The 52273-nt window shown below is 41.2% G+C and overlaps 3 protein-coding genes across 7 annotated transcripts; all 3 read left to right on the top strand.

Annotated features, from left to right (window-relative positions):
* Positions 1-1357: 1357 nt before the first annotated feature.
* ZFP69 (ZFP69 zinc finger protein) lies at positions 1358-15383 on the top strand. 2 transcript variants are annotated; one of them, XM_036257074.1, is made up of 6 exons: positions 1358-1775; positions 3078-3551; positions 5200-5285; positions 10186-10312; positions 10913-11011; positions 13061-15383. In XM_036257074.1, the coding sequence occupies exons 2-6, from the start codon at positions 3425-3427 to the stop codon at positions 14194-14196; spliced, it is 1575 nt and encodes a 524-aa protein (XP_036112967.1). In that variant the 5' UTR covers positions 1358-1775; positions 3078-3424; the 3' UTR covers positions 14197-15383. The 2 variants fall into 2 exon arrangements, with proteins under 2 accessions (XP_036112967.1, XP_036112968.1); XM_036257075.1 differs by having other exon boundaries at positions 10916-11011; positions 13061-14410.
* Positions 15384-22158: 6775 nt separating this feature from the next.
* EXO5 (exonuclease 5) lies at positions 22159-27670 on the top strand. 3 transcript variants are annotated; one of them, XM_036256491.1, is made up of 4 exons: positions 22159-22259; positions 23088-23239; positions 25834-25909; positions 26233-27670. In XM_036256491.1, the coding sequence occupies exon 4, from the start codon at positions 26259-26261 to the stop codon at positions 27369-27371; it is 1113 nt and encodes a 370-aa protein (XP_036112384.1). In that variant the 5' UTR covers positions 22159-22259; positions 23088-23239; positions 25834-25909; positions 26233-26258; the 3' UTR covers positions 27372-27670. The 3 variants fall into 3 exon arrangements, with proteins under 3 accessions (XP_036112384.1, XP_036112381.1, XP_036112382.1); XM_036256488.1 differs by lacking the exon at positions 25834-25909; XM_036256489.1 differs by lacking the exons at positions 22159-22259; positions 25834-25909 and adding an exon at positions 22325-22785.
* A 10347-nt stretch (positions 27671-38017) lies between these two features.
* ZNF684 (zinc finger protein 684) lies at positions 38018-50785 on the top strand. 2 transcript variants are annotated; one of them, XM_036256361.1, is made up of 6 exons: positions 38018-38133; positions 39459-39497; positions 44672-44798; positions 45122-45217; positions 46239-46286; positions 49483-50785. In XM_036256361.1, the coding sequence occupies exons 2-6, from the start codon at positions 39483-39485 to the stop codon at positions 50484-50486; spliced, it is 1290 nt and encodes a 429-aa protein (XP_036112254.1). In that variant the 5' UTR covers positions 38018-38133; positions 39459-39482; the 3' UTR covers positions 50487-50785. The 2 variants fall into 2 exon arrangements, with proteins under 2 accessions (XP_036112254.1, XP_036112255.1); XM_036256362.1 differs by lacking the exons at positions 38018-38133; positions 39459-39497 and having other exon boundaries at positions 44686-44798; positions 45030-45217.
* The last annotated feature ends 1488 nt before the right edge of the window (positions 50786-52273 follow it).

Below are 52273 nucleotides of genomic sequence, written 5' to 3'. Positions count from 1 at the left end.
TTTGGTGATTAAACTTAATCACTATAAAAAGATAATTGAGTTAAAAATGAGGCATTAGGGTGTGCTCTAAACCAATCTGCCTGGTGTCTTTATAAGAAGAGGAATTTGGACAGAGGCACACCAGGAACATGAGGGCACACAGAGGAAAGACCAGGCGAGGACACAGGGAGAAGGCATCTCTCTACAGCCCAGAAGAACGGTCTCAGGAGAAATGACACCTGGATACTGGACTTTTGGCCTCCACAAGTGTGAGAAAATACATTTGTGTCATTTAAGCCACCCAGTTAGTGGTATTTTATTTACTAAACTAATACATAGCTTTAAAAACATTTACATATATATTCCAGAGTTTTACTTTTTAATATTATTGTTTTTTTTTGTGTGTGTGATGGGTTGATATAAATATACTAGCCCATGATTAGCAGAGAGAGGAACTCCAGTTATCCTCTGTTCCCCACTCTACACCTGCTTCCCTTTTCCTCATAGCCCTTATCATCACCTGGGATATTATCTGTTTTTTTCTTTTTTTATCCTCACCCGAGGACATTTTCCCATTTTTTGTTCAGAGAGAGCAGGGTGGGAGAGAGAGAGAGAAACATTGACGTGAAAGGTATACACCAAGGGGCTGCCACCTGCACGACCCCGCCAAGGCCAGGGACAAACTGCAACGGAGGTCCGTGCCCTTAGCGGAACTGAATCCGGGTCTCTCTGGACCGCAGGCCGACTCTCCAACCGCTGAACCAAACCGGCCAGGGCATCTGTTTTTCTATTTATTTACTATTTAATCTCACAGGAATTAAGATCCAAGAAAGCAGGTACATTTTGATAACTGCTGTGTCCTCAGTTCCTGTAACAATGGGTGGCTCGAATGAATGAATGAATGGATGGATGGATGGATGGATGGATGGATGGACGGACGGACGGACGAGTGAACGAATGACAGAGATGGGGCTTCCCCACCAGAACAGCTGGCAGTCCACGTAGCCTTTCAGAACCGCTGTCAGGAAAGCCGGAGGGTCCGCCCTGGGTCTGTGCAGTCCGCGGCGGGGGTCGCGTTCCCCAGCATCCGGGTTCCGGGTTTTCGCGCGCGTCCCACCTCCCCGGAGCCCGCGGGCTCCTTGGCAGCCCTCGTGGGCGGAGCCAGCAGCTGGGCGGGCGGAGTCCGCCGGAAGACTAGCGGGCGCTGGGCGGGGTGGCGGGGGGCCGGGTGGCCGCGTGGGTGGGCCGCACCCCGGGCTCCACTGGGGCCCGAGCTAGGGCGACAGTGGCGCAGGCAGCTGTGGGGGCGCGTCTGGAGGCGGGGGCTCTGGGAGACGCGGGGCTGCAGCCCAAGAGGCCCGGCGCGGGTTGCCCTGCTGCTGTCGCTGCCCCGGCGTCAGAGCCGCAGCCTGCGAGGTGTGTCCCAGGCTAGGTCTGCGGGAAGCCGGCTCAGGGAACCCCTGCCATTGCGGCCCCCAGAGCCCGGCTCCTCGGGGGGCGGCTGGGAAAGGCCACGTTGGAGGGTTAGGGTTGATCAGGAGCAGCTACACCCGCTCCAGGCCGCCTCTCCTTGGGAATTTGGACAAGACCCACTTCCAGTGCGGAGGCCGACGTAGACGTTGGGCGTTTTTTTGAAGAATGGTTGTTTTGCGGTTTGTCTGTAGAAGGCTGGGAAAAGACCAAATCCGTTACCAGTCCTCCTCGAAGGAGACACCCCCCCTCTGGAGCTGAAAGCCTCGGGAGCGAGCGCTCTCACGCCCCCAGCTCTGGTCCTACCAGCGTCCGAGGCCGATCTGGTGAGTAGGAGGCTACACTGCCTGTGTCGTCAGCCTCCAAGTCCGAGGGAGGCAGGTCTGGGAGCAGGGAGAAGGGGCATTTTAAAAAGGAAGCTTCTCTGTCATTAACCGTTTCATAAATTTCTCCACTTTGGTACCAAGACATTTACTTTTTATATATTCAGTAGGATATTTCTCACATGCTCCAATCGATGAGGATGCAACCCTTCTCTGTACCAGTCACAACTGGAAAAGAGAGAGAGAGAGAGAGAGAGAGAGAGAGAGAGAGAGACCCATAAACCATATACCCTTACCCACGAACTTAAAAAAGTTGGGTCGGCCTCCTTTCCATGGAGCTAGGACTGATTTTGGAGCCCCACATAGACTGGACTTGGTCGCTGTGGAACAACTACCTGCTCAGATGCCAGGGGGCTGAATGAGACTGACAGTGTATTTGAGTTTTGTTTTGTTTTTTCAAAATTGCCTGTTACAAACACTTCTGCAGTAGTCCTCATTATATTCGAAGTACTGTATTTCCTCCATTTGTAGGTATATTCCTCTTCCCCAATTTTAACTTTTTAAAAATCAGGATACATCTTAACAGAGAGGTTAAAGGGACTTGCCAGCTGCTTGGCATCCTCGTGGGTGGTGATGTCTGTCACTGCTTGCCCATGTGAAAATGCAGCTATGTGATTATTCCATCTGTTGAGATACTGGAAATGAACTTTAAGTTGAAATCTCTTAATTGTTTTTAGAAATAACTTAAAAAGACCCCGGCCCTGTGGCTCACTTGGTTAGATCATCATCTCAATACAGCAAGGTTGTGGGTTCCATCCTCGGTGGTGGAACAAGTTGATGTCTGTCTCTCTGTCTAAAAGAAAAGAATAAAAATAAAAACTTTAAAAGATAATGCTGTGATGTAGCATTAAAGCAACAGGTTTATAGTAATGTTTATTAAAGGTTTACTGTGTGCCTGACATTGTCTCAATTAATCAACTTTACAACCCTATGAAGTACAATTATTATTCTTATTTTATAGATGAGAAACTGAAGCTCAGATAGTTGAAGCGTCTTAGAGCTTTTAAGTGAAAGAGTCAGGATTCTAATCCAGGCTGTCTGATTCCAAAGCCTGCCCTCTTTCAAATCTGTAACCAAGCAGAAATGCATGCAGCTCATAAGGTCAAGGCCGGATCATGCATGTCTGTGTATCTTTGGCTATTTGTGTATGTGTGTATGGAACTGGGAAACAGAGCCACATCCAAGAGCATGGATTATATTTACTCCCACATTGATGCCAAATCTTTGTTTTTGGATCTTTTGCAGTTTTACATATATTTCTGCAAGTTCTGGCTGTTATGAAGGTGCTCCTGGATCCTTCCTCTCCTGCCTTGTGATCGTCTAGAAGAGAGAGGCATGCTCTCAAACCTACTCAACCGGCTGCTTCCCAAGGGGGCAGTACTTAATTTAAGAAAAGAGTCAGTTTTTCAGAGTTGTCCAAGTCACATCAGCCTCTAGGAGCCCCCAGGTTCTGGTGCTGCAGGAAAATGCCAAAGCCCTGAGGACAGGAGACTGTGATCAGGGGAGGACCACACAACTGTGAAGCCTCTCAGCCAGAGGTTCTGGAAGTTACCTCACCAGAGGTGGACAAGCCCAGTAGGGCAGACGTCATCATGCTGCAGCAGCTCTTGATCACCCTGCCCACCGAGGCCAGCACCTGGGTGAAGTTGCACCATCCAAGGAAAGCCAAGGAGGAGACACCCCTGTGGGAGGATGTGACTAAGATGTTTGAAGGAGAAGGTGAGAATAGACTGATGGAGGGGAGGATGGAAGGGGAAGAAGGAGATCTAATTAGTGTGTGAAAAGATGGGTACACTTGATTGTTCTGGTCTCTTGGGGAGAAAACTGAGGAAAAGCAGGTCTCTGGGGTTCATGCTTTTGGCTTTTGGGAAGAGGATAGCTGCGAGAGTTCTGGAGTTCGGGCTGTGTGATTGTTGCTTCCGGATCCCTCCTCTCCTGCCTTGTTGCTCCTCTAGGAGAATATAGAGGCATGCACTCAAACACAATCAACCGGCTGCTTCCCCAGGAGACAGTACTTAGTACTGTGCTCTCAGCACAGGCTCCTTGCTGACATGTGCTCCATGCTGCTTCCATCTCAAATACCACACACAACAGGAAAACAGAACACAAGATGTTCCCCGCCAGTGGTTCCTGAGTGTGTAAATGTGATTTATGGACAGCAAAGTCAAAGTTTTTTGCACCCGTAAGCCCTCTAATTGTTTTCCTTCACACATTTCAGTCATTTTAGCCCCAAACCAGTATCAGTTCTTTCTTTTCATCGTCTGCTGAGAAGAAGGAATGACGTGCTTGATTACTCTCATTTTACTTTTGAAATATGGATTCAGTGGGAAATATGTCTAAGATTACACATTATTTAGCGGCCTGATCAGGATTCATAGATGGATGGAGGAATTCGTGTGTTTCCTGTGGTCTCTTAATTCACAACTTTAACATGTTAGATTCAGCCAATATTTATTGTTCTAGCTGTGTCAGGCAGGGACTTTAGTAAGCATCTTGACAGATGGAAAAATGAATAATGATCTCTAGTGCTAATTATTTTTATTTTTTTTACTGATTTGAGAGAGAGAGGAAGGGAGAGGGAGAGAGAGATAGAAGCATCGACAAGAGAGAACATCGACTGGCCGCCTCCTGCATGTCCCCCACCAGGGATTGGGCCCACAACCTGGGCATGTGTCCCGACCGGGAACCGAACAGGCGACCTCCTGGTGCATGGGTCGACGCTCAACTGCTGAGCCACATGGGTTGGACTCTAGTGCTAATTATTAATTGATGGAGATAGACACATACCCAGATCAAAATAATAGAAAGCAATCTAGGAAAATGCTCTGGCAAAGTTCACTGGGAAGACAAGAGACAGGAAGCATTTTTCCAGTTGTACTTGTCTGAGAAATTTTCACAAAGCAGATAGCATTGAACTGGGCCTTGAAAGATGTCTAAGTTTTTTGTAGAAGGTTCAGAGAATGGAGGCCATTGTAGTCTATTTGAAGTTCGTGTTCATGTCCAACAGATAAAGGATAGGACTAGAGAAAACAAGTCTGGAAAGATATGCTTCAGGTGGACTCTAGAGAGCCTAGAAGTCCATGGGCAGTGGCTGGATTTATTTTCTTGTTGGGAACCTGTGAACAAAGGAGTGGCTTGGTAGATCTGTGCTTTTGGACCAGCACTGACCATTGGGAAATATTAATGCCCAAAACAATACACTGCAGATCCTCCTCATTAAGGAGGCTCCAGTCTGCTTGAGTCTCTCTAAATGTCCCTCTTTGTGAATGTATTGAGAGAGGAGACATATTCAGCAGGTCTGCAAGGCAGTTTTTCAATTTGGAGGGTTTGGGGAGATGCAAACCTCATGGCTCTTTTCCTTCCCCAGCTCTGCTATCTCAGGATGCTGAGGAGACCCAGGGAGAATGTTTAAAGGATGAAGGGACCTCTGGAGCCCGGACAGCAGAATTCCAGGTGGGTTGGAGTTTCCTCTCATTTTGTTGACATGCTTCTTGGTTTTTAAGGCTATAGTTTGCCTCTCCCCCCTTTTCTTTGGAGTGGGAGGTTGTTGAGGCTAACAAATTCAACCTAGGGAGCTCAGAGCACGCTGTTCTTGTACAGAAAACAGGACCACGGTGGTAGCCATTTACCTGCTCATAGAGGTTATACCTTCCACATGCAACTCTAACATTGTGCTAATTTCTGTAAGGAAAGCAAAATGAATGATATAATTTCAGCCTCTAAAAATCAACAGATACCACTTGGGATCTAAAATAAGCCTCATATATTTTTTTGAGTATTTCATGCTGAAAAACAAACTTTGTAAGAAGAGAGTTCTGATATTCTTAGTGATGTACACATGTCACCTGTGAACTTCATGAGGTGACCCTTAGAGTACTAGGAGTGGAGGTCAAACTGCAGCCAAAGAATTGAGAAGAAATGGTCAGGCTACAGGTGCACACGTTAGCCTGACAGACACAACAGGTGTCAGAAATGGGTGTCCTCACCGCCTGGTGGAAAGATAGGTGAGGCAGAAGGGAAACTGCTGAATAAACAGAAAAGGAAGAGGAGATGTTGTTCGGGGACAGAAGAGTTTTAAGTGAAAAGAACTTGGATTCTAAAATTAGATAGTACAAGCTTTGAACTTATTTCTTGAATTTACTTGGCTTGGTGATATGGGGCAGTATTTTTGAGCTGTTTACCATCCCAGTTTCCTCAGCTAATTCAGATGCTAATACATTCTGGGATTGAAATGCATTCCCGAGTTATTTAGAGAAATATGGAAGAAGTAAGTCTATTTAAAGAGTTATCTCTGCATTCCACCTTCCTGGAATTCCTCACTTCCTGACATTTATCAACAACTGATGGAGCCCTGGCCGGTTTGACTCGGTGGTAGAGCGTCGGCCCGCGGACCAAAGAGTCATGGGTTCGATTCCGGTCAAGGGCATGTACCTCGGTTGTGATTCATCCCTAGCTCTGGTCAGGGTTGTGGGGAGGCAACCAATCGATGTGTCTCTCTCATGTCGATGTTTCTCTTTCTTTCTCTCTTTCTTTCCCACTCTATCTGAAGATAAAAATGGAAAAAGGTATCTTCGGGTGAGGATTAAAAAACAAAACAAAAACTGATGGAATTCTTAGCACTCGGAAAATATTAAATTTTTATTTATTTTTTGCTATTTCATAAACTTATATTCTGAGTAAAAGATTCTACAGTCATATTGCCTGAGATGTAAAAAGTAACTGAAATTCTGTCAGAAGTTTTTGTCAATAGCACTTCTTATTGAGAGAAGTGGTTTATAACAGTTGTGCAGAGAATAACTTGGGAAATTAAGATTGTACAGGAGCCATAAAGATGTCCAAATAATTTTACACAATAATATAATTTCTTGGGTATTTTACCTAAGGGAAGTAAGAAAACAACTCTATACAAAAAAGAAAGTTACACTCGTGAAGCCATAAAAGTCTTAGAAGAAAATGTAGGCAGAAAAATCTCAGACATCACATGTAGTGGAATTTTCACTGATATATTGTCTAGGGTAAGAAAAACAAAGGAAAAAAATTAATAAATGGGACTACATCAAACTAAAAAGCTTCTGTACAGCAAAAGAAACCAGCATCAAAATGCAAAGAGAACCCACTCGCCCAGCTGGTGTGGCTCAGTAGTTGAGTGTCAACCCATGCATCAAGAGGTCGCCGGTTCAATTCCAGATCAGGGCACATGCCCAGGTTGTGGGCCAAATCTTCAGTGGGAGGGCATGCAGGAGGCAGCCGATTGGTGTTTCTCTCTCACATCAACGTTTCTATCTCTCCCTTCTCTCTCTAAAAAAAACAACAAAAAACAAATAATAAAATCATATTAAAAAAATTACACTATTTCACATATAATATGAAAGTCTTATATCTCCCATTTACTCTTTCTCATTCTTTGTGCATTAGCTTAATACATTTCTTTACATGTTATAAACCCTATAATACATTGTTCTTATTTTTGCTTTTAAATCCTCACCTGAGGATATTTTTCTATTTATTTTTAGATAGAGTGGGAAGAAGGGAGAGAGAGAGAGAGAGAGAGAAACAAACACTGATGTGAGAGAGACACATAGATTGGTTGCCTCCCGCATGACTCCGACCAGGGCCGAGACCAAACCACAACCGAGGTATGTGCCCTTGACGGGAGTCAAACCCATGACTCTTTGGTCCACAGGCTGATACTCTAACTGCTAAGCGAAACGGGCCAGGGCTTATTTTTGCATTTTTTAAAAAAAATTTTTTTCCTTTATTGACTTCAGAGACAGAGGAACTGACAGGGAGAGGGATAGAAACATTGATGAGAGAGAACATTGATAGGCTGTCTCCTGCATGCCCCGCACTGGGGATCGGGCCCACAAGCTGGGCATGTGTCCTGACCAGGAATTGAACCAGAGACTTCCTGCTGCCTGGGTCAGTGCTCAACCTCTGAGCCACACCAGCCAGACTTATTTTTACTTTTAACAGTAAATTGGCCCTGGCTGGTTTAGCTCAGCAGTTAGAGTGTCGGCCTGTGGACCAGACTCCCAGGTTCGGATCCCACTAGGGGCACGTACCAAAAAACCCAGTAAATTGTGTCATAAAAAAATTAAGAAAAGGCCCTGGCCAGTTTGGCTCAGTGGGTAGAGTGTTGGCTCGCAGACCAGAGAGGCCTGGGTTCGGTTCCCGCTAAGGGCACGTACCTCAGTTGTAGTTTGTCCTCTGCCCCAGTTGGGGTCATGTGGGTGGCAAGCACTTGATGTGTCTCTCTCACATCAATGTTTTTCTCTCTCTCTTTCTCCCTCCCACTCTTACCTGAAGATGAATGCAAAAATGTCCTCGGGTGAGGATAAAAAATAAATAAATTAATTAAGAAAACGAAAAGAAAATGAGTCTTTCATATGTGCCCACATATTTACCAATTCTGGCACTCTTAATTTCTTCCTTTAGTTCTGAGTTTCTCTGTGGCATCATTTTCCTTCAGCCTGAACAGTGTCACTTAGCATATCTTATAGTGAGTGTGGGTGTCCTGATGACAAATTCTCATAGCTTTTGTTGATCTAAAAATGTTTTTATATCATTTTTCTATTTGAAGATCTCTTACTGGATACAGAATTATAGGTTGACTGTTCTTTTAAGCACTTTAAAGGTGTTCCATGATCTTTTTGGCTTCTATTGTCTGGGATGAGAAGTCAGCTGTTATTTTTTTTTTTTATCCTCACCCAAGGATATTTTTCCATTTTTTGTACAGATAGAGTAGGAGGGAGAGAGAGGAAGAGAGAGAGAGAGAGAGAGAGAGAGAGAGAGAGAAACGTCAACGTGAAAGGGACACATCGAGTGGCTGCCACCCGCACGGCCAACCAGGGCCGGAGACAAACTGCAACCGAAGTACGTGCCCTTAGTGGGAACCAAACCCGGGTCTCTCCTGACCGCAGGTGGACGCTCTAACCACTGAGCAAAACCGGCCAGGGCTCAGCTGTTATTCTTTTTTTTTTTTTATCCTCACCCGAGGATATTTTTCCATTTTTTGTTCAGATAGAGCGGGAGGGAGAGAGAGGAAGAGAGAGAGAAACATCGATGTGAAGGGACACATCGAGCGGCTGCCACCCGCACGACCAACCAGGGCCGGGGACAAACTGCAACCGAGGTACATGCCCTTAGCGGGAACCGAACCCGGGTCTCTCTGTACTGCAGGCCGACGCTCCAACCGCTGAGCCAAACCGGCCAGGGCTCAGCTGTTATTCTTATTGTTTGCCTATATATGGTGTCTTTCTGCTTTCTGCTTTTTTTTTTTTTTTAATGCCATCTTTTCTTGTTTTTTTTTTGTTGTTGTTGTTCCTCCTTTCCTACCTTCTTTTGGTGACTTTCATGATCTTCCCTTTTAACTTTTTACTATGAAGTGCATAAGCATGGATTTTTTTGAATTTTTTCTTTTTTGGGGTTTGCTGAGTTTCTTGGATCTGTGGGTTAAGTTGCAAATTTTTTAGCCTTTATTTCTTCTCCATATGGAGGGGGGGGGGAGAGAGAGAGAGAGAAAGAGAGAGAGAGAGAGATTTATATAGATATAGTTGTTTCATTCTGTTTATTTCTGAGAGACTCTAGGCCCTTTCCTCTGGTAGTTAAGGTAGGGGACTGATTATTCATATTCCTGCTAGATCCTTGGCTGAACCCTTGCTGTGACACAGCTTTGATTCAGTTCACTTCTGATTAACCCAGCTACCCATGCCCAACAACACCACTGCAGAGGGGCTGATCTTTTTTATCTCCTCAGTATTTGAGCTAGGAAGGGGTTAGACTACAGTTCCAGACAGTTTTATTCATCTTTGCATTAAATTCCAGCAGGGCCCCAGAATTTAAGCTCAGCAGGAATGCATTGGCCTTTGTGACAACAAGTTCTAAACGACTCTCTTCTCTCACCCTCCACTCCCTGGGCCTCTCTGATCTCTTCTTCCACTCTCCCTTTTACTAACCTACCTCGAGTGATGCTGTCCACGTTCCTGCTCTTCAAACAAGCAGATGACATGACAATAGTTCCTTTGCACCTGCCTGGAATATTCTCCCCTTAAATTTCCACAAAACGCTCACTGAATTTACATCTCTGGTCAAATATCACCCTACGTAGAAGACCATCCGTACCCTCACTGTGGCTTTCCCTATTCCCCTTGTCCTGATTTATTTATTTTAAAGCACATATGACCATCTGTCCTTCTATGTATTTAATTATTTATGGTAATCTCCAGAAACTCTCCAAACAGATCTAGAGGAAGCTCCCAATGAACCTAGTTTAGAATCTCTCAGAATTTAGAATAGTAAGAACTCCATGGGCATTGATGGAGGTGGTCTGTGGCTGAAAAGCAATATATTCTAGGAACGACTGACCTTCAAGGACATATCTGTGAACTTCACCCATGAGGAATGGGGGCAACTGACCCCTGCTCATCGGAATCTGTACCGGGAGGTGATGCTGGAGAACTACGGGAACCTGGTCTCAGTGGGTAAGGATGGGTTAAGTGTTTATCCAGAAACCTGCCCATTATAGGAGTCATTATTTCTAAACTGTTAAATGTTGTGGATTTCACCCTGGCCGGTTTGGCTTAGTGGTTAGACTGTTTGTCCATGGACCACAGAGTCGCGGGTTTAATTCCTAGTCAATGGCACATACCTTGGTTGTTGGTTCAATCCCCAACCCCCATTGGGGTCACGTGGGAGGCAACCAATTGATGCGGTGGGTCTTTCACATTGATGTTTCTCTCTCTCTCTCCCTCCCTTCTTCCCTCACACTCTATCTGAAGAAAAAAAAAAAAATCAATGGAAAAATATCCTCTGGTGAGGATTAAAAAAAAAATTAAATAAAAATATCATGGATTCCCTAGATCTTGGCCTTGGGTTCTGTGTTAGCGGTGTCTCATTCCTTTGGAAATCAAGCCAAGGCACATCTGATTCTCCTTTCTTTACTTTGCAGAGCTAAAATAGGAAGACATGCTGAGGTGCCCCTTTCCATTTTCAAAGATCTTAGGACTGGAACTAAAATCTGGGGATGGTTCTTAAATCTCAACATAAGCATTCATACTCTTTTTTTTTTTTTACTCCATAAGCAGGATATGAATTTTCCAAACCTAGGGTGATTTCCCAGTTGGAGAAAGGAGAAGAACCATGGATAACAGAGAAAGAAGGCCTAGGACATCCCAGTTCAGGTGAGCCAAGGCAGATGGAACCTTTTCACATATAGGCCAGAGTGACCAAAGTCTTCTTAGGTTGTGGGGACAGGGCATGCGCTAAACCGATTTCACCCCTCCCTCTGCCCCCCTTTCCTTCAATAAATTTTCAGGATTTTCCCCATAAAGGTCTTATGCATTTTATATCTCTTTTGTGAGATTCATCTTGAAGACCTTAAATTTTGTTGCTATTGTAGATGGTATATTTTTTAAAATTATGTTTTTTGTTTGTTGCTGGTATGTCATAATACAGTTGGTTTTGTATATTGATCTTATAGCCAACCACCTGTTTCACTCTGTTATTAATTCCAATAACGTTTGTACATTCTCTTGGGTTTTCTTTTTTTCAACTTATAATAATGGAAGTAATAATAGAAGCTGCAATGGTGTTATTTCCCTACCTCTGGATAAAATCTCAAAGAGGCTCAGAGGAGGGGGGTGGGGAGGGAAGAAAGAGATAAACCAAAGAACTTGTATGCATATATGCGTAACCAATGGACATAGACAACAATACTGGGGGGGGGGGGGATCAGGGGTGGGATTCAGAGGAGGGTATCAGATAGAGTGGGAGGGAGAGGGAAAGAGAGATACATTGACATGAAAGGGACACATCAAGTGGCTGCCTCCTGCACAACCCAACCAGGGTCAGGGACAAACTGCAACTGAGGTATGTGCCCTTAGTGGGAACAGAACCTGGGTCTCTCTGGACCACAGGCCGATGCTCTAATTGCTGAGCCAAACCAGCCAGGGCAGGAGAAACATCTGTAACAAAAATAAATTAATAATTTTTTAAAAATCTCAAAGAGGCCCTGGCCAGTTTGGCTTAGCAGTTAGAGCGTCAGCCTGTAGACCAGAGAATCTTGGATTCAGTTCCCGCTAAGGGCACGCACCTCGGTTGCAGTTTGTCCCTGGCCCCGGTTGGGGTCATGTGGGTGGTAACCAGTCCATGTCTCCCTCTCTCTCTCTTTGCCCCTCCCTCCCTCCTGCTCTATCTGAGGATAAATGCAAAAATGTCCTCAGGTGAGGATAAAAAAAAATCTCAGAAGTTCCATAGATGGTCCAGTCTCTTTAAATAATAATAACAATCTAAATTTAGTAAAACGTTTAGTTCAGTGAAATAATAAAAACTCCTAACTTCAAAGTTCAATATTTTCTTCTCCCCTGGCTTGGGCTGCTTCAGGCCTGGATACTGAATTGCAGAGGGGGACATAGATGGCTTCTTCTGTCTTTCCCCGTCTTCTCTTTCTCCTCCACTATTTAGGATCAGAATCAGGGGCCAGCAGAACATAGACTATATTGTTGCCACTATTCAGTTAGAATGTAGAATTTGGAAATACTAGTGATCTTTTTGTGTTGATCAAAAAATCATATAAGAAGTTATACCTTTCAGGAATACAAAGCTGTCAGCTGAAATATTAGTAATGGGTATAAAAAATGATCAAGTAAGAAAAAACCAGTCAGAATTTTAAAGGTTAAAGGAAATTTTCATAGAACATAGCAATAGTAACAATATAGTCTGGGTTTCTTACAAGTCTACTTTGTATAAATAACACTTCCAGGGACAGATTAATAAGCACAGGAAACATAATAATGTGTAAATATTAACACATGTTTCAATATAAGACAGCTCAATGTTCCTGTGAATTTTTTTAGTTCCAAAATTGTTTTTTGAACTAGTGTCTCTGGCTGCTGCTGGAGTGGGGAGAGGGACTTTGGTTTTTTCTGAGATGGTTTTCTAAAAGTAGTTGTCAATTAAAAAGACATATTTTAAAGACATAGCTCTGAAATTTGATTATTTAGCATTATTAGAAAGAGCAGGGCTAAAATGCTCAAATTTTACTTGATCGCATTTTTACTCTGTTTACTGTTTGTTAATTTTAATTTCCTATTACCTCTTCAAGATGCATAACCATATTTAAATATAATGAAAATCTCATGTACTTTATATATATTGTTATCTAAAGCTCTATAGTAATTGAGTTTTCAAAGCATAAATAATATGAGTTATTTGTATTTTTTCCATTTCAGACTTGAAGAGTAAAACAGAACCCAGTATGTCAACTACAAAGAATGACATTTTGCAGGAACAGTTATATCAAGGCATTATGATGGAAAGGTTCATGAGCAATGATGTCATTGATTCCACACTGAAAAAAGTCTCCAAATATGATGATGAGTTGGAAAGGTACCAGGACACCCATGGAAGAGATTTAAGACAAGCCATCTTGACCCACAAGAAGAGAAGCCAAGAAACTAACAAGTTTGGAGAAAATATTGTGAGTTCAAAGGTTATTATAGAACAGAGGTGCCGTAAATATGACACACTTAGAAAGAGGAGCAAATACAAATCAGATCTGATTAATCATCCAATGAATTACATAAGAACAAAAACCTATGAATGTAATATATGTGAAAAAATCTTCAAACAACCCATTCACCTTACTGAACATATGAGAATTCATACTGGTGAGAAACCTTTCAGATGTAAGGAATGTGGAAGGGCCTTTAGTCAAAGCGCATCTCTTAATACCCACCAGAGAATTCATACTGGTGAGAAACCCTTTGAATGTGAAGATTGTGGCAAAACCTTCAGACATCGCTCCTCTCTTAATCAGCATCACAGAACTCACACTGGGGAGAAACCCTATGTATGTGATAAATGTCAGAAAGCTTTCAGCCAGAACATTAGCTTGATCCAACATCTGAGAACTCATTCTGGAGAGAAACCCTTTACATGCAATGAATGTGGGAAAACCTTTCGCCAAATCAGACACCTTAGTGAACATGTAAGAATTCATACTGGGGAGAAGCCCTATGCATGCACTGCATGTTGTAAGACCTTTAGTCATAGAGCGTATCTAACACATCACCAGAGAATCCATACTGGGGAGAGACCCTACAAATGTAAAGAATGTGGGAAAGCCTTTAGGCAGAGAATCCACCTTAGCAACCACAAAACTGTTCATACAGGAGTGAAAGCATACGAATGCACACGCTGCGGAAAAGCCTATAGGCACGATTCATCCTTTAAGAAACACCAGAGACATCACACTGGAGAAAAACCTTATGAATGTAATGAATGTGGAAAAGCCTTCAGCTATAATTCATCACTTACTCGGCACCATGAAATACACAGGAGGAATGCTTTCAGAAATAATGTCTAAACACAGATTATCCAACATGAAAACGAAAGCCAAGTCTAAATAGGTGATTCTATGCTTTTAAATTTCAGGACTCTAAATTTGAGTTATTGATATAATGATGCCAACTTCTAATTTTGCCCATTGTGTAAATAAACACTACATTGATAACTACTATCTACTAACACCTCCATCCAAAGTACGTAATCAAGAATAAAGGATGGTCCTTCCAATTAAATTCAGCAATATGGAACATTCACACATTTTTTTTCTGATTTCATGGTGGATTAATTATTATTCATGGGCAGTTACTGATTTACAGACAAGTATTTGGGAACTACTGTTTAAAATGTCACCACCCCATGTTTTAAATTAAAGTTTTATTTTATTTTTTTTAGTGGAGAAAACGTTTACAAAGTTCAAAAGGTACAGACAGTTGTATAAGTGATAAGTCTCTTTCCCACACCCCCAACCACCAAATTCTACCTAAAAGCAACCATTTTTTATAACTAATTTCTTTGTGTACCTTTCCAGATATTTTTCTATTTATAGCCAAGAGAATATAGATCTAGTTTTTCTTTATAAGTATAAATGGCAACCTCCAGTACAAATGCATCTGCATGTTACTTTTATTAACTATATATCATGAAGGTCATTCCACATCAGTAAAGTGCCTACTCATTCTTTTTTAGAGCTACATAATATTTCATGTTTTTAGCCAGTCCACTATGGATGGACCTTGATTTCCAATCTTTTGTTTATATAATGTTGCAATGAATAGTCATATATTTTTATTTCTCACACATGTATGTATGTAGGGTAAATTTCTAAAACAGGAATTTCGGTGCTAGAGGGTGTGTGCATTTATATGATGGTTATTGCCAAGTTGACCTCCATAGAGGTTGGGCCAATTTATTTTCCACCAGCAAGATATAAAACTCCATATCTGATGCTGAAACATCTCCTAGACCAACAGCCTATCAGCCATCAAAGAAGTATCGGCTTGTCTCAGTAACGTAGCCTAGAAGTACCAGCTAAGCTACATCCCCAGAAAGATCAGCACTTGCCATCCATGGACCCAGAGAGGAATCTGTATCTTACCTAATAGCAGCCAGGCCCATCAGTCACAGCTGGGAAAGGAGAAGACATTTTTTTCCACCAACTGCTGTAGTCCCTGGGATACAGAAAAGTAGGACATGCCTTTCTAATGAATAAACAATGAATGCGAGCATTAATTAGTTAACATTGCTTCCTGTGTTGTGAAAACTGAGCAAGGTCAGGACCACAGTGATTTTGTATATGTTCATTTTTCAATCCGGTAAGTTTATTAAAATTTCATGGTTCTCCATTTACTTTTCTCCTAATCGATATGGGCTCTAAACTGAATATACAGGGTTGGCAAATTAGGTTTACAGCTGTATGTGAAATACAGTTTATTCTTGTATTATTTATTAATTATTGTATTATATCAAAACTATAAACCTTTTGCCCACCTGTGTATCAGTTGGAACTCTAGGTTGCAAATAACAAATCAGCTGGGGGAATTTAAGTCTCAAAGGGGGTGCTATTAGAGATATTGGATTATCTTATGTACAGGGGCTGCAGTACATTCTAACAGTGGACTGGGACCTAAAGTCCTTTGGAAAACCCAGGCAGTTTTCTTTCCATTTGTCACCTCTGCTGCTTGTACCTTCATTCTGGCTTTTTTTTTTAAAAACACCTCATTGCAAATCATGGTTACTATCAACTCCAGATTTCACATTTATTCAGTTTCCACCTCCCAGAAAAAAGCTGCCTTCTCTTTCTCACTGTCTATCTCAAAATCCTGGGGAAGGTCTCTTATTGGCCCAGCTAGGTCATGTCCCCACCTGTAAAGTCAGTTGTAGGCAGAGATCTTAACTTCTATGGAAACCATGTGAATGGTGTGGTGGTGAAGTTCGAGAGGAGGGGGTTTGTGGTATCACCACCCATCCAATTCTCCAGTTTAAACTTCCTCTCCCTCTCATCCATTACTTCCCCCAATCAGTCACCAGGTCCTATATATTCTGTTTAGGATTTAACTCTATATCTACTCCATTCCCATCGTCAGTGCTTTAATTAGACTTGTAGCACTTCCTGACTGCTTAAATAGATTTCTAACTGGTTTTTCTATGTCTAACCTGGAGTAATCTCTCATCTTCCCTGCTGCTGCTAGAGTGATCATTCTAAAGCACATAGCTAATCAAAGTACATTATTGTTTAAAATTCCTCAATGTCTTCTGAAGCATACTAGAGAAAGCATACTTGACTCCAGCCATCAAGACCTTATGGTCCTCTAGATAGTCCATGCTATTTCATGGGTTCTGGTCCTCAACTGTGCTATTTTTCCCTCCTTTTGACCAAGTTCTTTGTTAGCTCTTACTCATCCTTCCAGATTTAGTTTGTGCCATATCATCAGGGAATACTACATCTCACAAAATTTATGCCTTCTTGGATGAACAATTGAATTTTTGGCTAAATTTACTGAAAAAAAAAAAAAAAAAAGAAAACCAAACAAACTAGAGTGATAGATCTTATCCTACAGAATTTTTGACCAGAGAGTGATAACATGTGGTTTAAATTTATAGTTACTCTAGAATCAATGTGGAAGACCATGGCTCAACATGAAGCAAACGCCAGTGTTACACCGCTTCAGTTTTCTTGATATTGTTGCTTGCTTCACTTCCTTCTTTTCTTAGTTTTGCTACTATGGGTTTGAACCTTTTACAAAAAGCATCTAATCCTCTCCTCAGGCTCTGTTTTTTAGAAGACTCTGGCTAAGACCAGCACCTAACCCCAGTTTGATTAATCAGGGACAATGAGACAATTTCTGAACTTATCTTTGAGGTATCAGGGAAATACCTCACAAATCTGGAAGGCTGTATCCCTTGGAAGCTACTAGCCATGGAAGAAGAGGGAGGCTACCTGCAAATGAAGCAAACACACTGATACAGATCCAAGAAATGAGGAGAAAAAACTCAATTCTGGTCACATTGACCCCTGAATCATAGCCTCACCTGAAGTTAGAGCTCCTGGGTTTTCAAACTCTTATTAATGGATTCAAGCCCTGCCCGGTTTGGCTCAGCGGTTAGAGCGCCCGCCTGCGGTCTGGAGAGACCCGGGTTCGGTTCCCGCTAAGGGCATGTACCTTGGTTGCAGTTTGTCCCCGGCCCTGGTTGGTCATGCGGGTGGCAGCCACTCGATGTGTCCCTTTCACATCGATGTTTCTCACTCTCTCTCCTCCTCTCTCTCCCTCCCACTCTGTCTGTACAAAAAATGGAAAAATGTCCTCGGGTCAGGATAAAAAAAAAAAATGGATTCAAATGTCTTATATATGAAGCAGCCTGTTTTTAGCAGAAGCATGCCCCAGTCTTACATCTGTATCTCATTTCCATCTCCCCTAACTTCCTAGCTTAGGGCTACCTTCTCTGGCTTTCTCCAACTAAGCAATGTTCTTTTCAATGACCAGACATTGGTGTTGGGCCGAAGAAATGCCGATATTAATATGGGGGAAGAGAAGATTCTCAAATACAGAATATTGCCAATGGGCTTCTCTTGAGCATATAAAAATTATGCCAGTAATTGTTCTAACACCTGTGAGGAACACAAACTTGAGCAAGATAAATAAATCCCCAGCCTTAGGCTCTGATGCTCTAGAGCAGCACTGTCCAAGAGAAATACAATGTGAATCACAACACAAATGTGAACCATATATATAATTTAAAAATTTCTAGCAGCCCAGCCTGTGTGGCTGAGTGGTTGAGCATCGACCCATTCACCAAGAGGTTACTGGTTCGATTCCGGGTCAAGGCACATGCCCAGGTTGTGGGCTCGATCCCCAGTGGGAGACATGCAGGAGGCGGCTAATCGATGTTCTCTCTCAACGATGTTTCTCTCTCTCCCTCTCTCTCTAAAAAATTAAAAAAAAATAAAATATTCTAGCAGCCACATTAGTACAATAAGAAGCAATAAGTAAAATACATTTCATTTAACCCAATATATCCAAATATTATCATTTCAACATGTAATATAAAATGTATTAGTTATTTTATATTCTTTTTTCACACTAAGTCTTCAAAATACAACATGTACGTTACAGTTACAGCATGTCTCATTTTGGACTAGCCACATTTCATGTGCTGAAGAGCCACAGGTGGCTAGTGGCTACTGTGTCGGACAGTGAAACTCTAGTAAGTACTCCTGTAGACAAACACTTCTACCATAAATACTTATATGGTAGACGGTAATCAGTGCGATGTTAGAGGTACAAATTCTGTGCTCTGAAAGAGTAGGAAGGAAAGATGGAAAGAGGAAAACAGACCATTTGTGTCTAACAGTATTTCCTTTGTTACAGATATCCCTGGAGATGGACAAACTAAATCAATTACTTTGCATTCAGATGGGCCTTAAATACCCAAATTTCTTAGGGTAGCCTTTTGAGGAAGGGCATCTTTTTTTTTTTTTAATTTAAGTTCTAGTCTTGAGAAAAAGCTTTTGGGAACACGATTGTGCTGTCTTGGGTATTTCTTTCCCCCGCAGACTCCATGATTGTTTCTGAACCTCTTCTGCTTCCCGCAACCCAGCAGCATTTTCCCCAACTCTCAGTTCCATTGAAAGATAGATCACTGTGTGCAAGGGCTGAGGAGGGGCTTTCCTGGCATTGGGAGTTACATCATGGTGAGGAAGGTTATACTGGGGAGGAGGCAGAAACCTTTTCAGCCTCAATCCAGAAATGCCTACTCATATTTCATTTGATTAAAAAGATTTTCCTTAATTTTCATACTTCTAAGAACAAGGACATTTTCCTATATAACCACAAAGTCATTATCACACTCAGGATATTTATAATTGATACTATTAGCTAATAAGCTATTTAAATTTCCCCAACTGACCCCAAATGTCCTTTGTAATTTTTTTTTTAACATTTTGGTATTTTTATTTAAGAAAAATTTCCCTATTCTTAAGTCTAAAATGTATTTTCCTCTATTCTAAAATCTATATAGTTTAGCTTTTCACATTTAGGTCTTTAATCCTTCTGGAATTGATTTTTGTGATGAAGTCAGAAGTTTCTTTATATATATTTAATAAGGATACCCTATTGTCACAGAACCTTCATCAAAAAGGCCATCTTTTCTCCATGGCTATGCAATGCCATCTTTGTCATAAATCAAGTTTCCAAACATATGATAAAAACTGTAAAGAAAAGCAAAGAGCCCGGCTGGTGTGGCTCAGTGGACTGAGTGTGGTCCTACTACTGAGAGGTTCCCAGTTCAATTCCTGGTCAGGGTACATGCCTGGGTTTTGGACTTGATCCCCAGTAGGGGGTGTGCAGGAGGCAGCTGATCACTGTTTCTCTTTCACATAGATATTTCTATCTCTCTCTCCCTTCCTCTCTCTAAAAATAAATAAAATATTTTTTTTAGTTTTTTTTTTTTATCCTCACCCGAGGACATTTTTCCACTTTTTGTTCAGGTAGAGTGGGAGGGAGAGAGAGGAAGAGAGAGAGAGAGAGAAACATGGACGTGAAAGGGACACATCGAGTGGCTGCCACCCGCACAACCAACCAGGGCCGGGGACAAACTGCAACCGAGATATGTGCCCTTAGCGGGAACCGAACCCGGGTCTCTCAGGACCGCAGGCCGACGCTCTAACTGCTGAGCCAAACCGGCCAGGGCGGTATAAAAAAATTTTTTTTTTTTTTTTTTTTAACATCCTCACCCGAGGACATTTTTCCATTTTTTGTTCAGGTAGAGTGGGAGGGAGAGAAAGGAAGGGAGAGAGAGAGAAACATCGATGTGAAAGGGACACATCAAGTGGTTGCCACCCGCACAACCAACCAGGGCCGGGGACAAACTGCAACCTCGGTATGTGCCCTTAGCGGGAACCGAACCCGGGTCTCTCTGGACCGCAGGCTGATGCTCTAACCGCTGAGCCAAACCGGCCAGGGCTTTTAAAGGTTTTGTGTGTGTTTTATTTTTATTTTATTTTATTTTTTTTTATCCTCATCCGAGGACATTTTTCCATTTTTTGTACAGACAGAGTGGGAGGGAGAGAGAGGAAGAGAGAGAGAGGGAAACATCGATGTGAAAGGGACACATCGGGTGGCTGCCACCCGCACGACCAACCAGGGCCGGGGACAAACTGCAACCGAGGTACGTGCCCTTAGCGGGAACCGAACCCGGGTCTCTCCGGACCGCCGGCGGACGCTCTAGCCGCTGAGCCAAACCGGCCAGGGCTTTTTAAAAAAAGAAAAGAAAAGCAGTGATGTCATAAAAGTCAGGCTAGTGATTTCCTCAGGAAGGAGGCATGGGAGTTTATTTCAGAAGGGCCTGAAACTTTAAAATTTTTGCTCTAATGATAATGTATCGGTTCAATAATTATTACACTTACCTTTATTTTGTATTTTAAAATATAATTGTGTTATTCCTGGCCGGTGTGGCTCAGAGGGTTGGGCACCATCCATGCACCCAAGGGTTGCCAGTTCAATTCCTGGTCAGGGCACATGCCTAGGTGTAGGGACTGGATCCCTGGTAGGGGGCATGCAGGAGGCAGCCAGTCGGTATTTCTCGCTCATATAGATGTTTCTCTCTCTCTTCCTTCCTCTGTCTCTAAAACTATCAATGAAAAAAAAAATCTTTAAAAAAAATAATATAACTATGTTATATTTCCCAGTAAAAAAGGTTAATTAAAAAGTAAGTAAATAGAGCCCGGCCATGTGGCTCAGTGGATAGAGCATCATCCCATGGACTGAGAGGTCCCAGTTGGCTTACTGGTCAGGGCACATGCCCAGGTTGCAGGCTCCATCCTCAGTAGGGGGAGGGGGCATGCAGGAGGCAGCCCACTGATGTTTCTCTCTCTCTCTCCCTTCCTTTCTAAAAAAAAGAAATCAATTTAAAAAATATTTTTTAAAAAAAGTAGCTCTGGCCGGTTTGGCTCAGCAGTTGTAGAGTGTCGGCCTGTGGTCCAGAGAGACCCGGGTTCGGTTCCCGCTAAGGGCATGTACCTCGGTTGCAGTTTGTACATGGCCCTGGTTGGTCGTGTGGGTGGCAGCCACTCGATGTGTTCCTTTCACGTGGATGTTTCTCTCTCTGTCTCTCTTTCTCCCTCCCACTCTATCTGAACAAAAAATGGAAAAATGTCCTCAGGTGAGGATTAAAAAAATAATAATAATACAAAATAAATAAATTAAAAAAAAAAAAGTAAGCAAGCCCTGGCCAGTTTGCTCAGTGGTTAGAGCGTTGGCCTGCGGTCCAGAGAGACCCGGGGTCGGTTCCGCTAAGGGTGTGAACCTCAGTTGCAGTTTGTCCCCGGCCCTGGTTGGGTCGTGTGGGTGGCAGTCAGTCCATGTGTCTCTCTCACATAAATGTTTCTCTCTCTCTCTCTCTTCCTCTCTCCCCCTCCCACTCTATCTGAACAAAAAGTGAAAAAATGTCCTCGTGAGGATAAAAAAAAAAAAAGGAAGTAAATAGAAAAGAGGAATACACTGATGAGAGGAGCGGCAGCATCTTTGAAAGTGAGTTCGTGGTTTTCTCTCCGCTGGAAGAGCTGGTGCGAGGTGGGGGGGAGGGGGTGGGATACACAGCATCCAAGGTGGCGAAGCGAAACGCAACACCTAACGGACTGAGGCCACGTGCCCCGGAGAAAGGGACAAGCCCAGACATCTCTCGGGCTCTGGCTTGACATTAGTCAGGAAACCTCCCCAGAACGGCGCTTCTAGATCAAGAGAGCGCGAAGCTCCGCGCCCAATTAAACCAGACGCAGAGGCAGCAGCGCGCGAAGACCGGCGGAGAGGTGGGCGGCGCTTCAGGACCCTCCGCGGCCCCGCGCTGGCCAGGCTCTCGTCTGAGCGCAGCCTCGCGAGAACCAGGCGGCGCTGCTGCGGCCTCTGGGGAGGGCGGGCCGTGGGCAGCCGCTGGGCGTGCAGGGGCTGGTCTCCGGCAGCGCTGTGCAAAGCTGGGAGGGAAGGGCTGCTGCCTAATCTGCTCCTGTTGGTCAGGAGTAGAGTTCGGGAGCAGTTCCGAGGCCGCGGCGGAGTCGGGTGGAGTCCGGGATTCGCAGGAATATCCAAGGTTAAGGGGAGGCCGGCGAATGGGGGTGGTGGGCTGAGGGGCTGCATTTTGGAGCCCGGGGTCTGTCCCCGCGGTTGCCGCGTCCCCCACTCTCCACCCCGGGTGGCAGCGGCTTGTCTTGTCTGCCCGCGCAGGCCAGGCTTCTGTGGGTTCTGGGCCCTTCACCCCCGGGAGTCCCTGCAGTCCCCTCGGACCCCTTCCGGAGGCCAGCGATCCCGTGCTCTCGTTCCCGACTCCTCCAGGACACTGTAGGAAGCACTCAGCAAACTTTAGGGCGCGCGTGGAACAGTGGTTTGGGGCTAGTGGAGAGGTACCTCCTGAAGGCAAATGTTCTCGGCGCCCGTAACTCCGGGCTGCTCCAAACAAGTAGGACGCCGAGGTCGTGAAGGCAGTGGTAGGTCCTCAAGCAGCAGGAACCCGTCAAAGAAGAAAAAGCCTCTATGTGGCCTGAGGTCTCTGCCCCAATTTCTGGACTGAGCTGGGGGCTGGAAGAGGAAACTGACCGCGGAGCTCCTGGGAGAACTTGGTTATTTTTTATTCTTTTACTTGCAATGAGCAGGGATTGGATCAAATAGCTGCGCCTAGGGTATGGGGGAAATGAAGAAGTCATGGAGGATTTGCCCCTGGAGAGAGACAAGCGTTACCTAGGACCTGGGATGGGCTACTGTTTGTGCAGTGTGGAACAGAGAGGGAAACGCCACAATATGAGAGACTGGTCAGATGAGAAAGTACCGAAAGTCCCCGTTCCACCACAGCAAAGCCTAGAGTTGCTAATCTGGATTCTCCGATGTAGACCTGGTCTTTGACAGTTTCTTTCTCCTCCCCCAGCTTTATCATTTCAGCATTCTGCCTTTCCCTGTGAGGAGGAAGATAACTAAGTCCCAGGAGAGTAGTTTTCCTCTTTCCTAAGGTTTGATCTCATTTGTCGAGGGAACTGATACACTATCCCTTCCTTGGGAAGGGGAAGAAGATACACATTGGTGAGTGCTAATATATATACTGTTTTATTACTCAGTTATTTGGGTAGCTGAGTACAGTTGGAAGGAATACTCTAATTTTATTGTTTTTGTTTTTTTTCAATCCTCACCTGAGGATTTTTTCTATTTTTCTTCAAATAGAGTGGGAGGGAGGGAAGGAGAGAGAGACATGGATGTGAGAGGGACACATGACTGGTTGCCTCCCTCAGGACCCTGACCAGGGCCAGGGATGAACTGCATCCCAGTTATGTGCCCTTGACCTGAATCGAACCCAAAACTCATTGGTCCACAGGGCGATGCTCCAACTACCAAGCAACCGGCCAGGTCAGGAATACTCTAATTTTAAAGATGTATCAGTAGCCTCAGGAAACCTTGATCAAGAGTACTCCTAAAGCAAATCATACTACTAAATACTACTGAAAGTCAGGATCAGATTCAGAATCCAGATCTGTAGGATCCCCAGTCTCTTGACACTATGCTGGTGTTTCTCAAACATCTCATTCACTTGCCACATAATGATTTTGCCATACCTATGTACTACATGTATTGTTATGCTCGTATTTTAATTCTTTACTACATTTATTTAAAAATCAAACTGCCCTAAGAAGCACTATGAAATTATACATTTGATGGATGCTCTGATAGCTTTACATTTATTCTAAGGTACATCTAAAAATATTGACCAATGTTCCAGGTAAAATTGACTCGTGTCAAGAAGATTCAAACTGCATTTTGGGACCCAGTGCACTGACTGCATCATGCTCTTGCTGAGATTTTTTTTCTGCATAGGAAGGTCCAAGCAACACATCTTAATCTAAATTGCCCATCCCCAGTGTATTGTTTTCTTCTTTTCGATGAATAATTCTACAGAGAATGCACCACCCTCCCCTCTTGTGTCTTTTCCACAAAATATTTCACTTACTTGTTCAGAGCTACTCTCTTCTCAATGTTGTATGAAAAACAAGTAGAAAGTCCATACCTTTCAAGAGCCTACTCTTTCTTTGGGGAGTTAATACAGAGACACGTGAAACAATCTAAAACAGTACTGTCCAGTAGAGCTTTCTGTAATCAGGGAAATGTTCTGTATCTGTGCCTTATAATGTGGTACCCACTCGAAATGTGCCCAGTGCAACTGAGAAAATGAGTTTTAAATTTTAATTTTAAGTTTAGTCACCTGTGGCTGGTGGCTACGTATTGAGCAACCCAGGTCTAGATATTTGAAATGAAATATTTTCAAAGTCAGTTGATTTGGATTTAGTGCTCTGTTCCTGGTGCGGAGGGAGGAGGGAAACCCCAAAGTATACCTGTTTATTGCCATTTCACTTTAGTTTCTTGGTAGAGGGTAAAGATTCCCTCCAACCTTCAGGGACTTGATGCTCCAAATAACGTTACTTGTTTTGGAACGTTCATCATTTAAGGCACATTTACTGTTTAAGACACTTGTGCAAATGTGCAGCTTCTGTGTTTTATTACTATTCAAGTATATCATTTTCTTCAAGGCATCAGTTCTTAAACTTTAAACCTGGGAGTTGGTGCATTTCGCTTATTCATTGCTTATTAGAATAGCAAGGAGGAAACTTGGCCCATAGTTACCTCAGTTGGCTTAAATTCTGTGTCAAATTATTTTTCTGGCACCCAAAGTCAAATAATAGTGGACTGGTCATACCTTGTTTTGGTTCTTCTCTGTACAAGGTTAGATACGTGAGGTTAGAAGGAAGGCTTAAAAAGAGTATCTTCACAAGGTAATTTGTCTAGTTTCTTAAGATTAAAAAAACTTAAGAGATAAAACAATCAAACGAAATGTGTGGTCTTTGTTTCCTGGTTTAAAGAAAATCTATCCAAAACATTTTAGGGTAGTTGGAGAAATCTGAATATGGACCAGAGTGTTAGGGAATTATTAATTTTGTAAGATGTGATAATAGTATTATAGTTAAGTAGGAGAATGTATGTACATATTTATATTTGAAGTGTTATGATGTCTGTAATTTACTTTAAAATAAGTCAGCCCCCCAAAAAGCAAACGCAACACATCAATAGTTGTTTATCTAGACAGTGTGTATATAGGTGTTCATTGTTCTGTTCTTTCTGTTTCTCTGTATGTATGAAATTTTTCATAGTAAAACATTTTTAAAAGTACGTGTCCTCTAGTAAAGTAGTGAGTTATTGCATGTGAAACACTTGTCCCGGTGTCTAGCATGCAATAAATATCACTATTATTTATATAATTTATTTTATTGTTGATATTAGTAACGCTTATTGACAATTGACATATTTTCCATCATAAGCTAATGTGGAGGGAGAAAATAAAAATGTTAGGAGGATAATTTATACTGTCAGTAAGGGTAAAGTAAAACCTGCCGAGAGCTTTTGTCCTTGCTATTTCCTTAACATGTCTCAAGTATAAAAAAGCAACTGATTTCCACATGTCTCTGTGAACATCCTCTTTCATTACTTCATGCTGTTACTTTGTGTATGAGTTACTATTTGTATCAATAGTTAGTCTTTAAATTTTGTTCCCGACAACTATACTTAAAAACAGTCATTGTAGAGCTGATTTTCCTCAAGAAACAGTTTGTAATTGAGATTTATTTTCATAGTCAAAGACTTTGTATCAAAGGAGTTGAAGAAGTGATCCATGGTAAACTGTCAGACATTGCTCCAACATTTACAAAGGTCTGTATTCACTTAAAATAATGAAATAATGTCCCAAGTCAGTAGAATTTCGAAGCAGAAAAGGCAAACTCAGATATTTTAAAAGGAAGAAATTGAGGCCAAGGAAAGTGATATGCTTAAAGCCACACATAATATGTTAGTGCTAAATTCAGGAATAAAACTATTTTGCACTTTAAAAAATTTTAAGTGTTCATATATGGATGATGCAACGAACCTAGTATTGTACATTGTACCTGTACTACAACTCTGTAGCATTAATAAATAATAATTAGTCATAATTCTTTTTACCTATTTGGATAATGCATTTCTCTAATGATGTGCAGGGCCTAGCCCAATCCAGAGCTGTGACATGGCAGAGACTGGGGAAGAGGAGACGGTGTCAGCGGAGGCCTCAGGGTTCTCAGATTTGAGTGACTCGGAGTTTCTGGATCTGGAAGATACCCAAGAGTCTAGTGCTTCATTTAGCAAACCTGGCCCTTCTTCTGAACTCCCTGGGAAGGATGGCAAGCTCGTAAACTTACCAAAGGGGAAAAGAGGATTGGATGTCCCATCACCCATGGAGCGATTCCACCTTAAATATTTGTATGTCACTGACCTGTCTACTCAGAACTGGTGTGAACAGCAAATGGTATATGGGAAGGAGCTTCCTGGTTTCTTGACACCTGAGAAGGCAGCTGTTTTGGACACTGGTGCCAGCATTCACCTAGCTAGAGAACTAGAAGTTCATGACCTTGTGACTCTCTCCATCACCAGTAAAGAAGATGCGTGGGCAGTTAAGTTTATGAATATGCTGTCAATGATTCCTACCCTGCAGGCAGAAGGGCGCATCAGAGAGTTTCCAGTGTTTGCAGAAGTGGAGGGTGTGCTTCTTGTTGGAGTGATTGATGAGCTGCACTATACACCCAAGGGGGAACTGGAACTGGTTGAACTCAAGACACGCAGACGCCCTATGCTCCCTCTGGAAGCTCAGAAAAAAAAAGACTGTTTTCAAGTCAGCCTATACAAATATATCTTTGATGCCATGGTACAAGGGAAAGTGACCACTGCTAGCCTTATCCACCACACAAAATTGTGTCCGGAAAAACCACTGGGACCTTCAGTGCTAAGGCATGCCCAGCAGGGAGGCTTCTCTGTGACATCCTTGGGTGACCTCATGGAGCTGGTCATCTTGTCTCTAACACTGTCTGACCTTCCAGTCATTGATATTCTGAAAATTGAATATATCCACCAACAGACTGCCACTGTGCTGGGTTCAGAGATTGTGGCCTTTGAAGAGAAGGAGCTGAGAAGCAAAGTGCAGCACTATATGGCCTACTGGGTGGGCCACCGAGAGCCTCAGGGGGTTGATGTCGAGGAAGCTTGGAAATGCCGGACATGCAACTATGCAGATATCTGTGAATGGAGGAAGGGTGGTGGGGTGCACAGCTCCATGCTAGAGACCCAAGCCAAAAGGGCCAAATGAACAGAAGGTATGCCTTAAGGAACTTTGATCCTTCCTGCCCCTGATGTACTCAACAGAGTAAAAGTGGACCAATCTGTGAGCTTGGCTTTCATGGAGAGCATTCGTATTTTGGTCCTTTTCCTATTTTCTCTGCCTCTGACCACTCAAATCTAGGACCAAGGCTCAGGTGAGTGGGAGAGAGCTGGCTGTGCTGTACCTGGAGCTTCGCCATAGATTGCCAAGACAGATGCTCATCATGGCTGGAGCAGTCACTGCTTTCCTAAGAAGATTCTTCAGTTTCTGTTAAGGCTCTTCCTATTTTTCTCAATCAAGGTTTTCTACATTTTATATAATAAAGTAAAACAAAACTGTCCAGGTTGGTTAACTGGTGGGCGTTGTTCATAATCTCAGTCCTTCAAGGATGACCACTGGAAATGGTTGTATGTATGCTAGTCGAAGCCTCTAAGTACATACATAAACATATCCCTGAAGCAGAACTAGTGGGATGAGCAGACCAAGAATTTTAAATAATCATAGTAAATATGCTTAAAGAAATAAGGGAAAATGAAGCAGGAACAGGAAGTTATAAACTGAAAATGTTAGATATGAAAAATATAACACATGAAGGAAGAGAAACGCTTATACTAAGAGAAACGCTTATACAATAGGAAATATGAACAAGAATATACTTTGTAGCACTTTCACAATAGTGAAACCTAAACCTAGAAACTACCCAGGGCCCATAATCAGAAGAGTGGATGGTGTACCACGGCTAAAACAGATGAGCTACAGTGACATGCAGTAATGTGGATGAATCTTAGCAGCACAATATTAAGTGAAACAGTAAGTTCCAACAGGTTATATATGGTATATACTCTTTTTATAAAGTGAAAAAACAAAAATAAAACATTTAAAGAAAGAGGTAAAGATAGGGGAGAGGGATTGCAGTGTATCTTAGAAGGCCGTGGAGCCCTGAGCTGTAAACATTACCAAAGAGGCTAGAGGAAAGAATGATAGGGACATCCTCTGGAAGATGAAGGCTTGTTTATAGAGACACTGCTGGGAAATTGAGAGAAGTAGATGGACAGAGAGAGGAGTTAACAGGGGTGGAGTTTTTTGTTTTTTTTTTCTTCATTAATTTTAGAGAGAGGAAGGGAGAGGGAGAGAGAAACATTGATGAGAACATCAATTGGCTGCCTCCTACATGCCCCCCACTGGGGATTTGGCCCACAACCTGGGCATGTGCCCTGACTGGGAATCAAACTGGCAACCTCTTGGTGCATGGGTCGATGCTTAACCACTGAGCCACATCAGATGGGCTGGAGTTTTGTTTGTTTTTTTTTTTTTTTAATTTTTTTCTTTATTGATTTTAGAGAGAGAGGAAGGGAGAGGGAGATAGAAACATTGATGAGAGACAAAATCGCTTGGCCGCCTGGAGTTGTTTTAATATATTTATTTTATCTTTATTGATTTTAGAGAGAGAGAGAGAGGAAGGAGAGAGGAACATCGATTCGTTTCTCTTATTTATGCATTCATTGGTTGTTTCTTGTATGTGCCCTGACTAGAGATTGAACTCGCAACCTTTGTGTATCAAGGTGATGCTGTAACCAAATGAGCTACCCGGCCAGGGCTAGGGGTGGAGTACCTATATTAACTGGAAGTCCAAGAGCCAACAGAACATGATATTGTTACTGTCACTCCATGTTATACATGAACTGGTAAAACCTGGACATTTATAGGAGATATGATAGGCAACCTCTGGAGGCCTTCTGAGCTACACATATTCTTTTCTTATGGACAATGGGAATCTTGTGATTAAATCTTTGTATTATTATCCCTGATGAGGGAACTAAGGCTTAGAAGGCTTATAAAACTTGCCTAAGGCCCTGGCTGGTTTGGCTCAGCGGTTAGAGCGTCGGCCTGCGGTCCTGAGAGACCTGGGTTCGGTTCCCGCTAAGGGCGCATACCTCAGTTGCAGTTTGTCCCCAGCCCTGGTCGGTTGTGCGGGTGGCAGCCACTCGATGTGTTCCTTTCACATTGATGTTTCTCTCTCTCTCTCTGTTCCTCTCTCTCCCTCCCACTCTACCTGAACAAAAAATGGAAAAAATGTCCTCGGGTGAGGATAAAAAAAAAAATAATAATAAAATAAAATAAAGAAACTTGCCTAAGGTCCCACAGTTTGAAAGTGATAGACTATAGCCTAGATATGTTTGACTGTAGTGCTTTTGCTCTTAACCATTATGCTGTAAACTTTTTCTTTTTAGTTCTCACCTGAGGATATGTTTTTTAACTTATTTTTAGAGAGGGAGGGAGGGGGGAGAGAGAGAGAGAGAGAGAAAGAGAGAGAGAGGTGAGAGTGAAACATCAATTGCTTGCCTCCCTATGCACCCTGACTGGGGATTGAACCTGCAACCTAGTTAGGTGCCCTGACTGGGAATTGAACCTGCAACCTTTTGGTGAATGGGATGATAGTCCAACTAATTGAGCCACCTGGGAAGGGCTGCTGTAAATTTTTCTTGCTGTTGTTAAGCTTCATGCACTGTATGTTATTCTAGGCCCTAGGAAGTTTGAAATTAAATTGGGAACATAGTAATCTGGACCTTATGGAATAAACAGTATTAAGCTAATAGTCTTCAAGAGAAGAACTTCCTCAGGGTTCTCTATCTTATTTATACTAGAAGCTTTAAGAAGAGGAAAATGAAAAAATCACTTGGTTTCAGAGAGTGACCTTGTCAGAATTCAACAATTCTGCAAATCAGTAATTCCCTGAGCTCTCAAATCCTTTCTTTAACATCTCTGGTTATCACTTTATGGTTTCTCACAAAATAGTTGAGGCATCTAGTTGGGGTCACCTCAGGATCACTGATGATGTTTTCTATAAATACTTCCCTAGTGTGCAGCCTTCACATGTCTAATAATTTCATCTCTCCCTTGTGAATTCTGCTGAACGTGTCTGAGCCCCAAATTATGGACCTCTTAGATATTTGTTCAGTGAGTGGGTAGATGAAAAGAGAGGTCACAACAAAGCTATTTCTTGAGTTTTTAAAACGTGCTTCTTGGTCCAAAGAATGGGTTGAGTGCCTTAGGTAGGATTAGGTTCAACTGGTCATAATAGAAATTGCCAAGACAACAGTGGTTAAACAAAATAGAATGTGTTTCTCTCTAATGAAAAAGATAGTCTAGTTCTGATGTGGCACTCCATGGTGTTAGGAGCCCAGGTTCCTTCTCTCTTATTTCTCTACCATCAACAGGTGTCTTTCTGCTTCATAATCCAAAATGGCTGCCCAAGCTCCAGTCACCCATTACACATTCAGCACAGAGCTGAAATAGGAAAAGGGCATCATTTTAAGGACACTTCCTAAATGTGCACCAAAGTTTCCACTTCCATCCCACTGGCCCAAACTTGGTTAAATGGTCATAGCTAGCTGCAAAGGAGGTTGGCATATGTAATTTTTATTCTGGGAAAGCATATACCCAGACAAAAACTGGAAATTCTGCCCTGGCCAGTTTTGCTCAGTGGTTAGAGCATCGGCCCACAGACCACAGAGGCCCAGGTTCGGTTCCTGCTAAGGGCAAATACCTTGGTTGCAGTTTGTCCCGGCCTTGGTTGGGGTCGTGTGGGTGGCAACTACTTGATGTGTCTCTCTCAAATTGATGTTTCTCTCTCTTCCTCTCTCCCTCTCGCTCTATCCGGAAAACAACAACAACAAAAACACTGGAAATTCTATGTACTGTAAAAAAGGGAGAATGGATATTGAGTGACAACCTGCAATCTCTGCCCCATTGAGACTTTCAGGAACAGAGCTGGCAATTTTTGCCTTGCTGAGGAACCTAAATCCTTGGGGGAAAGAGGAAGAGATGAACACAAGTAGTTCTTAATTGGTCCCCACAACCCCATCCCAGCACCAAACTGTGTTAGAACATTCCTAGGTTAAGGCTTATAATTTTAAAAATCTGATGTGATCTGCTAGATGGAATCTGGACAACTCTTTCCCCATCTTGCATATTCTGGGGCAAAAACGGTTGAAAGGGTCCAATTTCAGAATCTGACTTGCAAATCCACTGGATGCCTACAGGAGGCAGATCCTCAAGAACATGAAATTCTTGGAGGCTTACCTATGATTTTGGACATCCTGTGGTACAAAGTAGAGAGTAGGTTTGAGAGGACCCAGCCAAGAGATTCCGTTCTAGCCCTCATGCTTTATATAGTCTAGCAGAGAATACAGACAAGTAGACAAGCGATGATAGAGCCATGTGACAAGAGCTAGTATAAGGTGGTAGGGTGGTACAAGGTAGTGGATTCACAAAAGGAAGTTCACACTGGACTGGCAAGGTCAGGGAAGCTTTGTGGTAGATTGCTGAGACCTGAACAGAGTGAATTTGCTGGGTTGAGAGTTTGAGCAATAGCTGTTCAGATAGATGTGCAACAGTCTGACAGATTTAGAACGTAGTGGCTTCAGGGATCAAAGAAGTTTATTAAATTTAGACAATAGGATGAAGGGAAGTGGGAGAAGATGAAGCTAGAGAGGTAAGCAGGGTACAGATTTTGTAAGACCTTAAAAATCTTGTTTAAAATTTTAGGGTGAGCCCTGACCGGTTTGGCTCAGCGGTTAGAGCGTTGGCCTGCGGTCCTGAGAGACCCGGGTTCGGTTCCCGCTAAGGACGCAAACCTCGGTTGCAGTTTGTCCCCGGCCCTGGTCGGTTGTGTGGGTGGCAACCACTCGATGTGTTCCTTTCACATTGATGTTTCTCTCTCTCTCTCTGTTCCTCTCTCTCCCTCCCACTCTACCTGAACAAAAAATGAAAAAATGTCCTCGGGTGAGGATAAAAAAAAAAAATTTAGGGTGAGAGTGGATGAATTCTTTTCTGTTTGCCCCTAATTTCTCTGTCCCTCTTTTTTTTTTCAATTTTCAATATCTTAAAAAAAAAGTATTGTGGTAAAATACATAACATAATATTTACCATTTTAACCACTTTATTATTGTTATTTTTTTTGATATTTTGTTCAGATAGAGTGGGGGAGAGAGAGAGAGAGAGAGACATCGACGTGAAAGGGACACATCGAGTGGTTGCCACCCTCACAACCCAACCAGGGCCGGGGACAAACTGTAACCGAGGTACATGCCCTTAGTGGGAACCGAACCCAGTCTCTCTGGACCGCAGGCCGACGCTCTAACCGCTGAGCCAGACTGGCCAGGGCCACTTTATTATTTTTTAATCCTCACCTGAGGATATTTTTCCATTGATTCTTTCAGATAGAGTGGGAGGTAAGGAGGGAGCAAACGAGTGAGCAAGCATCTGAATAAATGCATCTGTAGGTATCTCATATAAGTGTAATCATACAATATTTGCCCTTTTGTGACAGGCTTATTTCACTCAGCATAATGTTGTCAAGTTTCATCCATGTTACAGCATGTGTCAGATCAATATTCAAAAATAAATTGTAGCCCTGGCCGGTTTGGCTCAGCGGTTAGAGTGTAGGCCTGCGGCCTGGAGAGACCCGGGTTCGGTTCCCGCTAAGGGCATGTACTTCGGTTGTAGTTTGTCCCCGGCCCTGGTTGGTCATGCGGTGGCAGCCACTCGATGTGTCCCTTTCACATCGATGTTTCTCTCTCTCTATCTCTTCCTCTCTCTCCCTCCCACTCTATCTGTACAAAAAATGGAAAAATGTCCCCGGATGAGGATAAAAAAAAAATTGTAGAGGGAGGGATGAGATAAACCACAGAACTTATATGCATGTATGCGTAACCAATGGACATGGACAACAAAGCTGGGAATGGGGCGGGGGGGATGGGAGGATTGGGAGGAGGGTGTCAATGGGGGGAAAAAGGAGAAACATCTGTAACAAAAATAAATTTATTTATTTTTAAAAATTAAGTTAAAAAATTGTATTTCTACAGTTTCAATAAACAATCAGAAATGGACATTTAAAATACAATTTATAATATCAAAAATATGAAATACTTAGGGATATATATATATTTTAAATGTTTTCTTTATTGATTTTAGAGAGAGAGAGGAAGGGAGAGAGAGATAGAAACATCAATGAGAGAGACCATCAACTGGCTGCCTCCTGCATGCCCCCCACTGGGGACTGAGTCCATAACCTGGGCATATGCCCTGACCAGGAATTGAACCAGCGACCTCTTGGTCAAGGGTTGATGTTCAACCACTGAGCCACACCATCCTGGCGCTTAGGGATATTTTTGAGCAAAAAATATGCAAGTGTTTTACACCAAAAACGAGAAAACATTGCTGAGAGAAATTAAAGCAGACTTAAATAAACGAGATACCATGTTCATGGATTGAAAACTCAGTACTGTTAAGATATCATTCTCTCTAAATTGATCTATAGATTCAAGATGCTGAGCCAGACAAGTTCCATAATGCACTTATGAGGATGAAACTATAGACAGTTTCACATTTATTCAGTATTCACAAATAATTATTTAACACCTATTATGTACCAGGCTTTGGAGATAAGGTCATAACAAAACTAAAATTATACTCACACCAATTCCAATGTGTGATTTTTTTTCTCTACCACCAACCAACTCTGGCACCAACTAAGTATCCTACAATTCAGCTCAATTCTGACACTGTCTACCTGGTGATAGTATCAGATCCCACAGGTTAAGTTCTCAGTCCTACAAGTTTGCCCTTCTCCACTTCAGATGCTAATTGCAAGTCTAGATAGTCACCTGTGCTTCTGACCTACAGGCTATAAATTGGAGGTTCCAATGACCCCCTCCTCATGTTCAATTAATTTGCTAGAGTGGCTCTCAGAACTCAGAGAATGTACTTACTAGATTATCAGTTTATTATAAGGAATATAATTTAGGAACAGCCAGAGAGAAGAGACGAATAAGGGCAAGGTATAGGGGAAAGGGTACAGAGCTTTCATGCCCCCCTTCTCGGGGCTCGCCACTGTTCCTGAACTTCCACGTGTTCACCAGCCCGGAAGCCCTCCGAACCCCATTCTTTTGGGTTCTTGTGGAGGCTTCATTATGTAGGCATGGCTGATTAAATCATTGACCATTGGTGATTAATTCACCCCCAAGCCTTTCTGCCTTCCCCAGAGGCCAGGGGGATGGAACTGAAAGTTTCAACCCTCTAATCACATGATTAATTCTCCTGACAACTAGCCCCCATCCTTAGGTGAAGTCATTAACTTACAAGATGATTATCACTCTCATCACTTAGGGAATTCCAAGAGTTTTAGGAGCTCTGAACCAGAAACAGGACCAAATATATATTTTCTTATCAATCACAGTATCACAGAAACAAACAAAACTAGATGCCCTCATAGAACATGTATACTATAAAATATAGAAAGGAAAAGGAACAAAAGAAATCAAGGATGACTTCTAAAATTCTGCTTAATTAACCAGGTTGATGATGGTGTGTTTACTGAACTAAGAGAAGTGCTTGTTGGGATGGGTGGAGGGAGGAATTAAGAGTTTGGTTTGGACATGTGAAGTTGGAAGTGGCTTTTAATTAATTAATTAATTTATTTATTTTTTATCCTCACCGGAGGACATTTTTCCATTTTTTGTTCAGGTAGAGTGGGAGGGAGAGAGGAACAGAGAGAGAGAGAGAGAGAAACATCGATGTGAAAGGAACACATTGAGTGGCTGCCACCCGCACAACCGACCAGGGCCGGGGACAAACTGCAACCGAGGTTTGCGTCCTTAGCGGGAACCGAACCCGGGTCTCTCAGGACCGCAGGCCGACGCTCTAACCGCTGAGCCAAACCGGCCAGGGCGGAAGTGGCTTTTAGATATCCAGGGGGAGATTTCAGGTGGGCATAAGGAATTAGGGGTCTGAAGTTGAGGGAAGAGGTGAGGGCTGAAGATAAAGATTTGTCAGTCATTGTCATATAGATGGTTTTTAAAGCCATGGGATCAGATGACATCAACTCATGGAAAACTGCAAAAAGAAAGGCCCAAGGCCAAACCCTCAAGTATTCTAACATTTGGATGTGGAACACAGGAAGGGTATTCAGTAAAAGAAACAGAGAAATAGTCTTAGTGAAGTGGGAGAAACTAGTTTTTGTGAGATGTTCCAGAAACCTCATAAAGAAGATTTTATTTTAATTTTGTTGAATGCTTGGCAGGTCACATATAAGAAGGACAGGGATTCAGTTTAATTTTTCAACTGGAATTTCATCAATAACTTGACAAGAGCAGTTTCAGGAGAGCAGTTAGGATCAAGAAGCCAATTAGAGTACACAGAGTAGAAAATTGGAGGTGAGAAAATGTAGGCAGCAATAAGAAGCAAGTTGTTAGAGACATTTTTCTATGAAAGAAAGCTAGGAAGTAAAGCAATGCCCAAGTGGGTTACAGGTCAAGAAAGGATTCTTTAAAGATAAGATATAAAATGTCTTCATGACATCGAAAATGCCATTCAAGTCAATGGCTACTAATTTCAAGTGGGCTCTTAATGCTGCAGGAAACAATACTACATTTCTTAATCCATTCGCTCTTTCATATTTCTAACATTAGAATCTCAGATGTCATTGATTATAAGATGTATCATTATTTTACATACTGCTATGAAAGAAAAAATTGCCACTTAAATTATGGTATGCCACCACTTGTAAGATAGCAACTTCACAGATGTTGACATATGAAAGAAAGTGTATTAGAATCAATGTAATACAGTATTTCCTACAGTTTCTCTCCTCTGACCTCCAATACCTTCCTGTCTTCACTTTCAGCTTTCTATTTCACTGACAAAATAGAAACATTCAGAAGAGTACATCTTCATTCTCTAACCAGCAAATCTGTGCCCCCATCTGCATCTGTACCTATGAATTTGCCTCCCCTTTTATTTCAATGGATGATTTGTCCACATTATTAACGCTGATCCTTCTGATTGTGTGCTGGATTCCATCCCTTCTCTCCTCAAGGAGTTTTCTCATGCAGCTGTCGTCTCTCCTGTATTGTCAGTTTCCCCCTCTCTACTGTGTCATTTTTATTAGAATACAAACATACTGTAATTTCTTCCATCTTAAATAAAATTCTGGCCCTGGTTCCATAGCTCAGTTGGTTAGAGTTCCTTTTGAAGTCAAGGCTGCAGCTGGATCCTTGGTTAGGGCACATATAGGAATCAACCAATGATTGCATAAATAAGTGGAACAATACATCTATGCTTCTCTCTGCCCCCATCAATTAAACAAAATTCTGGACCCATAACCCACATGCAAAGACAGCTTTACTTTTCTGCTCATCTTAAAAAAGCAAAACTTCTTAAAAGTACTGCCTATATTTGCTTTCTCCACTTCCTCTCCTCCCATCCTATGCCAAAACAGCATGTTTCTACAACTTCCACATTGCTGAATTCCATGATCAATTCTTAGTTCTATTCCTAGTTGACCTATCAGCAGCATTTAACACAGTGGATCACTTCCTTCTTGAAACATTTTCTTATCTTGATTTTCAGATCTAAACTCTCCTACTTTTCTATTGACCTCACGGATTATTCATTCTCAGTCTTCTTCGTTGGTTTCTCTTTGTGGAGAACAGAGTTAGTTTAACTAACCCCATTTTGAGTTTGAACTTATTGTCTGAACACCCACAAGTCTGGGCCTACAGTCAAATTCTGGGCTGCCAGCCAAGGGAGGCAACCAAGAGGGGCAAGCAATAGGGATGACAAGGCACCTCCGTGGTGGCTAGGATTTTTAGAACTAATCTCCAGAGACAACAAGCAAATCTAACAAGTGCAGATGAAGAGATACACCTCCACAAGGATAAAAAATGAAACTAGCCCTGGCCGGTTTGGCTCGGCGGTTAGAGCATCGGCCTGCGGTCCTGAGAGACCAGGGTTCGGTTCCCACTATGGGCGTGTACCTCGGTTGCGGTTTGTCCCCGGCCCTGGTTGGTCGTGCAGGTGGCAGCCACTCGATGTGTCCCTTTCACGTCGATGTTTCTCTCTTCTCTCTCTCTTCCTCTCTCTCCCTCCCATTCAATCTGAACAAAAAATGGAAAAATGTCCTCGGGTGAGGATAAAAAAAAAAAAAGAAAATAAACAGTGACACTTGTTATTAGCTCTCTCGCGAATGAGCCGTGCTGACCGCATGTCTGGCTTGGTGGCCGTTGATTATTCTGGAGCCTTGCTATCTGGAACACCTTCAGCAGTCTTTCTTGCAAGACATGGACCTCCCTGGACACCCAGCCTTTCTCAACTCCAAGTGACTAGCCATTACTGCTCTGTGAGTAGCCCGGACTGGCGGACATTTGGGATTCTGACTTTTGATTCGTTAACCCTCAATACTTGTATGTGTGTGTGTGTGCTGATGTGTTTGTAATTTGGATTAATCCTGCAAATAATAAGCTAAATTGACAGCATAGTCAACTGTGTTGGCTCCAAGTGACTCCCAGCTGATCTAGATTTTCCAGTATTTAAAAATTCTGATGTCTGCCTTTGTAAACAAAATTGATATGTACACCTGCCTATTAAATATGAGCATGTCTCTCAAGGCGGCTCGAGAAATACCAACCCAGTAATCTCCCCCCAAAGAGAGAGAAGTATCAGACGGTTTCCAGAAACTAGCTCCATTAGCCTTATGGGAAATGTAGTCTCGATGGATGGCCTACACCGCAGAGGAGCCTGGGAACTCTAGGTGGGCAGTTACTTCCGCACACGCGCAGTGGGGCGGTATCCAGCCCTGTATAGTTGTCGAACCTGTGTAGCTAAGTGACAGTGGGTGTTGCTCCCGGAGTCTCTGGGAGGTCTCTGTAAACTGAGCCGAGCTGGGAGCGTGGCGGCGAAAGGCTGACAGGTGCGACTCTGCGGGACAAGGGAAGGGCGGGGAGAAAGACGGACTGGTTTATTGGTTTAGGCAACCGAAGATAAAACTTAACCCGCACACGCGTTGACTTTGTGTTTGTGTGTCCTTTCCAATTCTGGAGTAGTTCAGAGAAAGCAAGTGCAGGGCTTCTACTGCCGCTCAGTGGGTTCCTAGATCCCGAGTGGGGCTGGGGCAGGCTGTTTGCATTCCTGCCTTCGTTGGTAAAGGTCACCGTGCAGGAGTCTGTGCATCAAACTGAACCTTTCCTAGTTACAAGAGCACCGTTGGCCCTACCAGAGCCTGCAACAGGAAACGTTAAGCCACTTCAAGAGATCGGGGAAGAAAGCATTTCTAGAGAAACGGCTATCCTCTCTTAAGGTAGTCTCAACAACCACCACCTGGAGTAACTTATCTTCATTTAATTGAAGCTGAGAGAGGTGAAGTTACTTGGCTAGACTCACACAGCTTAGTAAGTGGAAAAACTGAGATTCAAATCCAGATGAGTTTTCTCCACATTTCATTCTTTTTTGGAAGATAGCACACTACAAAAAAAAAAAAAAAAAGAGTTGGGTTTATTCTTCTTTTGAAATATTTGAGCAGTGAATGTGAGTAAATGTCTGTTGACATTTTTTTAAGGGTCGGGGTGAATCTGCATATCTTCCAGTGAAGATTGTGTAAATAAAGCTGTGAGTCCCTCTTGCACATTTTAGCCTTTCTAGGGCCTCAGCAGTACTCGTTGGAATTTGAAAAAGCCCAGACTTCGCTCAAGATGGTGAGTTTCTAGAGAGAGAGGAAGAGAGAGAGGGGAACAGATTTGGAGTCTAAACTGAAGGTCTCCAGCTTTAAAAAAAAATGTTCCTGGGTCTCTGGATCTATATCAATAATCTTTATCTAATAAAGCCAACCGAATTTGAGATCTCTTACCCCGGCTTCAGAACAGAGATCAGAGAATCAAAGGAAGGAATGACTTCCAGATACTGACTTTCAGACACCAGGCTTTTAGTTAGTCTTTTAACTCATTCGTTATTATTTTCATTTCTGGGGGAAAAACATGTCACTGGTTCAAAGGTTAACAACTTGCTGTTATTCAGTAGGACAGAAATGTACAACATCCATATATATTCATAACAGAATCACAAGTAGGGATCGGTGCTTACAAAATAGGGGCCTTTCTGACTTGCTGGAAACATTCTCCCAGTAGGTGGCCTTCTTTGAGGCTGCAGTGTGGGTGCTTCTGTTCTGATAGAGCAGGGTTCTGCATTGCAGTCCTGGTTTTTCATGTCCTTCTATTCACTTCCCCATTTTTACTTTCACAGATCTTTGTGCAAGAGTTGCAGATAATGATCAACTTCCAGGTAAGGCATCCCTTTATTCAAGTCATTTAAATCTCTCAAAACTCTGTAGAAAAAGGAAATGTATAGTCAGGGAAAATGTGGATTGAATAGGTTATGTCCAAAAGGAAATTTAGAAAATGGTTAAGTTGATAATCAAGTCACAGAGTTTGCACATAGTTGGAATAAATTTGAGCTGCATTTGTATACCCAATATTTTTGGCCATCATAGAAAATGGATAACCAACCACTTAAAATATTGGCATTGTCTATAAGGATAAAGCAAAATAGTTCCCCAGATAAGTAAAGCTTTTCCTGGTACAGTTCTCTGAAGAAAATATTTATAATGGGCTTTCATGGAGATAAGAAAAACATTCACAAAAGAACTCTGTGAAAAATATAACATCAGATTTCTTATACCTTTCTTAGAGTGTTCCTTAAGAGTAAACAGAGAAGACAATGTCAGGCAGCACTATATAAACCCTTTTAACCTGTTAACCGGGGAATTCCCTTTTCACTGTATGCAACATTTGATGTATTTATACATCCAGCTCGGTTAACAGGTTAATGTATATCCAGAAAAATAAGTACCTTTTTCAGGTTCTCCAGCTATTCTTGAGCATTTTCTCTTTCATGTGCATTTTAAAACCATGTTGTCAATGTCCCTAAAGGAGTGTGTGTTAGGTATTTTTATTGTGATTATATTACACTTTTAGATTACTTTGGAGAGAATGACTTTTCAACCATTAGTCTTTCATTTATTTAATTGTTCTCATAGGCCCTTCACTACAGTTTTATTATTGTAATTCTTATACATTTTTTGTAATGTTATTCTTACATGTAGCTATTGAGAGTGGTATGAATATTTTTTCATTATATTTTCTTATTGGCTATTGTGTTATATAGGAAAGTATGGACTAATCTGTTTGACTTTATAGTTATATGCCTCTTTATGACTGAGAAATGTCTCATAAGGTGATTTTATCATTGTGTGAACATCATGTAGTGTACTTACACAAAACTACACGTGTACGCTAGGTGGTATAGCCTATTGCTCCTAGGCTACAAGTCTGTACAGAATATTACTGTATAAAACCTGAGATTAACCAAGCACAAGAGAAAATGATTCAGTCAAGAGTCACTGTAAACGTGAAATGTATGAGGCTGCTGCCAGCATAACATGGCATACTGTTTTACAGAAAACTTTTTTTAATAAGTAGAGTACACTCTAAAATAACAATAAAGGTATAGTATAGTAAATACATAAGCCAGTAACATAGTAGTTTATTATCATTATCAAGTATTATGTACTGTACATAATTATATGTGCTATATTTTTATATGACTGGCAATACAATAGGTTTGTTTACACCTGCGTCATCACAAACACATGAGCAATGTGTGTTGCACTACAACGTTATAATGGCTACAGTGTCACTTGGTGATAAGAATTTTTCAGCTCCATTATAATGTTATGGGATCACTGTTGTCTATGTTGTCAGTCATTGATGGAAACATCATTATGCAGCACATGACTGTATGTCAATTTATAGAACTCTTACCAAGTCCATGAGGTTTTTAGATGATTCTTAGATTTTCCCAGTTAGACAATCATCTACTCTTCAAATGGAGTTTGTCCCTGATTACTCGGTATGTATGTCTCCATTTTTTTCCCTTCTCTTATTGCAATGGACAGGACTTCTAGTAATTACAATTTTGAATATAATTGCTAGCCAAAATCTTTTCCATTTTTAATGGGAGTGCTTCCAGTGTTTGACTGTTTCCTCTTGTATTATGAAATAGTTGGTTTTTGTTTTTGTTTTTAATCAAGTTAGGATTTTTGGCTTGTGAAGATTATTTTCATAAACTGGGAACATTTTTATCATATCCTTTAAAAAATATGTTTTTATTGATTTTTTTTTTTTTTTTTTAGGGGGAGAGAGAGAGAAACATCGATGTGAGAGAGAAACATGGATTGGCTGCCTTCTGCACGACCCCCCACTGGGGATCGAGCCCAAAACTTGGGCATGTGCCAGGAATTGAACTGGGACCTCTCAGTCTGTGGGACGATGCTCAATCCACTGAATCACACTGGCCAGGCTCTCATATCCTTTTTTAATACCTGTCAGTAAAATTATATATTTTATCTTCTCTAGTGTAGCAGTTTAGAGACTTTCTAATAAATTTCCCAATATTGAACTATCTATTCCTGGGATAAATCCTACCTAGTCTCTTAAATTTATAAGGTGCCAGATAATAAATATTTTAGGCTTGAAGGCCATTATAGCCTCTGTGGAAACTATACAACTCTGCCCTCGTAGCTGAGGTAAATGAATATAACTATGTTCCAGTAACATTTTATTTACAAAAATAGGAGGCCAGCCTATGTGTTGTGGTTTGCTGACCCTTGCTCTCCCTTGCTCTAGATGGTCTTAACTCTCTTTGTGATAGACAAGTAGCCTCATGCCTTTTTTGTTTCAGTTTAAGTTAATTAAACATGACTTTGGCTTTATGGTTGAGAGGATATATTTTATAATGTTAACAAAAATCCACATCTTCCTATTTTATTACGCTTATGTAAGTTTGGTATGTTAACTTTATAGCCCTTGTAACATCTTATTGCACTTACATGTTTACTTTGTACTGTCTAATAGATTGTAAGATCTCTGAGGACAGTAATAATTTTATTCTTTTTTGCATCACTAGTACAGTATCTGGTCCTCATTGAATATTTTATGAAGGTGTGAATGAAGAATATATAAGCAATATTTTAAAATAATTTTATTGAGATATAATCTGCATATTACAAATTGACCTGTTTAAAGTATATATATAATTCACTGGTTTCATTATATTCATGGAATTGTGAAACCATCACCACTATCTAATTTCAGAACATTTCATTACTCTCAAAAGAAACCCCATACCCGCCCTGGCCGGTTTGGCTCAGCGGTTAGAGCGTCTGCCTGCGGTCCGGAGAGGCCCGGGTTTGGTTCCCGCTAAGGGCATGTACCTCGGTTGCAGTTTGTCCCCGGCCCTGGTTGGTCGTGCGGGTGGCAGCCACTCGATGTGTCCCTTTCACATCGATGTTTCCCCCTCTCTCTCTTCCTCTCTCTCCCTCCCACTCTGTCTGTACAAAAAAAAATGGAAAGGTGTCCTCGAATGAGGATTTAAAAAAAAAAAAAAGAAACCCCCATACCCATTTCTTCTTCCTCCAGCCCTAATTCACTTACTTTTTCTATGAATTTGCCTATTCTGAACAATTTATACAAATGGAATCATACAATATATGATCATTTGTAACTGATTTCTTTCACCCAGCACAATATTTTCATCTGTGTTGTAGATACCTGTGTTGTAGATGTTGTTGTGTGCAATATTGTTTATCCATTCATTAGTTGATGAATACCCATATTGGTTTCACTTTTTGGCTATTAATAATTCTGCTCTGAACATTTGTGCACAGGTTTTTGTGTGAGCGTGTATTTTCAATTATTTTGGGTATATACCTATGAGGAATTGTTGGATCATGTGGTAACTACATGTTTAACATTTTGGGGAACTGCCAAACTGTTTTCCTTAGTTGCTGCACAATTTTACAATACCACCAGCAATGTATGAGAGTTCCAGTTTCTCCACATCCTTCCTAACACCTGTCATTGCTTTAATTTTAGCCATTTTAAAATTGAAGTAATGTGAAGTAATGTCTCATTGTGGTTTTGATTTGCATTTTACTAATGACTAATGATGTTGAACATCTTTTCACGTTCCTGTGGACTATATATGTCTTTGGAGAAATGTCAGTTCAATTCCTTTGCCTATTTTTTTTTTATCCTCACCTGAGGACATCCTTCCATTTTTTTTGTTCAGATAGAGTGGGAGGGAGAAAGAGAGAAAGAGAGAGGGAGAAACATCGACGTGAAAGGAGCACATCGAGTGGCTGCCCCCTGCACGACCCAACCAGGGCCAGGGACAAACCGCAACCGGGGTACGTGCCCTTAGCGGGAACCGAACCCGGGTTTCTCTGGACTGCAGGCTGACACTCTAACCGCTAAGCCAAACTGGCCAGGGCTCCTTTGCCTATTTTTAAATTGAGTTTTCCCTTTATGGTTGTGTTATAAGGGTTCTTTCTATATTCTACATACAAACTTTTCATCAGATATATGATTTGCAAATATTTCCTCCTATTCTGTGTCATCTTTTCATTTTCTTTCTTTCTTTTTTTTTTTTTTATCCTCACCTGAGGACATTTTTCCATTTTTGTTCAGATAGAGTGGGAGGGAGAGAGAGAGAGAAATATCGATATGAGAGAGATACATCGAGTGACTGCCACCCACACAACCCAACCAGGGCTGGGGACAAACTGCAACTGAGGTACGTGCCCTTAGCGGGAACTGAACCCGGATCTCTCTGGACCGCAGGCCAATGTTCTAACCGCTGAGCCAAACCGGCCAGGGCTCTTTTCATTTTCTTGATGGTGTTCTTTGAAGCACAAAATTTTTAAATTTTGATGAATTCCAACTTATTTATTTTTTCTTTTGTCACTTACACTTTTTCTGTCTTATTAAGAAATCACTGGCTAATCCAAGGTCACAAAGATTTACTTCTGTTTTCTTATTAGAATTTGTAGTTTTAGCTCTTACATTTAGGTCTCTCACCCATTTTTAGTTTATTTTTGTATATGACATGAGGTGTGTGTGGGAGGGGTGTCCAACTTCATCTTTTTGCATGTGTGTATTGGTGTCCTAACACTATTTGTTAAAAAGACTGTATTTTTCTCCATTGAATTCTTTTAGCTGAATATTTTATTTAAAAAAATTATTTTTTCCTTTCTTGATTTTGGAGAGAGAGGAAGTGAGAGGGAGAGAGAGACAGAAACATCAATTGGCCTCCTCCTGCATGCCCTACACTGGGGATCGGTTCCACAACCTGGGCATGTGTCCTGACCAGAAATCGAACCGGCGACCTCTTGGTACATGGGTCGACACTCAACCACTGAGCCACACCAGCCAGACTAGCTGAATATTTTAAATATGATTTTTGTTTCTATCACAGGGTCCATTTATGAATCTGACAAGCAGTAGTTATCATATATAACTTTCTGACAACTCAACAATGAACATAAGAGGCTGACGCGATTCTCTTGAAAGTCCCCAAGTGATTCACACATTAGTTTGAAGATCAATGTGCTATTACAGGGATCAGTGACATTCCAGGATGTGGCTGTGGACTTCACCTCAGAGGAGTGGCAGCTGCTTGACTGTGATCAGAGAACCTTGTATTGGGATGTGATGTTGGAGAACTTTAGAAACCTCATCTCAGTGGGTAAGGACAGCGGGTGGTAACTTTCATTGTAACTCAGAATGTATTAATAGTGCCCTTCCTTGAAGACTTGTTAAAGCTGTGAACATTCTGAAGCTTTAGTGAATTTGGCCCTGAGTTTTAGTGAACAAAGATTCTTCATCCCCTTTGGGGGTCAGATAGTCTGTTTATGCTTCTACCTCCCAAATGGAGAAGAGTCTTTCTGTTCTAAAGACTGTTTGTCATCCTTTACAGGCCCTGAGACTCAAGGAGGCAGACCTGGGTTGTGAGGTAGTTGTTTGTCCCTAGCACCTTGTTCCCAGTTCTGTGTTGTTTCCCATGAACAGGGGGTCCGGTTACCAAGACAAAAACGATCTACAAGGTGGAGCAAGGACAAGAACTACAGATGGTGGAGGGAGAGAACCCACATTGGACCCACCCGGGTGAGTGAGGGAAAACCAGGTAGATGAGAGTCTTTGAAATTGGTCAATGAGGGACAGGCACCTTTGAAATACTTTTCAGGAAGCATCTCTTAAAAGCCACACACCTATGGAAGTGACTGGGTACACTTGATATAACATCATCAGATCCCATAATGACACCTTCACTCCCACTCTCCCCACACAGCTGCTCTTTCTGCTCGGCTCTTGTACGAAGCAGTGTCCCTCTCCTCTCCTGTCTGGCTTCTCAAACTGCGCGCTTCATGTAGGTCCTTGCTTTGTTCTCTTAATTCCTAAAATCTTCATGCTCCTTTCCTCCTCAACATGATCGCAGACCTTTTCCATACATCTAATTCATTGTGTGGATTTGAAGTCTTACTCCACCAACCACTGTCTAACCTAATTACTTTATAGCACAATTTTATTTATAAAGGGATAATATTAATCCTAACCTTGGGTTTCTTTGTAAAGATTATATGAGTTAATATATGCAAAGTCCTTTAAATAAAGGCAGAGAATAAGTGTTCAGCATATGTCAGTTGTTTTTATTTCAAAACTTTAAGCTACATTACACTCTAATTATTGTCCTTTAAAAAAATGCATTCCTTTTCTTGCATCATATATCCCACCTGTGTACCCCACTTTGCTCATCTTTAGCCTCACTGACAACTTGAGGTGTTTACCTTCCATTCATCTTTCTGCTTCATGTGGTAATATTGGTAATCTATTTGGAAATTCTCCTCCAGCTCTGAATTGATTCTTTGCTAATATGCCCTCACCTTTTCTTACTGCTTATTCAACTTCTGCTTCTTCCCTGTCCTTTCACCTTCTGAACTCTTCTCCACAGTAACTCCCTCAGGAACTTCATCACTAAAGACTAAAGTTATTTGTTTTATGCCATGGTCAGCATCTTTGCCTCACCAACTTCCTAGTCCCTGAATTTTAATCCCATCTGGCTTTATATGCTCTGTTTTTTCTTAGTAACCAATATTCTTCAACCTTCACCATTATCTTTATATTACAGTAAAGGATACCAACTGGCCTACTGCTTTGCAGTCTCAAAATCACTGTGGTAAGCAATTTTTTTTTTCTCTCAAGAAGTTCTCCTTAGGTACTACTGTGACTTATCATCTATGATTTTAGCTATTGGTTTATCCAAGACAGATTCAAAATAAAAATTTCCCTTTCCACAGAGCCCATAAAAGAAGTAAGTTTCAAAAGATTAAGAAACCAATTAAAATGTTGGCGGGGGTGTGGAGAAAAGGGAACTCTAGTACACTGCTGGTGGGAATGCAGACTGGTGCAGCCACTATGGAAAACACTATGGTGTTAATCTCAAAAAATTAAAAATTGAATTGCCATTTGACCCAGTGATCCCACTTCTAGGAATATACCCTAAGAAGTCTGAAACACCAATCGGAAAGAATATATGTACCCCCATGTTCATAGCAGCACTATTTACAATAGCTAAGATCTGGAAACAGCCCAAGTGTCCATCAGTAGATGAATGGATAAAAAAAGCTGTGGTACATATACATAAAGGAGTACTATGCAGCTGTAAGAAAGAAAGATCTCTTATCCTTTGAGATGACATGGAGGGACCTGGAGAGTATTATCCTAAGCAAAACAAGACAAATATCACATGATCTCACTTATTTGTGGAATATAATGAACATAACAGTCTGAGGAACAGGGTAGACCCAGAGACGTGGAAGTAGGGTACAGACTGACAACCCTTAAAAGAGGGGGTGGGGAGGGAGGGAAGAGATAAACCACATAACTTATATACATGTACCATAACCAATGGACATGGACAACAAATCTGGGGATGGGGTAGGAGGGGGTAGGGAGGAGGGTGTCAGTGGGGAAAAAAGGAGAAACATCTGTAACAAAAATAAATTAATTAAAAAAATAAGTGTATTTTAGATTACCTAGGACTTCAACTTATTACATAAACCAAATTAATTTTAACTCCTAATATGATGTCTAGGCTGTTTATATTTCTATATTGCAAATTCTTTTAAATTTTTTGGTTTATCTTAGATGTCCCTGCAAGATTTATTCAGATTATTCAATTTTCATGTCACTTTACTTTATACCCTGTATTGTGATATTAAATGGTTTTTAAAGCCCTGTATAATGTGATTCCATTTTGTTTATCCAGAATTGTCCATCTTTTCCCTATTCCATGGCAATTGGTTTCTTTAGCGTCCTCTGTACACAGTTTTCTTCTCTGCATCAGTGCTTTTGATTCTGATGGGCTCCACCTAACTAAAACCAGCATGCTATTAAATCTGAATTCAGTTTTCTCTTTTATGGTAACTCTAGCCTAGATTAATTTCTCCCTTCTTTGAACTCCTATCCCAACTCTAATATGGCTCTATTATAAAAACTTGACAAATACTGCCTTAGATTTTTAAAAAACCCTATGGCTTTTAAGTCATGTTTTCTTATGATAACACCCTGAAGAGAAAGACCTATATCATTTTTTTCTTATGCCATTGTTGAGCACATCATGGGTATTCAGTAAACATTTCATTAATTTATTGTAAAGTCAGGCATTGTGGGGATGTTTCTTAGTCTTTCTTTTAAGGAGGCTTTTTGTTGTTGCCTGAAAAACATTCAAAGAAAGAAAGAAGGAAAAAAAATTACCTTTTTCCAGGTGTGTAAATTTTAGCTGAAAAGGCAAAACATAATCATATAAAATATAAGTTGATGAGTGTGGAATATTTGTTCAGTGCACGATAACATTGCAGTTTTGTTCTAGTTAATTGTCAAAATGTATGATTTAGGCAGCAGCAGTGATTATCTTAGAGAAAATGGAGCTTAAAATTTAAAGCATGCAAGGATTGGAGGAGTTTCTTTTTGAGATCATGGAATATTGGCTTCTCCTTAAAGATATCTAAGTGCTAGATAGGATGGGAGGGGATGAAAGAGGGCAAGTTACGATGGGGAAGGATCATAAGCAAAAGATTGTAGTTTTTTAGAGTCTAGAATCCTTGGAACAAAAGGTATTTGTTGAGGACTAGAGGAATGCATGCTTATATACAATGAGCAAATTCATTATTTTGCATAGTTTGTTCACCAGGCTAATAATTACCCTGGAATTTTTAGTTGGTTACTGTTGGTTGAGGTGACATGAGATCTGCTTCCCATTGGTTGAAGTGAGAGGAGAGAAGACAGAAACCCTGTACCCATACTTAGAACCACTCCCTGATGACACATATTAATGTCTGTAGCCCGCTACTCAATCTAGCTCCAGAAAGAAAGATAAAACTCCACATGGAAGGAGTTTCAGAAATGGAATTACAACCTCCTCTTTCTTTTTTTTGGTCTTTTGTCTTTTTTTTTTTAATGGAGTGATGGATTTGGGATTTATGGGGTTTTGAGGATAGGCATAGAAAAGTGTGACTTCAGGACCAACGCAGCTTTCTGGGGATTAGTTTCTTAGGCAGATTGAAAGAGGATGTAAAAACAGTTTTTGTCAAATACAAATAGTTTTCATGTATAGAAACTCAGCCAGAATAAAAATGATAGCATGCAGACAGAATCTGTGCTTGGGCTAAGGATAACTTAGCCCAAGGATAACTCCAATGACCTGTTTGGACATTTGTGTTCCTGGGCTTACAAGTAAGTACATGGGAAAATGAATCCCAGCTGTAGTCAGGTTGGAGCCTTGGCTATAGATATTTCTCAGTTGTGGTTTGGATGGAGTTAGAGGACTGGTGATATAAGAATGTTCCTGAAGGGAACTGACATTGTGTCAGGTGATTAAGAAGCAAAAGAGAGATGAATGAGGGCAATAGGGAGCTATCCTAATAGGGTAATCTAGAATTTAGGTAGTGAGGACTGCTTCTGATTGGCCTCCAAATCTATTATTTCCTCTGATAATTGTCCTTAATTCCCTTGTCTTTTGTTCCCCTGGCTACCCTGTCCATTAATCAGATCTTCACAATGGGCTCTCTTCATTCTGTGAGCTAACCATGTACCCTTGTTGAACATCCTTTGACTTCCTTTGTACCCTACCCACTGTACCTTGTGCCTATTTTACTGTATTTCCACACATCACAAGTTAAGCCATCTATTCTCATTGTTGTTATTCATCTGCTCCCATTTCCTCTTCAGAGTTTTATTCTTAAAGCTCAGGAGCAAGGCAAATACAGGATTTGTTTCAAAATGAGAAACTAGATTTGAAGTTTTATAAGTTTCTTTCTGTAACTGTTGATAGAAAAATTTAACTAGGAATGTTTTATTGTACTCCTTTTTAGAAGCTGACTGCCCATTTGTTGATGAATCAGAGAAGCACCAGGAAAGCGAAGACAGTTTTTTGAATTCAGCTATGTTCGTATTCAATAAAATTCTGACCATGGAGACACTCCATGGGTATAATATGAGCACAAGTCATATTGGAAAAAATCATATAAATGCAAGAAAAGTATCATATAAATGCAAATCATATGGGAAGAGTTTGCAACCTACTTTAGACTTACTTAATTATAATAGATGTTATAACGGAGAAAACCCTCATGAATGCAAGGACTGTGAGAGAGCTTTCAAAAAGAAGTTTCATTTAATTAGACATGAAAAAAATCATACAAGGAAAAAGCCCTTTGAATGCAATGATTGTGGGAAAGCCTATAGCAGGAAGGCACACCTTGAAACTCATCAGAAAATTCATAATGGAGAGAGACCCTTTGTGTGCAGTGATTGTGGGAAAGCCTATAGCAGGAAGTCAAACCTTGCAACTCATCAGAAAATTCATAATGGAGAGAGACCCTTTGTGTGCAGTGATTGTGGGAAAGCTTTTATGCATAAAACACAGCTCGTGGTCCACCAGAGACTTCACACTGGAGAGAAACCTTATGAATGCAGTCAGTGTGGGAAGTCATTCACGTGGAACTCCTCCTTTACTCAACATGTGAAATCTCATACACTGGAGAACTCATTTGAATGTAAGGAATGTGGGAAAACCTTCAGGTATAGTTCATCCCTTTATAAACATTCTAGATTTCATACAGGAGAGAAACCCTACCATTGTATTGTATGTGGCAAAGCCTTTGGCAACGCATCTGTGCTTGTTACGCATCAAAGAATTCACACAGGAGAAAAACCTTATGGATGTATTGAATGTGGCAAAGCCTTCATCAAGAAGTCTCATCTCCTTAGACATCAGATAACTCACACAGGAGAAAAGCCCTATGAATGTAACAAATGTGGGAAAGCATTTTCCCAGAAGTCAAATCTTATTGTACATCAAAAAATTCATACATAATATTCACTTTATGAATATAGAGAGCCTTAGATATTAAATAAATCTTATTAAATACTAGAGATTTCATGGTGAGGAGAAATCCAAGAATTAGAATGATATTGAAAAGAGTAGATTTCCATAAAAAGATAATCAATTCCAAACAAAAACCCACAATAATCATTGATTCCAATCATGTCCTGGAAGTGATAATAAAGTTTTTATAGAAAAGATCAGAGAAAACATTACCTTATAAATCATAGAGCATAAAACTTGGAAAGCAAGCATAAATTAAATAATCAAGGAATCAGTGAAGACTATGTTTACCATCCATATTTTTTTACTTTTATAACAAATTATACAATTGTGTAAGTATAAAATATATTTATACATAATATTAAATTATATCTATTGAGTTTCTGCAGTAATTATCACCATTTTTTTCTTCCAATGCTAACAATGACACGCAAGGGGGAAATGTGGTTTAATGTGTAGTATGATTTTCAGTAATATTTTTATCCATTTGCTGACACTTTTAATGAGCATAGAGTGTAACTGAATCCCAGAGTATCTGCTTTAATTATAAAACTTGTTATAAAGATGTTTTCCTATGTATGTAAAAACCAAAACAAAAAATTTACCAATACCAATTGAGAGGAGAAAAAAACAATTTTATTCTGTATTACAATAAGCATTCCATTGAAGAAAATAAGTATTTACATAAGTATGTAAATAAAACATTTGCACCCAAATATTTCTATTCTTTTTCACTGGTGTATCTACATAAGATATAAGCATAGCTCAAGTAGTATTTAACAGGGGTGTCATCTGTATTTGATTTTAGTAGAGTGTCATAATATCTTGCAACTTTTAAGGAGCTAGTTTTTAGGACTGATTTTTTTTTTTTAAAGAAATTGATACAGGTTCACCTCCTAGGAGTGCCTGGAATGTTCTATATGGCAGCACAGGCAGCATTAGTCAAGTTGAAAGAAGCAGTTTTTCTGTGTAGCAACTTTGCTTTGGAATGTGACATTTTGTAAGTTGCACATATTTCCTTAAAAGGAAGAACTATCCATTACAGTTTTTATTGCTGTCCATAATATTCCTTGGTAATGTCAAACACCTTCATGGCTTTTCTTGAGTGGTGCTAAAACAGCCTGAACCTAAATTCAGAAATGAAGCTTCTTCCTTTCAAGTTTAAGCTTGGTTATAACCATGTAGCATTGTTTTTCTTTTATTAGCCATTTTTTTGAAGAGTAATGTTGACTAATGATTATAAGTGAATGATAATGCTTTTTTGAACAAGTTTACTAGAACTTAAGGATTTAAATTAAAACTTGTCTGCTGACAAAGATTTTATTTTTTTATTTTTTTATTGAATTTATTGGGGTGACATTGGTTAATAAAATTATATACGTTTCAGGTGTACACTTCTGTAATATGTCATCTGTATATTGTATTGTGTCTTCACCACCCCAAGTCAAGTCTCCTTCCATCATCATTTATCCCACCCTATACTCTCTTCTACCTCCATGCACACCCATCTTCCCCTTTGGTAATCACCATACTGTTATCTGTCTATGAATTTTTTGTTTTTCTTTGCTTAATCCCTTCACCTTTTTCATCCAGCCCCACACCCCCTTTCCCCTCTAACAGTTGTCAGTCTGTTCTCTATGAGTCTGTCTCTATCTTGTTTGGCTATTAACCCCTTATCAGATGCATCATTGGCAAATACGTTCTTCCACTCAGTGGGTTGTCCTTTCATTTTATTGATGGTTTACTTTCCTATGCAAAAATTTCTTTTGATTTAG

The sequence above is a fragment of the Molossus molossus genome, unplaced genomic scaffold, assembly GCF_014108415.1.
Source record: "Molossus molossus isolate mMolMol1 unplaced genomic scaffold, mMolMol1.p scaffold_m16_p_12, whole genome shotgun sequence".
Lineage (NCBI taxonomy): Eukaryota > Metazoa > Chordata > Mammalia > Chiroptera > Molossidae > Molossus > Molossus molossus.
This window is presented reverse-complemented; position numbering and strand designations above follow the sequence as displayed.

Bases quoted from the DNA above. Each gene is read 5' to 3' on its own strand.
- EXO5 (XM_036256488.1), top strand. From the start codon at position 26,259: ATGGCAGAGACTGGGGAAGAGGAGACGGTGTCAGCGGAGGCCTCAGGG.
- ZFP69 (XM_036257074.1), top strand. From the start codon at position 3,425: ATGCTGCAGCAGCTCTTGATCACCCTGCCCACCGAGGCCAGCACCTGG. The intron at 3,552-5,199 runs GTGAGAATAGAC...TTCCTTCCCCAG, and splicing joins TAAGATGTTTGAAGGAGAAG to CTCTGCTATCTCAGGATGCT. The intron at 5,286-10,185 runs GTGGGTTGGAGT...AATATATTCTAG, and splicing joins CCCGGACAGCAGAATTCCAG to GAACGACTGACCTTCAAGGA.
- ZNF684 (XM_036256361.1), top strand. The intron at 44,799-45,121 runs GTAAGGACAGCG...TCCCATGAACAG, and splicing joins TAGAAACCTCATCTCAGTGG to GGGGTCCGGTTACCAAGACA. The intron at 45,218-46,238 runs GTGAGTGAGGGA...TTTATATTACAG, and splicing joins CCCACATTGGACCCACCCGG to TAAAGGATACCAACTGGCCT.